Genomic DNA, 69,208 nt, shown 5'->3' on the forward strand with positions numbered 1-69,208 from the left:
TAAGTACTTGTTCTACCTGAGTAGTAACCATAGAGGCATGTTTACTCATAAGTTTAAGATCATTGACATTTCTGTCTACACAAGCACTTAAATGACTAAGCATACGAGCATTCTTTTCCAATTGTCTGCTAACATAATCATTGAAACTCTGTTGTTTGGCAACAAAGTTATCAAATTCATCCAGGCATAGGATAGCAGGTTTATCAAAAGGAATATCACTCCCATCAAACCTACGCAGAGAATTTACTTCTACTACTTGTATAGGGTTATCGAGACCATGGATCTCTTCGATAGGTGGTAGATTTTTGACATCTTCAGATTTAATGCCTTTCTCTCGCATAGATTTCTTGGCTTCTTGCATATCTTCAGGACTGAGGAATAGAATATCTCTTTTCTTCGGAGTTGGCTTAGGAGGTGGTTCAGGAATAGTCCAAGCATTCTCATTGCACAAGATATTATTCAGTAGAATCTCGGCTTGTTCTACGGTTCGTTTCCCTAAAAACACTACCGGCACAGCTATCTAGGTGGTCTTTAGAAGCATCGGTAAGTCCATTATAGAAGATATCAAGTATTTCATTCTTCTCAAGAGGGTGATCAGGCAAAGCATTCAGTAGCTGGATGAGCCTCCCCCAAGCTTGTGGGAGACTCTCTTCTTCAGCTTGAGCAAAGTTGTATATTTCCAGCAAGGCAGCTTGCTTCTTATGGACAGGGAAATATTTTTCAGAGAAGTAGTAGACCATATCCTGGGGGCTATGCACACAACCAGGAGCAAGAGAAGGGAACCAGGTCTTAGCATCATCCTTTAGCAAGAAAGGAAACAACTTAAGCATGTAGTAGTGGCGGATCTTTTCCTCACTAGTGAATAGGGTGGCTATATCGTGCAGTTTGGTAAGATGGGCTACAACCGTTTCAGATTCATAACCGTGAAAAGGATCAGATTCGACTAGAGTGATTAACTCAGGGTCGACAGAGAATTCATAATCCTTATCGGTCACAAAGATAGGCGAAGTAGCAAACTTCGGGTCGTATTTCATCCTAGCGTTCAGAGATTTTTCTTTCCACTTGCATAGTAATTTCTCAACATCATGGCTATCCTTACACGCAAGAAAATCCTCAGTTATCTCTCCCTCCATAACATAGCGTGTATCAGGCATAACAGGCAATTCAGGCATAGTATCAAGTTCTACTTCAATAGTATCAGCAGTTTCAGAAGTATCATCACATCTAGCAACAACTCTAGCAATATGTGCATCAAGGGCACCAAGTGGAAAAGCAGTATCAGGCATAGCATCATCAGGCATAGTATCTAGCATAGCATCATCAGGCATAGTATCAAGCATAGCATCATCAAGTACAGGCGACATATCAAGATTTCTAGCAGGAGGTGAAGTCGCAAACTTACTCAGAACTGAAGGTGAATCAAGTGCAGAGCTAGATGCCAGTTCCCTACCTCTCCTCTTAGTGGAAGGCAGGATTTTAGTTCTTGGATCTTTCGGGTTCCTCATAGTGATCAGCAGACGAAAATCCCAAGTGACTCAGAGAATATAGTTGTGCCTCCCCGGCAACGGCGCCAGAAAAAGCCTTGATGTCCCACAAGCGTATGGGATCGCAGCAGTTTTCGAGGGTAGAGTATTCAACCCAAATTTGTTGATTCGCCAAGACGAGAAGCGAAAGAATATTCTTGAGTATTAGCAGCTGAATGTGTCAGATTCAACGACACCTGAAAGATTAGTGTCCGCAAGCAAAGTATCAGTAGCAAGGTAGTATGATAGCAACGGTGCCAGAAACGATCTGTTGACGGCAGACTATTCCTAACTATTGTATCAATGGCGCCAGCACGTTGACGGGGGATTATTCTTGAGAACAATACTTCCCCGACTACGGCTCCAACAAAGTCTTGCAACAAGTAACAGCGGAGTAGCAAGGAACAACGGTAGCAGCAGCAGCAGAGTAACAAGTAACAACAGCAACAAAGTGGCCCAATCCCTTTTGTAGCAAGGGACAAGCCTAGACAAAGTAACGTAGCGAGGACCAGTAGTAAAAGACTCGCAGGCAGTGGATCGGTGATGGATGAGTATGACGGATGTGATTCATCATGTAACAGCTATAACACGGAGAGATATGTAACTAGCTCTCATTCGTCAATCTAATGTAGGCATGTATTCCATATGTAGTCATACGTGCTTAGGGAAAAGAACTTGCATGACATCTATTGTCCATCCCTCCCGTGGCAGCGGGGTCCTAATGGAAACTACGGGATATTAAGGTTCTCCTTTTAATAAAGAACCGTACCAACGCATTAACACACGGTGAATACATGAACTCCTCATACTATGGTCATCTCCGGGAGTGGTTCCGGCTATTATCACTCCGGGGTTGCCGGGTCATAACAAATAGTAGGTGACTACAACTTGCAAGATAGGATCCAAAACACACATATATTGGCGACAACATAATAGGTTCAGATCTAAAACCATGGCACTCGGGCCCTAGTGACAAGCATTAAGCATAGCCAAGTAGTAGCAACATCAATCTAGAACATAGTGGATACTAGGGATCAATCCCCGTCAAAAACTAACTCGATTACATGATAGATCTCATCCAACTCATCACCGTCCAGCAAGCCTACGATGAGATTACTCACGAACAATGAAGAGCATCATGTAATTGTCGATGGAGAAAGGTTGATGATGACGATGGTGACTATTTCCCCTCTCCGGAGCCCGAAACGGACTCCAGATCTGCCCTCCAAATGAAGAACAGGATGTGGCGGCGCCTCCGTATCGCAAAACACGATGAAACCTTCTCTCTGATTTTTTTTCACGCGAAACGGAAGATATAGAGCTGAGTTTTGGGGCGGTGGTTCCACGTGGGCCCACAAGCCTGCACGGCGCGGCCATAGGGGGTGGACGCGGCCTGTGGGCTTGTGGTCCACTCGCACGCCCCCTCCGGTGGATCTTTGCGCATGTATTTTTCCTTTATTCCAGAAAAAATCTCCGTAAATTTTTAGGACATTCCGAGAACTTTTATTTCTACACAAAAACAACACCATGGCAATTCTGCTGAAAACAGCGTCACTCCGGGTTAGTTCCATTCAAATCATGCAAATTAGAGTCCAAAACAAGGGCAAAAGAGTTCGGAAAAGTAGATACGACGGAGACGTATCACCGGGGAGGATCAAGTCAAGAACTCATCCAAGCAAGTGTTGCAAACTCATCTCTTGTATTTACTTTGTTTGCGAGTTGCCTCTCGTTTTCCTGTCCCCCACTTCACCAATTTGCCTTTTTCGTTTGCCTTTTCGTTTGCCCTTTTCTCTCGCTTGCTTTCTGTTCGTCTGTGTGGGATAGTCTACCTGTCCTCATGGCTAGATCCACCACTTCGAACGATACTCCCGAGAGCGAAGTCCTCAATTTCAAACAAATTGAGGAAGAAAACTTAAAGGACGCTTGGTATAGGATTTGCAATGCTCAGAGTAGATCTACTCATAAGCAATCCACTACCGTCCTGCTTCGCAGTTTTTATGTGGGTGTTTCTCCTTGGAATAGCTATATTCTTGACACCATCATAGGTGAAAATTTCTTGGGTAGACATACCGTTGATTCTTACGGAGTAGTAATAAATTTGGTAGGCTCACCCCCACTCATTGTTAATGGAACTACCTTAACTCTGGAACATGTGATGCGTAGGCTGGACGTCATTCAAAATAAAGTTGCTAGGGTCGAACTCATTTAGAATTTGGATAAAAAGATCCACAATCAAATCACTCAGTACGGATCCAAGGTGGGAATGGTTTTGAAAATTTTAAAGGAGAAAGAACCCACACTTAATGAAAAGCTAGGTCATGATTCCGCTAGGATTGGCAAACTAGAGGATGTTATAACCAACTTGGGTTCCGCTTTTGCCGTTGTGGAGAATACTCCAAATTTTACCCACAATAAAATCACCAAGTCTGTTTTTGTTCCTAAAAGTAGTGGTGAATCATCTAGCAAGAAAGATGAAAACCTTAAGATGATAAGTGATCACGCTACTTATGGCTTGAGCACCAAAGACGACGATACATGATTCTATCGCCTTTTGCCTAGCTAAGGGCGTTAAACAATACGCTTGTTGGGAGGCAACCCAATGAATTTATTTCTTTTTCTTTCTGTTTTCTTGTGTCCTTTTGTGTTTCTTTTTGTGTTTGAGCCAAGCAAAAACCTTTATGATTAGTCTTGGTGATGGTTGTTTGATCCTGCTGGAAAAAAACAGAAACTTTTCTCTCACAAGATGATTTTTCATTTTTATTCTGAAAGAGCTTTTGAGTTGATTCTTTTTGCTGCTCGTTGATATGACTTTTACCCAGGCAGTCGTAATTGTTCAGAATTTTTGAGGTAACAGAAGTATACGAAGTATACAGATTGCTATAGACTGGTCTGTTTTTGACAAATTCTATTTTTGTTGAGTTGGTTGCTTATTTTGATGAAACTATGGTTAGTATCGGGAGGTACTAGCCATGGAAAAGTGAGAATACAGTAGCCCAACACCAATATAAATAGAAATCAAGATTGCTATAGTACCTAAAGAGGTGGTAGTTTTTTTCTTGTGCTAATGATATCACGAGTTTCTGTTTAAGTTTTGTGTTGTGAAGTTTTCAAGTTTTGGGTGATGTTCTCATGGACAAAGAGATAAGGAGTGGAAAGAGCTAAAGCTTGGGGATGCCCAAGGCATCCCAAGCCAAATTCAAGGACACCAAAAAGCCTAAGCTTGGGGATGCCCCGGGAAGGCATCCCCTCTTTCGTCTTCAATCCATCGGTAACATTACTTGGAGCTATATTTTTATTCACCACATGATATGTGTTTTGCTTGGAGCGTCTTGTATCTTAGGAGTCTTTTCTTTTTGTTGTGTCACAATCATCCTTGCTACACACCTTTATAGAGAGACATGCACTCATTGTGATTTTGCTAGAATGCTCATTGTGCTTCACTTATATCTTTTGAGCTAGATAATTTTGCTCTATGTGCTTCACTTAGATCTTATAGAGCACGGCGGTGCGAGACTTGGTAGCAAAGTTGTTAGAATTATGATTCTGAATCGGATCGTAGCTTCGTTGCTAGGATCGTGAATCGTAGAATCATAACTGTCACGATCGTAGAAACTTAGATTCTATGAGCAAAATCGTAGAATCGGAGAGCCTAGTTTGGATCGTAAGATAGTAGGATTCTAAGACTTGAGTCGCGATTCTGACAACTTTGCTTGGTAGTTGGCGTATGCTTTGAAAGTAGTTCCAAAGGTGATAGGTACCCAAAGAGGATACAAAAACCTCCATCTTCATGTGCATTGAGTAGAAAGAGAAGTTTTGATTCCTCTCAATTAGTTTTGAGACGTGGATTTGGTAATACTAAGAGTTATATTAGTAGGGTGTTGCGAATCTAGAAATACTTGTGTTGAAGTTAGTGATTCCTGTAGCATGCACGTATGGTGAACCGCTATGTTAGGAAGTCGGAGCATAATTGATCTATTGATTGTCATCCTTTGTGTTGAGGTCGGGATCGCGTGATGGTTAACACCTACCAACCCTTCCCCTCGGAGTATGCGTTTAGCACTTTGTTTTGATTACTAATAAAAACTTTCGCAACAAGTATGTGAGTTCTTCATGACTAATGTGAGTCCATGGTATAGATGCACTTTCACCTTCCACCATTGCTAGCCTCTCTAGTGCCGCGCAATTCTCGCCGGTGCACAAACCCACCAAATGCCTTCCTAAAAACAGCCACCATATCTACCTATTATGCATTTTCATAGCCATTCCGAGATATATTGCCATGCAACTCCCACCGTTGCGTCTCATGACTTGTGCCGTTACTCTCATATTGCCATTACATGATCGTAAGATAGCTAGCGAGATGTTTCAACGTCATACGCCAAGCTAAATCATTGCACATCCCGGTACACCGCCGGAGGCATTTCCTATAGAGTCATTTCTAAGCTTTGAGCTGTGAGTAAATAAAAGTGTGATGATCATTATTATTAGAGCATTGTCCCATGTGAGAAAAAAAAAAGGCCAAAGAGCCCAAATAAAAAAAAGAGAAAAAAAGAGGCCTAAGAGCCCAAATAAAAAGAGAAAAAGAGAGAAGGGACAATGCTACTATCTTTTTCCACACTTGTGCTTCATAATAGCACCATGTTCTTCATGATTGAGAGCCTCTCGTTTCGTCACCACCATATGCTAGTGGGAATCTTCATTATATAACTTGGCTTGTATATTCCAATGATGGGCTTCCTCAAAATTGCCCTAGGTCTTCGTGAGCAAGCAAGTTGGATGCACACCCACTAGTTCTACTTTTGAGCTTTCACATGCTTATAGCTCTAGTGCATCCTTTGTATGGCAATCCCTACTCATTCACATTGATATCTATTAATGGGCATCTCCATAGCCTTTTGATATGCCGAGCAATGTGACCATCTCCTCCTTTTTTGTCTCACAACCACCACCACACTCTATTCCACCTATAGTGCTATATCCATGGCTCACGCTCATGTATTGCGTGATAGTTATAAAAAGTCTGAGAAAGTAAGAGTGCGAAAATAATTACTTGGCAAATACTGGGGTTGTGCATGATTTACATTAGTTGTGTGAGGATGATGGAGCATAGTCATACTATATGATTTTGTAGGGATAACTTTCTTTGGCCTCGTTATTTTGAAAGTTCATGATTACCTTGCTAGTTTGCTTGAAGTACTATTGTTTTCATGTCAATAGCTAACTATTGTTTTGAATCTTACGGATCTGAACATTCATGTCACACGAAAGAAGTTGCAAAGGACAACTATGCTAGGTAGCATTCCACATCAAAAATTCATTTTTTATCACTTCCCTACTCGAGGACGAGCATGAGTTAAGCTTGGGGATGCTTGATACGTCTCCAACGTATCTACAATTTTTTATGATTTCATGCTATTATCTTGTCAAACTTTGGATGTTTTGTATGCCTTTTATATCTTTTTTGAGACTAACCTATTAACTCAGTGCCAAGTGCTAGTTCCTGTTTTTTCCATGTTTTTAACCCCTTTCGGAGGAGTATTTTAAAAAAAGTCCGAACGGAACGAAACTGCAAAAAAGATTTTTTTCCGAAACAGAAGAAGATCGGGAAGCCTCAGAATCACGGCAGGGGCGAGCAGGGACCCCACGAGGCCCCTAGCCGCGGCCAGGGGCCCCCCCGCCTCCCAGGCTTGTTGGCTCCGTGGGCCTCCTCTGCCATATGTCTTTCGCCTATATATTCCCTAAAATCCCAGAAAAATCAGGAGATCATCGAAAGTACTTTTCCGCCGCCACAAGCTTCTGTCTCCGCAAGATCCCATCTGGGGCACGTTCTGGTGCCCTGCCGGAGGGGGGATTCGGATACGGAGGGCTTCTTCATCAACACCATGACCTCTCCGATGATGCGTGAGCAGTTCACCATAGACATACGGGTCCATAGCTAGTAGCTAGATGGCTTCTTCTCCCTCTTGGATCTTCAATACAAAGTTCTCCATGATCTTCATGGAGATCTATCCGATGTAATATTCTTTTGCGGTGTGTTTGTCGAGATCCAATGAATTGTGGATTTATGATTAGATTATCTATGAATCTTATTTGAGTTTCTTCTGATCTCTCTTATGCATGATTTCATATCCTTGTAATTCTCTTCGAGTTGTGTGTTTTGTTTGGCCAACTAGATCTATGATTCTTGCAATGGGAGAAGTGCTTGGTTTTGGGTTCATACCGTGCGGTGACCTCACCCAGTGACAGAAGGGGTAGCGAGGCACGCATCGTGTTGTTGCCATCAAGGGTAAAAAGATGGGGTTTTCATCATTGGTTGAGTTTATCCCTCTACATCATGTCATCTTGCTTAAGGCATTACTCTGTTCGTCATGAAGTCAATACACTAGATGCATGCTGGATAGCGGTCGATGTGTGGAGTAATAGTAGTAGATGCAGAAAGTATCGGTCTACTTGTCTCGGACGTGATGCATATATGTATGATCATTGCCTTAGATATCGTCATGACTTTGCGCGGTTCTATCAATTGCTCGACAGTAATTTGTTCACCCACCGTGATATTTGCTATTTTGAGAGAAGCCTCTAGTGAACACTATGGCCCCCGGGTCTACTCCACACCATATTTTCAGCCTTACTCTTTTACTTCGTTTCACTTTCCGCCTTCAGATCTCACTTTGCAATCAATCTTGAAGGGATTGACAACCCCTTTATAGCGTTGGGTGCAAGCTCTTTTGTGTTTGTGAAGGTACTCTGGACTTGACGAGATTCTCCTACTGGATTGATACCTTGGTTCTCAAACTGAGGGAAATACGTACTGCTCCTGTGCTGCATCACCCTTTCCTCGTCAAGGGAAAAACCAACGCAAGCAAGTCTCCGTCAACGTGTCAATTTCTGGCGATGTTGTTTGAGAAGTAGCACATTGCATCAATGCTATCGAAAAAACTTCATCGATTCTTATTGGGAGCTTTGAATGCCCTATTCCTCCTGTTAAGATGAAGTATAATTTGCTTGTTGAGGAGATACACATCCCCATTGAGGTAACCTAGTGACTATTCGAAAATTCTCCATTCTCTTTTGCGATTCGAAAAGGTTTGTCAAGGAGACTTGATCAACCTCATTGACGGATTTCTTTCGATGACCATGAGATGGATGAATCGAGGAGTCACAAACCTCTGTTCCAAGCTTTCACCTTCGGTTGCTTAGAAGAAAAATGATAGATTTAGTTTAGTTTTCCCTATTTTCTGCTTTTAGCGTCCCGTAGAAAAGTACCCCGAAAATAAAAGTTCTCCGAACGTCCTGAAAATCTAGTATGATTTTTTCTGGAATTTTTGAAAAATACTCAGACGAAGAGCTAGTCTGGGGGCTGCACCAGTGGGACACAAGCCCTGGAGGCGCGGGCACCCCCCTGGCCGCACCTACCAGGCTTGTGGGGCCCACGTGCACCCCCTCTAGTCATTCTAGCTCCCATTTGCTTCTCCTACCTCCAGAAAAAATCGTTTCGCAATTCAAACCCGTGTTCTTGCTCTTCTTGCTGGGATTTTCGATCTCCTTGCTCAAAGCACCATTCTCCGAATTGTTTTGGGAAAATTACTCCTTGGTAAGTGACTCCTCCATTGGTCCAATTAGTTTTTGCTCTAGTGCCTTATACTTCACGTATTTTTGCTACCTTGGTGACCTTGTTCTTGAGCTTTGCATGCTAATTTTAGCTGGTCCCAAGTAGTTTTGATGCGTAATATGACTTCTAGGCACTTGTCGGAGTAGTTGCTACGAGTTTAGTTGAGCCTTGTTCACTTTTCCTTTGGGTCACTGAAAATTCCAGAAAAGGAAGATGTTCAGGAGGAACTATCATGGTGGTTCCTCAAGCAAGAGAGGTCCCCGTGTTGCGATTCGGGAGCCCGATCCTTACCAACCGAGGAACGCACAGGTACAACCATGTGAATGGCCTTCTGATGAATTCATGATTGAGGCAGGTTTCAAAGACGAGTTTGATACACTTGTTCACAACGTCGGACTCGAAGAATTCATCTCCGATAAATGTGAACAGTATATTGCTCTCACTGCCTCTTTTGTTCGTAGATTCAAATTTTCAGTTGGCCGTGATACATCTGTACTGTTTGATCTCTATGACAAATCGTATACCATGGATTTAGAGGATTTCAATAGAATTTGCAAGATACCTATTTGGGGTAGTCTCAATGATCCTCCTAAATCTTCGGTTAGAGATTTTTTTCTCTGGTATAACTGTTGGAGAAACTAGAGATATTACACAGTCTACCATGGGGCGCATTCATTTTCATGCCTTGCATTATTTTGCCCTCTTTATAGGTAGATGCATTAACGGCAAGATCGAGCATTGTCACCTCTACGCACCCGACCTTAGTATTCTTAAGAGCACAGTAACGGGTGATAGAAGTTTCAACATGGGAGCTATAATAGCGAGGAGGCTGAATAATAATGCTAATGAAGGGGATTTCTTTGGTGGGATCTATGCCACTCGCATAGCAAATTTTCTTGGAGTACCCATCTGCGAAGGAGATCCCTCGCTCCATACAGCTTTCCTTGATCGCACCGCTTTAACACGCTATCAGTTCCTTGAGAGGGATGATGAATCCCTCCTATATTGTTTGATATTTAACCGGAGGCGTGTTTTCCATATTACCCTTCCTGCTCTTGCCTTCTTTGACTTTCAGGTAAAAAGGAGATATTACATAACCAGAGGAGAGGCAGAGGAGTATGAGAGGGAGGCAAAGGCTGCTCGTCTCCGTGAGGCAGCTATTCACGCAGTGGCTGCAGCGCTCCCGTATAACCCCCATTATGATTTTGGGTATCGCCCGGACCATCCATGGGAGTAGACCAACTTAGGCCAAAATCCTAAGCTTGGGGGAGTACGTGTTTCTCACCGACTTTACATTCTTGCTTATGCTTTCACTTTGTTTGTCGGTGTTCACACTTTTCCACCGTGTCATCCATGCTAGTTTATTTTCTTTTTCTCGTTTTCTTTTCGTGTGTCTGTCTAGTTTGTTAAAACCCAAAAAAGATTTTCTTTTTCTTCTTTTGCTTGTTGGGAGCTTTCCCGTGTAAATAGTTTTCTTTTTCTTTGGGTCAAGGTAGAAGACCATGGTTAGAATGTTTAGTGGCTCTCGCATGCATACCTGCTTATCTGTTAAAGAGCCATATTACTTTGTCTTCTCCTTTGTGTTTGTCTGCAGATTCCAGCTTAGTCCAATGCACGAGCACTCTTATTATTGTTCATATCATTCGGTCGTGCAAGTGAAAGGCAATAATGACGATATATGATGAAGTGACTGAGCCTGGAAAAGCTGGTATGAACTCGATCTATTTTGTTTTTGTAAATATGACTAGCTCATCGTTCCACATTCAGCTTTGTTGTGAGAGAAACATGTTTGTAATGACAACTTAGATATCATAGTTTCTTATGCCATGCTTACTTAGCTAGGAGCTTATAATGGTTTGTCTTGGTTGCTAACATGAATGTTGAGATGACTATGATGTAGTATGATAGGATGGTATCCTCCTTTGAATGTTTCAAGTGGCTTGACTTGGCGCATGTTCACGCATGTAGTTGGAAGAAAATCAACATAGCCTCTATGATATTCATGTTCATGGTGATTTATGTCCTACTCATGCTTGCACTCAATGTTGGTTGATCTCAATGCATTTTGATGACTATTGTCGCTCTCTAGTTGGTCGCTTCCCAGTCTTTTGCTAGCCTTCACTTGTACTAAGCGGGAATAGTACTTGTGCATCCACTTCCATAAACCCAAAGTTGTTCCATATGAGTCCACCATAACTACCTATATGCGGTATCTACCTGCCGTTCCAAGTAAATTTGCATGTGCCACTCTCTAAACCTTCAAGAAATAATATGTTTTGCATGCCCGAACCGCTCATGTGGTGACAGGGGGCTATCAGTATCTTCCATGCTAGGCGTGTTATCCTCGATATGTGTTTATTCACTATCATTCACGAGAAAGGGGACGATAATTGGAATTCCCAGTTCCATGCTCAAATCGAAAAGATAATTGCAAACAAAACTCCCCCTGGATTGATGTTGGTATGGACGGCACCCGAGATTCGGCTAGTCGTGGAGTGTGATTGATCGGTGGTGGGGGAGTCAAAACTTTACTTTTCTATTTGGGAACCGCCTATAGCATGTGTAGCGTGGAAGATGGTGAAAACTCTTAGTCATTGCGTTGACAATGAAAGCATGCCACCCAAAATTATTATCTCTGTTTTCAAAGCTTGAGCTCTGGCACCTCTGCAAATCAATGCTTCCCTTTGCGAAGGGTCTGTCTATTTATGTTCCTGTTGAGTCATGCTCTTCTTATAAAAGCACCAATTAGAGAGCACCTCTGTCATTTTTATGCTTTGCTTTTAACTATGATGAGTATGACTGTGACTGGATCTTCTTTGCCATGAATTACAATGTTTAGTCAGGCCTTGGTCTTTAAAGGTGTTGTGCATTTATGTTTCGCGGTCTCAGAAAGAGCTAGCGAGATACCATCTCTTCGTACTGCTTCATGATTGTTTTGATTGAAGTGTTGACATTTGAGACTTATTATTATTTGCTCGCTAGTTGATTATGCCATTGATATGAGTTTACCGTGAGACCTAGATGTCATTTGCTTATGTGGTTAGCTTGTGATCTTGCTGAAATTCTGGTTATGAGTTAGACATAGTTGCAACAACAAGATCAAACAGAGTTCGTAAAAGTTCTTCTTTTGTCTCTTTCAGTTTGTCAACTGAATTGCTTGAGGACAAGCAAGGCTTTAAGCTTGGGGGAGTTGATACATCTCCGTCGTATCTACTTTTCCGGACTATTTTGCCCTTGTTTTGGACTCTAATTTGCATTGATTTGAATGGAACTAACCCGGACTAACGCTGTTTTCAGCAGAATTGCCATGGTGTTGTTTTTGTGCAGAAATAGAAGTTCTCGGAATGACCTGAAAATTTACGGAGAATTTTTGTGGAATATATAAAAAATATTGGCGCAAGAATCAACGGAGGAAGTAGAGCTGTGAGCCCACAAGCCCACCAGGCGCGGGCCCCAGTGGCCGCGCGTGGCAGGCTTGTGGGGCCCACAATGCTCCACCTTCTCCAATCTCAGCTCTATTTAGTCCCTTTCGTCCGGAAAAAAAATCAAGGAGAAGAGTTCATCGCGTTTTACGATACGGACGCGCCGCCACCTCCTGTTCTTCATGTGGAGGGTAGATCTGGAGTCCGTTTTGGGCTTCGGAGAGGGGAAATCGTCGCCATCGTCATCACCAACCTTCCTTCATCGCCAATTCCATGATGCTCTTCACCGTTCGTGAGTAATCTTATCGTAGGCTTGTTGGATGGTGATGGGTTGGATGAGATCTATCATGTAATCGAGTTAGTTTTGAGGGGATTGATCCCTAGTATCCACTATATTCTAAGATTAATGTTGCTACTACTTTGCCATGTTTAATGCTTGACACTAGGGCCCGAGTGCCATGATTTCAGATCTGAACCTATTATGTTGTCGCCAATATATGTGTGTTCTTGATCCTATCTTGCAAGTTGTAGTCACCTACTATGTGTTATGACCCGGCAACCCCGGAGTGACAATAGCCGGAACCACTCCCGGAGATGACCATAGTATGAGGAGTTCATGTATTCACCAAGTGTTAATGCGTTGGTCCGGTTCTTTATTAAAAGGAGAACCTTAATATCCCGTAGTTTCCATTAGGACCCCGCTGCCACGGGAGGGATGGACAATAGATGTCATGCAAGTTTTTCCCCTAAGCACGTATGACTACATACGAAATACATGCCTACATTCGATTGACGAACTGGAACTAGTTACATATCTCTCCGTGTTATAACTGTTGCATGATGAATAGCATCCGGCATAATCATCCATCACCGATCCAATGCCTACGAGTATTTTCCTACTGGTCCTTGCTACGTTACTTTGTTTCTACTGATGTCACTGCTGCTACTGTTACTCTGTTGCTACTGCTGTTACTCTGTTGCTACTCCTGCTATCATACTACCTTGCTAGTGATACTTTGTTGCAGATACTAAATCTTTCAGGTGTGGTTGAATTGACAACTCAACTCCTAATACTTGAGAATATTCTTTGGCTTCCCCTTGAGTTGAATCAATAAATTTGGGTTGAATACTCTACCCTCGAAAACTGTTGCGATCCCCTATACTTGTGGGTTATCAAATCGCATATCGTCGTTTCACAAGAATGGATATCGTTACAAGCACATGTACTGAAAAGATGAGTATAAAGAGTTGGCTTACACTCGCACAAGCTACATTAGAGTCACACCAGTACAATACATACAATCATCATGAAGAAGAGCATGGTCCGACTATGGACGAAAACAAACGATAAAAGAACGACGTCCATCCTTGCTATCCCAGGCTGCCGGCCTGGAACCCATCCTAGATCAACGAAGAAGAAGAAACTCCAAAAGCACAATCATCGCGCTCACGTCAAGAAACTCTTTACCTGTTCCTGCAACTTGTGTTGTAGTAATCTGTGAGCCACAGGGGACTCAACAATCTCATTTCTAAAGGTATCAAGACTAGCAAAGCTTAATGGGTGAGGTATGGTTAAGTGGTAAGGCTGCAGCAAGCGGCTAAGCGTTGTTTGAGGTGGCTAACTTACGAGTACATGAATAGAGAGGGGGATGATCTACGCATACGGACATGAACTATCGATGATCAAACTAATGATCCTAAACACCTAATTACGACAAACATAACCCCACCGTGTCCTCAATCGGAGAAGGAGCTCACAAAAGGGACAATCACGGTTACGCACTCAGTTGGCAAGTTTTAATTAAGTTAACTTGAAGCTATCTAGAACCGGATGTTAAACAAAGTTTCCATGTTACCACATAACCGCGGCCACGGCTTTCCAAAAGATTTAACCCTGCAGGGGTGCTCCAACTAGTCCATCACAAACTACCACACGCTGCGACGGAATGACCTCGATCAGGGAAACCCGTGATCTCCTCGGGTTCCTATTGGAAAACCTCAACCACGAGATAACTCAAAGCATCCTCGGAATCCCTCGCAAAAGACGCTCGAGAAAGGTAAAACAAGTCCAGCAAGGCCGCCCGGCATGTCGACGATCCTGATAGGAGCCGCGTATCTCGTTCTCACGACACGATGGATGAGCACTATGTACGGTGGCTGGATAGACATCCCCGAGTTTCCCTGGGTGCCCCCGCAAGTGGCTTGGTTTTGGACCAGCACCATCAGCACCGGTCCTTCCTGTATTATTTTAAATTACTCCTCGGGTTCATGACGCCCTATGTTTTTCAGTATTAACAGAATTATTATGTTCGGCAATTATAGTACCAATGTTGGGCCTTGCCAGACGAGCTTTATCCCAAAACGAGAATCTAGGGGGTCCCCATAACAACCCCAAGTATGTTAGGAGCGCTCATTTATGGAACATAACACCGGTAGCCGAAAATAAGGCGACAAAGGTGGAACAAAACACCAGGCTAGAAGGCCAATCCTTCCACCTTTTACCAAGTATATAGGTGCATTAAATTAATTAGCAATAATATGGTGATATAATAAGGAACCCATGTTATCACATGGAAGCAACTGCACCTGCAACTAGCAACGCTAACATGTGGTTAACAAGCGGTAACATAGCCGATCAGTGGTTTGATAGGTTGTGACCAGGTTGATGGTTTTCATGGCAATGTTGAGAGGCTGACATTTAACAGGTGGTAGGCAACGAGACATAACGAAATAAATGAGACAACTAGCATGGCAATGATAGTAATATTATCTAGGGAAATGATCATCTTGCCTGGGATCCAGCTGGGAAGAAGAATGACTCCGTGGAGCAGACGAACCGATGTAGTCGAATTGGTCCTCACATTCCGACACGCTTGCGGAACTCTACCGAGACAAAGCAAACCGGAAACAAGAATCAACACACGGTATTCACCACACGATGCACAACACATATGATGCATGAACGGTATCAATTATGCACGGTATGACATGGCAATTCACACAATCAAACACTAGACATTAAGTGAAGTTCAATGTGCAACGAGTTGCATATCGACGAAACTCCACATTTAATTATTTAGTTCACTCCCATTTATTTTTACGGCCATATTAAATGTTGTTTAAACTTGGCAAGATGTGAAGCGTAATTAAGCTACCTATCTAGGCATTTTAAATGAGGTCGGAAAGACTTATAGCATCTTTGAACTGACCCCATACGTTAATTTACAATTCTGTTCAGATCTGAACTAACACGTTTTAATATTTATTAAACAGAAAAATAAAGTGGTTCACATGATTCTACGCGTCATTCCAATCAATTTACACATAGAGATCATTGCAAACGGAGCTACGGTTCAAAATATATGATCACCGCAGGATATGATGCCATGAATGCAATATGTATGCAATGACAGTCACAAGCATTCCAAACCAAGAAGGCAACAACATAATATGAAACTACACGAGATTCTAAGCAAGTTTCATATAGGACACGATCAAAACTAAACAACGGTTCAACAATTAGAAGATACACAAGAAATAGCTACAATTTGCCCAAAACAGCAACATGGCATTTTCTACACCCTAAAACAACAAGCTACATAATTCTAAAATGCTCAAACAAGACATGATGCAGTAGTGGTCAAGCTGCACAACAACATCCTACTAAATACAACTAGCATGGAAGCATGGAACACTAGGAAAAGAACTTAAAAAATGGCATCTCGCACACAGTTTCAGACTTAGAGAAAATAACAGTTTTGACAATGCGGTTTTCAACCAGAAGGCATATTGACAGCAGTAAAACTATACGCTACGGGGCACCGAATGGCATGAAAATTTACAACATGATAGAGAATCTTAAGGACTACAAATAACTCCATTGCACGAACCCCAAAGGAGCTGTATAACACTAGCAAAACTCATGGCAAGACAACAACAAAATATAACATATCTCAGACTTAGAAATATTTCAGCATCTCCAAATCAGCACTATTTCCTAGCATGTTGATAACCAGCAAACAACACCTAAACATGGATTTCTATTACAACCAAAATTACCATGGGCTAGCATACATATCCAAGGGCATATTTCTAGTTCACAACTAATGCATATCACGCACGGAATAAATCCCACAGAATAAACAATAGGACAACATGGCAAAATATCATGCACGCTAACTTACTCGGACGGCAAAACTAAATGCACAATTAAATTCTATGAATTTTTCTACCTCGAAAACATATATAATATGCGGGGAGGCAAAATAAAAAACTAACGTCACACATATATGCGAGAATATGTCCTAAACACAACATAGCAAACTATTGTCGGCTCCTACATGCAAAAATACCAGCAACTACTCTAAAATACATGGCAAAGGGTCGCGAACATCGTGAACATTTTATCTACGGAATTTGAACAATCCGAACGCACACAAAAATATCTACGGAATATTTATCCTAATAGGACAGCACGCAAATCTAGGCAAACAGTGGGTCAAACTACTTCAAATATGCATGCAAGTTGCAAAATAACGTTCTACGTGAAAAACTACACAAGTTACATATAACATTCATCGCGATCCGACGCACGAATAAAAATCTACGGGCATTTGAAAATTGGATATATTCCTGAAATTAATAGGTTCGCCGAAATAATTAAAAAAAACTACGAGCCGAAACTGATACTATTGGGCCTACATGCATGCGCAACTACAATTAAATCGCGTCGAGGCGAGGGATAAGGGGCCGACCAGGATTGCTCACCTTGGGCCTGGCCCGGATATGAAGATGAGCTGGGTCGAGGCTAGTCAACGCCCAAGCTGGGCCGCAGCTGGCAGGCGTGAGCTGGGTCGGCTCCTCGTGGCCCACACGGGCACGAGCAAGTAGCTCGCTCTGCTTGTCGAGCTCCTCCCGCGGGCAGAGGAGATTGACGGCGGCACTGGGGAAAAACCGGCGAGGCGGGACGAGGGCGCAGGCGAGGTGCACGAGGTTCGGCAGGCAAAGGAACGGCCGGATCCAACCGAGATCCCCCAGATCCGGGCGCCGACGGAGGTAGGCTCGGGTTCGGCGCGACCACCATGGCCATGGCTGCCCGGGGTCCCTTCGAAGAAGGGGGAGAGAGAACGGGGTGAGGGCGAGGGGAGATGCTGCGGCAAGCCTCCATTGGCGCTCACCGGCGGTCAAACGGGGTGCGACGACCTCCATCGCGGGCATCAGCGCGACGACGGAGCGACACAGGGGCTCGGGCACGGCTGCCATGGGAGGAGCGACAAGGGAGCTCAGGGTCGGGCCCAGATGGGCTTCCCAGGGCCCGATCTGGGTCCTGATGGGCCCGCGGCTGGAGGAGGAGGTGAGAGAGAAGCTGGGTGGCGGCTGGCTAGGGTTAGGGCGCGGAAAACGAGGATAGGGAGGATTTCCTGTCCATTTATAGACATAGGGCTAGGGTTAGTTGTTTTCGTCCGAATTCGGACCACGGATCGCGATCGGACGACTCCGGTCGCGAGCTCAGGCTTTAGGTCTTAGTGGCTATGTAGAGTGGGTAGGTGGGGATAAGAGGGAAATAGTGCGGCCCGACAACATGATTTTAAAATACCGAAAAACGTCCGATAAATAACCGAAGACGGTGCCGCTATAGACGATCGTTTGGGTATCAAATGGTCTCCCATTGCGATGAAATTTGGCAGGCGGCCTACCTACAACATATTCAGATCGCACGCAAAATTTCAACCCAACCCGAGAATATTTTGCACTCACCTTTACAAACAATATTTTAACGATGCCACGGGCGCGTGCGAGTGTGGTTGGTCTCAAAACGGACAACGATGAAAACGGAGAGAACCAACAACTACGAACAAACGCAAGTTTTGAAAATTGGCGGCAACGGGATGCCAATGCAATGCAGATGATGCGATGATGAACGCAACAAACAAAATAATAACACGGCGACAACGAAATAAAAGGGAAATCTTCGGGAGCGTCTGTCTCGGGCTGTCACATCATGCCATTGAGAACACGGGGATTCAAACTTACAACACAATCCCAATGCTCTTAATTGATGACAAGCCTCATGCAGAGAGGCAGGAAGTTGAATCCCCTGAAGGAAGTCAAGATAGTAAGCGTGCAAAGGTTTTTGGAAAGGATGATGCTCAAACGAGATTATTGATGGGCTCCCTTGAGGAGTGTCGCAAGGATCAATGAATTCCCTAGTATGGAATTGCCGAGGGGTGGGGAACCGCCAGACAGTTTGATATCTATTGGCTCTTGTGAGGGCCAATTCCCCAAATCTCGTCTTCGTGTGTGAGACGAGACAACCAACAGTAAAATTAGAGAAACTAAGGTGGAGGTTGGGACTCAAAGGATTCAAAGGTGTAGACTATGTCGGTCTCGGGGGCGGCCTTGGCCTTTTTTGGGACGAGTCATTACAAGTGGTGGTGTTGGATGCGTGCATTCGGTTCATTGTTGTAAAAATCTTCGACCGTGGGATGGATAAAACTTGGAGATCCACGTATGTATACGGGGAACCTAGAGTGGAGAACCGGCAACACATGTGGGCTCACCTCACTCGACTGAGTAGTTTGTCGTCAGACCTGTGCCTAGTCTGCGGCGATTTTATCGAATGTGTGTGGCAAAATGAACATATGTCATGCACTCAGAGGGCTCAGCACAAATGGAGGCCTTTCGTGACTGTTTGGAGGTGTGCGATCTGAAGGATCTGGGATTCTCTAGCATACTCTTCACATACAATAATAACCAAATTGGTGATTAAAATTTCCGGGTGAGGCTTGACTGGGCGTGCGTTGATGAACTATGGCGGGTCTTGTTCCCCCATGCCAGGGTGAAACACTTGGTTTCCCCGGTGTGTGACCACTTGTCGTTACTCATTGAGGTGGAGATGAATGAACCGAGGAGACGAGCAAGTGGGGCTACGTATGAGATAATGTGGGAGCGGCATGAAGCACTCCCATGTATTATTGCCAACATGTGGTCAAAGAGAACTGCCATCGATCTTGGGGAGGTGGCACAGAAAATGCAGCATATGATGACAGAACTGTGGGCATGGAGCAAGCTCCATTTTGGCCAAGTTTACAAGCAAACTAAAAGGCTTAGGGCTGAGCTGGAAGCTCTGCAGCTTAATAATGCAAGTAGGATGCTTATCAGGGAAAAGATGCGTGTCCTCGATGAATTACTATATCGTGAGGAGATGATGTGGCTCCAGAGATCGCGCATTATGTGGCCGAAGGAGGGGGGTCGTTGTTGGAATTATGCCCTAGAGGCAATAATAAATATAGTTATTATTATAATTCCTATATCAAGATAATCGTTTATTATCCATGCTATAATTGTATTGAATGAAGACTCATTTACATGTGTGGATACATAGACAAAACACCGTCCCTAGCAAGCCTCTAGTTGGCTAGCCAGTTGATCAAAGATAGTCAGTGTCTTCTGATTATGAACAAGGTGTTGTTGCTTGATAACTGGATCACGTCATTAGGAGAATCACGTGATGGACTAGACCCAAACTAATAGCCGTAGCATGTTGATCGTGTCATTTTGTTGCTACTGTTTTCTGCGTGTCAAGTATTTATTCCTATGACCATGAGATCATATAACTCACTGACACCGGAGGAATGCTTTGTGTGTATCAAACGTCGCAACGTAACTGAGTGACTATAAAGATGCTCTACAGGTATCTCCGAAGGTGTTAGTTGAGTTAGTATGGATCAAGACTGGGATTTGTCACTCCGTGTGAACGGAGAGGTATCTCGGGGCCCACTCGGTAATACAACATCACACACAAGCCTTGCAAGCAATGTAACTTAGTGTAAGTTGCGGGATCTTGTATTACGGAACGAGTAAAGAGACTTGTCGGTAAACGAGATTGAAATAGGTATACGGATACTAACGATTGAATCTCGGGCAAGTAACATACCGAAGGACAAAGGGAATGACATACGGGATTATATGAATCCTTGGCACTGAGGTTCAAACGATAAGATCTTCGTAGAATATGTAGGATCCAATATGGGCATCCAGGTCCCGCTATTGGATATTGACCGAGGAGTCTCTCGGGTCATGTCTACATAGTTCTCGAACCCGCACGGTCTGCACACTTAAGGTTCGACGTTGTTTTATGCGTATTTGAGTTATATGGTTGGTTACCGAATGTTGTTCGGAGTCCCGGATGAGATCACGGACGTCACGAGGGTTTCCGGAATAGTCCGGAAACGAAGATTGATATATAGGATGACCTCATTTGATTACCCGAAGGTTTTCGGAGTTACCGGGAATGTACCGGGAATGACGAATGGGTTCCGGGAGTTCACCGGGGGGGCAACCCACCCCGGGGAAGCCCATAGGCCTTGAGGGTGGCACACCAGCCCTTAGTGGGCTGGTGGGACAGCCCAAAAGGGCTCTATGCGCCAAGAAGAGAAAATCAAGAGAAAAAAAAGAGGAGGTGGGAAGGAAGGGGGACTCCCTCCCACCAAACCAAGTCCAACTCGGTTTGGGGGGGGAGTCCTCCCCCCTTGGACTCGGCCGACCCCCTTGGGGCTCCTTGAGCCCCAAGGCAAGGTCCCCTCCCTCCCACCTATATATACGGAGGTTTTAGGGCTGATTTGAGACGACTTTTCCACGGCAGCCCGACCACATACCTCCACGGTTTTTCCTCTAGATCGCGTTTCTGCGGAGCTCGGGCGGAGCCCTGCTGAGACAAGGTCATCACCAACCTCCGGAGCGCCGTCACGCTGCCGGAGAACTCTTCTACCTCTCCGTCTCTCTTGTTGGATCAAGAAGGCCGAGATCATCGTCGAGCTATACGTGTGCTAAACGGGGAGGTGCCATCCGTTCGGTACTAGATCGTGGGACTGATCGCGGGATTGTTCGCGGGGCGGATCGATGGACGTGAGGACGTTCCACTACATCAACCGCGTTCACTAACACTTCTGCTGTACGATCTACAAGGGTACGTAGATCACTCATCCCCTCTCGTAGATGGACATCACCATGATAGGTCTTCGTGCGCGTAAGAAAATTTTTGTTTCCCATGCGACGTTCCCCAACAGTGGCATCATGAGCTAGGTTCATGCGTAGATGTCTTCTCGAGTAGAACACAAAATTTTTTGTGGGCGGTGATGTGCGTTTTGCTGCCCTCCTTAGTCTTTTCTTGATTCCGCGGTATTGTTGGATTGAAGCGGCTTGGACCGACATTACTCGTACGCTTACGAGAGACTGGTTTCATCGTTACGAGTAACTCCGTTGCTCAAAGATGACTGGCAAGTGTCGGTTTCTCTAACTTTAGTTGAATCGGATTTGACCGAGGAGGTCCTTGGATGAGGTTAAATAGCAACTCATATATCTCCGTTGTGGTGTTTGCGTAAGTAAGATGCGATCCTACTAGATGCCCATGGTCACCACGTAAAACATGCAACAAACAAAATTAGAGGACGTCTAACTTGTTTTTGCAGGGTATGCTTGTGATGTGATATGGCCAATGATGTGATGTGATATATTGGATGTATGAGATGATCATGTTGTAATAGAAATATCGACTTGCACGTCGATGGTACGGCAACCGGCAGGAGCCATAGGGTTGTCTTTATACTAACGTGTGTGCTTGCAGATACGTTTACTATTTTGCTAGGATGTAGCTTTAGTAGTAATAGCATGAGTAGCACGACAACCCCGATGGCAACACGTTGATGGAGATCATGGTGTGGCGCCGGTGACAAGAAGATCGTGCCGGTGCTTTGGTGATGGAGATCAAGAAGCACGTGATGATGGCCATATCATGTCACTTATGAATTGCATGTGATGTTAATCCTTTTATGCACCTTATTTTGCTTAGAACGACGGTAGCATTATGAGGTGATCTCTCACTAAAATTTCAAGACGAAATTGTGTTCTCCCCGACTGTGCACCGTTGCTACAGTCCGTCGTTTCGAGACACCACGTGATGATCGGGTGTGATAGACTCAACGTTCACATACAACGGGTGCAAAACAGTTGCGCACGCGGAACACTCGGGTTAAGCTTGACGAGCCTAGCATGTGCAGACATGGCCTCGGAACACATGAGACCGAAAGGTCGATCATGAATCATATAGATGATATGATTAGCATAGGGATGCTTACCACTGAAACTATACTCAACTCACGTGATGATCGGACTTGAGCTAGTGTAAGTGGATCATGAACCACTCAAATGACTAGACAGATGTACTTTTTGAGTGGGAGTTTAGCGAATAATTTGATTAAGTTAAACTCTAATTATCTTGAACATAGCCTAAGTCCACTTTGAATATATTTGTGTTGTAGATCATGGCTCACGCGACAGTCATCCTGAATTTTAATACGTCCCTAGAGAAAGCTAAGTTGAAAGATGATGGAAGCAACTTTGTAGACTGGGCTCGTAATCTTAAGCTAATCTTACAAGCTGGGAAGAAGGATTATGTCCTTAATGCTGCGTTAGGAGATGAACCACCCGCTACGGCTGATCAGGATGTTAAGAACGCTTGGTTAGCACGTAAGGAGGACTACTCAATAGTTCAATGTGCAGTCTTGTATGGCTTAGAACCGGGACTTCAACGTCGCTTTGAGCATCATGGAGCATTTGAGATGTTCCAGGAGTTGGAGTTTATCTTTCAGAAGAACGCCCGAATCGAGAGGTATGAGACCTCCGATAAATTCTATGCTTGCAAGATAGAGGAAAATTCATCTGTCAGTGAACATGTGCTCAAAATGTCTGGGTACTCAAACCGTCTAGCTGAGCTGGGGATTGAACTCCCGCAAGAAGCTATCACTGACAGAATCCTTCAATCACTGCCGCCAAGCTATAAAGGCTTTGTGTTGAACTACAACATGCAAGGGATGAACAAGTCTCCCGGCGAGTTGTTTGCGATGCTGAAAGTCGTAGAGTCTGAACTCCGTAAAGAGCATCAAGTGTTGATGGTGAATAAGACCACTAGTTTCAAGAGAAACGGCAAAGGCAAGAAGGGCAATTCGAAGAAGAGCGGCAAGCCTGTTGCCAATCCGACGAAGAAACCCAAAGCTGGACCTACGCCGTAAATGGAGTGTTACTATTGCAAGGGTATGGGTCACTGGAAGCGCAATTGCCCCAAGTATCTGGCAGATAAGAAGGCGGGCAAAGAAAAATCAGGTATATTTGATATACATGTTATTGATGTGTACTTAACCGGCTCTCGTAGTAGTGCCTGGGTATTCGATACCAGTTCTGTTGCTCATATTTGCAACTCGAAACAGGAACTGCGGAATAGACGAAGGCTGGCGAAAGATGAAGTGACGATGCGCGTAGGAAATGGTTCCAAGGTTGATGCAATCGCCGTCGGCACAGTGTCACTTCAGTTACCGTCAGGATTAGTGATGAACTTAAATCATTGTTATTTAGTGCCTGCGTTGAGCATGAACATTATATCTGGATCTTGTTTATTGCGAGACGGTTACTCTTTTAAGTCAGAGAATAATGGTTGTTCTATTTCTATGAGTAACATCTTTTATGGTCATGCACCGAATGTGAGAGGATTGTTCATATTGAATCTTGATAGCGATACGCATATACATAACATTGAGACCAAAAGAGTTAGAGTTAACAATGATAGCGCCATATTTTTGTGGCACTGCCGCTTAGGTCATATTGGTGTAAAGCGCATGAAGAAACTCCATGCTGATGGACTTTTGGAGTCACTTGACTTTGATTCACTTGACACGTGCGAACCATGCCTCATGGGCAAGATGACTAGGACTCCGTTCTCCGGAACAATGGAGCGTGCAAGTGACTTGTTGGAAATCATACATACCGATGTGTGTGGTCCGATGAGCGTGGAGGCACGCAGTGGATATCGTTATTTTCTCACCTTCACTGACGATTTAAGTAGATATGGTTATGTCTACTTGATGAAGCACAAGTCTGAAACATTTGAAAAGTTCAAGCAATTTCAGAGTGAAGTGGAAAATCATCGTAACAAGAAGATCAAGTTCCTACGGTCTGATCGTGGGGGTGAATATCTGAGTTTCGAGTTTGGTGCTCACTTAAGACAATGTGGAATTGTTTCACAGTTAACACCGCCTGGAACACCACATCGTAATGGTGTGTCCGAACGTCGTAATCGTACTCTATTAGAGATGGTGCGATCTATGATGTCTCTTACTATTTGCCGTTATCATTTTGGGGTTATGCATTAGAAACAGCTGCATTCACTTTAAATAGGGCACCATCAAAATCCGTTGAGACGACACCATACGAACTGTGGTATGGCAAAAGGCAAAAGTTGTCGTTTCTTAAAGTTTGGGGATGTGATGCTTATGTCAAAAAGCTTCAGCCTGAAAAGCTGGAACCCCAAGCGGAAAAGTGCGTCTTCATAGGTTACCCAAAAGAGACAGTTGGGTACACCTTCTATCTCAAATCCGAGGGCAAAGTGTTTGTTGCTAAAAACGGAGCTTTTCTCGAGAAGGAGTTTCTCTCGAGAGAATTGAGTGGGAGGAAGATAGAACTTGACGAGGTTGTCGAACCTCTCATCCCTCTGGATGGTGGCGTAGGGCAAGGGGAAACCTCTGTCATTGCAACGCCGGTTGAGGAGGAAGTTAATGATGATTATCATGAAACTCCAGTTCAAGTTTCTGTCAAACCACGCAGGTCGACGAGACCACGTGCTGCTCCAGAGTGGTACAGTAATCCCGTCTTATCAATCATGTTGTTAGACAACAATGAACCTGCGAATTATGAAGAAGCAATGGTGGGCCCAGATTCCAACAAATGGCTGGAAGCCATGAAATCCGAGATATGATCCATGTATGAGAACAAAGTGTGGACTTTGGAGGTACTGCCTGAGGGCCGCAAGGCCATTCAGAACAAATGGATCTTTAAGAGGAAGACGGACGCTGACGGTAATGTGACCGTTTATAAAGCTCGACTTGTGGCAAAGGGTTTTTCACAAGTTCAAGGAGTTGACTACGATGATACTTTCTCACCCGTAGCGATGCTTAAGTCCGTCAGAATCATGTTAGCAATAGCTGCATTTTTTGATTATGAAATCTGGCAGATGGATGTCAAAACGGCGTTCCTTAACGGTTTCCTTAAGGAAGAGTTCTATATGATACAACCCGAAGGTTTTGTCGATCCTAAGAATGCTAACCAGGTGTGCAAGCTCCAGCGATCCATTTATGGACTGGTGCAAGCATCTCGGAGTTGGAACAAACGCTTTGATGAGGTGATCAAAGCATTTGGGTTTATACAAGTGGTTGGAGAATCTTGTATTTACAAGAAAGTGAGTGGGAGCTCTGTGGCGTTTCTAATATTATATGTGGATGACATATTACTGATTGGAAACAACGTAGAGTTTTTAGAGAGCATAAAGGATTACTTGAATAAAAGTTTCTCTATGAAGGACCTAGGAGAAGCTGCTTACATTCTAGGCATTAAGATCTATAGGGATAGATCAAAACGCCTGATAGGACTTTCACAAAGCACATATCTTGATAAAGTTTTGAAGAGGTTCAAAATGGAACAGTCCAAGAAAGGGTTCTTGCCAGTTCTACAAGGTATGAGATTGAGTAAGACTCAGTGTCCAGCAACTGATGAAGATAGAGAGCATATGCGCTCCGTCCCCTATGCTTCAACCATAGGTTCTATCATGTATGCGATGTTGTGCACTAGACCGGATGTTAGCCTGGCCATAAGTATGGCAGGTAGGTTCCAGAGTAATCCAGGAGTGGATCACTGGACAGCGGTCAAGAATATCCTGAAGTACCTGAAAAGGACTAAGGAGATGTTTCTCGTGTATGGAGGTGACGAAGAGCTCGCCGTAAAAGGTTACGTCGATGCAAGCTTTGACACAAATCCGGACGACTCTAAGTCGCAAACCAGATACGTATTTATTCTTAATGGGGGTGCAGTAAGCTGGTGCAGTTCCAAGCAAAGCGTCGTAGCAGATTCTACATGTGAAGCGGAGTACATGGCTGCCTCGGAGGCGGCTAAGGAGGGTGTCTGGATGAAGCAGTTCATGACGGATCTTGGAGTGGTGCCAAGCGCACTGAATCCAATAACCTTGTTATGTGACAACACTGGTGCCATTGCCTTAGCAAAGGAACCGCGGTTTCACAAGAAGACCAGACACATCAAACGACGCTTCAACCTCATCCGCGACTACGTCGAGGGAGAGGACGTGAATATATGCAAAGTGCACACGGATCTGAATGCAGCAGACCCGCTGACTAAACCTCTTCCACGGCCAAAACATGATCAACACCAGAACTGTATGGGTGTTAGATTTATTACAATGTAATTCACATGGTGATGTGAGGGCTAGATTATTGACTCTAGTGCAAGTGGGAGACTGTTGGAATTATGCCCTAGAGGCAATAATAAATATAGTTATTATTATAATTCCTGTATCAAGATAATCGTTTATTATCCATGCTATAATTGTATTGAATGAAGACTCATTTACATGTGTGGATACATAGACAAAACACCGTCCCTAGCAAGCCTCTAGTTGGCTAGCCAGTTGATCAAAGATAGTCAGTGTCTTCTGATTATGAACAAGGTGTTGTTGCTTGATAACTGGATCACGTCATTAGGAGAATCATGTGATGGACTAGACCCAAACTAATAGACGTAGCATGTTGATCGTGTCATTTTGTTGCTACTGTTTTCTGCGTGTCAAGTATTTATTCCTATGACCATGAGATCATATAACTCACTGACACCGGAGGAATGCTTTGTGTGTATCAAACGTCGCAACGTAACTGGGTGACTAAAAAGATGCTCTACAGGTATCTCCGAAGGTGTTAGTTGAGTTAGTATGGATCAAGACTGGGATTTTTCACTCCGTGTGAACGGAGAGGTATCTTGGGGCCCACTCGGTAATACAACATCACACACAAGCCTTGCAAGTAATGTAACTTAGTGTAAGTTGCGGGATCTTGTATTACGGAACGAGTAAAGAGACTTGTCGGTAAACAAGATTGAAATAGGTATACGGATACTAACGATCGAATCTCGGGCAAGTAACATACCGAAGGACAAAGGGAATGACATACGGGATTATATGAATCCTTGGCACTGAGGTTCAAACGATAAGATCTTCGTAGAATATGTAGGATCCAATATGGGCATCCAGGTCCCGCTATTGGATATTGACCGAGGAGTCTCTCGGGTCATGTCTACATAGTTCTCGAACCCGCAGGGTCTGCACACTTAAGGTTCGACGTTGTTTTATGCGTATTTGAGTTATATGGTTGGTTACCGAATGTTGTTCGGAGTCCCGGATGAGATCACGGACGTCACGAGGGTTTTCGGAGTAGTCCGGAAACGAAGATTGATATATAGGATGACCTCATTTGATTACCGGAAGGTTTTCGGAGTTACCGGGAATGTACCGGGAATGACGAATGGGTTCCGGGAGTTCACCGGGGGGGGCAACCCACCTCGGGGAAGCCCATAGGCCTTGAGGGTGGCACACCAGCCCTTAGTGGGCTGGTGGGACAGCCCAAAAGGGCTCTATGCGCCAAGAAGAGAAAATCAAAAGAAAAAAAAGAGGAGGTGGGAAGGAAGGGGGACTCCCTCCCACCAAACCAAGTCCAACTCGGTTTGGGGGGGGGGTCCTCCCCCCTTGGACTCGGCCGACCCCCTTGGGGCTCCTTGAGCCCCAAGGCAAGGTCCCCTCCCTCCCACCTATATATACGGAGGTTTTAGGGCTGATTTGAGACGACTTTCCATCGGCAGCCCAACCACATACCTCCACGGTTTTTCCTCTAGATCGCGTTTCTGCGGAGCTCGGGCCGAGCCCTGCTGAGACAAGGTCATCACCAACCTCCGGAGCGCCGTCACGCTGCCGGAGAACTCTTCTACCTCTCCGTCTCTCTTGCTGGATCAAGAAGGCCGAGATCATCGTCGAGCTGTACGTGTGCTGAACGCGGAGGTGCCATCCGTTCGGTACTAGATCGTGGGACTGATCACGGGATTGTTCGCGGGGCGGATCGAGGGACGTGAGGACGTTCCACTACATCAACCGCGTTCACTAACGCTTCTGCTGTACGATCTACAAGGGTACGTAGATCACTCATCCCCTCTCGTAGATGGACATCACCATGATAGGTCTTCGTGTGCGTAAGAAATTTTTTGTTTCCCATGCGACGTTCCCCAACAGTCGTAACACACGGTATTTTCATAGGAAGTCTGTATAGCGAGCAAGGAAGAACTACATCCGTAGATTAAGGAAGGCGAATGGAACCTAGTGTAAAGCCCCGGGGGATATGGAGCGCATGGCACATTCTTATTTCTAGGAGCAGTTCACGAATGACCCAACTTTATCGTCGGATGAGCTGCTGAATTGTATTGATGCAAAGGTAACACGACAGATTAATGATACCCTCGATGCACCTTTCTTTGAAAAGAAGTGGCTAATGCATCATTCCATATCGGGCCTCTAAAGGCTCCGGGTCCGGATGGATACCCTGCATAGGTTTTCCAACGCAATTGGTTGGTACTTAAAGAGGAGGTGACGGCGGCTGTGCTAATGACACATGCTAGAGGGTGTTAATGACACGACTATAGCGCTGATTTCGAAAGTTCCCACTCCTCTGGACCTCAAGTACTTTAGGCCTATTAGCTTATGCAATGTGATATACAAAGTGGTGTCCAAGTGCATGGTAAACATGCTTCGTCCGCTGCTGTCGGAATTAATTTCATAGAATCAAAGTGCTTTTATCCTAGGTCGTTTGATCACTGACAACACAATCATTGCATTTCAGTGTATCCATCATATCCAATCAATGAAACAAGACCAATCTTATTGTGCCTACAAGATGGACCTATCTAAGGCGTATGATCGGGTTAGACTCGGATATTTTGGAGAAAGCCCTAACTAAATGGTTTTTTTTGGTGACGTGGATAAATCGTGTTATGGAGTGCATTCGTTTGGTCAGATACTCGGTGAAGTTCAATGGAAAACTGTTAAATAAGTTCTGTCCAAGCCGTGGGCTGCGACAAGGTGATGCATTGTCCCCTTTCTTATTTCTTTTTGTTGCTCACGCCTTGTCCGCATTGTTGCATAAGTCCATTCGGAATGAAGGATTGGAAGCTCTGAAGATCTATCAGAGAGCCCCTCTATCTCTCATCTTCTCTTTGCGGATGATACCTTATTATTTTTTCGTGCTAGACTAGACTAGGCGACTGTTGTCAAGAAGGTGTTGAATACATATGCGGAAGCGATTGGACAATTGATTAATCCTTCAAAGTGTTCCATCTTGCTTGCTAACAACTGTCTGCTTGCTGTCATCACGGAGGTGAGGGGCATTTTAAATGTTTCTCACGAGGTCTTCGAGCCTAAATACCTTGGTTTACCTAACCCGGATGGCAGAATGAGCAAAGGTGTTCTCCAGGCCATATAGGAAAGGCTGAGTAAAAGATTAGTGGATTGGAGCAAAAGGTACATGTACAGCTCAAGTAAGGAGGTACTGATTAAGGCGGTGGCTCAAGCAATTCCCATACATGTGGTGAGTGTTTTGAAGTTACCCATGCCAATTTGTGATGATTTAACTCGTATGATCCGGCAATATTGGTGGGAAGTAAAAGAGGGGAAGCGAAAGATGGCCTGGCTCACTTGGGACAAGATGATATTGCCCAAATCAATGGGTGGTATGAGCTTTAAAGACATGTGAGCTTTCAATCAAGCTCTCCTTGCAAAACAAGCCTCGAGGTTGTTAGAGCATCCTGAGAGCCTTGTTGCATGACTTCTAAAGTCAAAGTATTTTCCTACCGGGGATCTAGTGGACACAGTTTTCATCGGGGACGCTTCTGCAGTCTGGAGGGGTATTGAGCACGTCCCGAAGCTTGTGAAAAGAGGCATGATATGGCGAGTTGAGTTTGGGAGGAAAGTTGGAGTGTGGCAAGACCCCTGGCTACCTAGGGGCCCGTCCCTGTGACCTGTTACTCCTAAGGGGAGATGTCGTCTCAAAAGGGTTGCTCACTTTCTTGACGCACACACGCGATGGAGCGGGCCAGTAAATGTTTGCACTATTCGCTCTATCAGAACTTCGCCCAGCCTAGAGGAGGACTTTATCGCTTGGCATCCACGGAGATACGGGGTTTTGTCTGTAAAGAGCTCCTACCAATTGGTGATGAACGAGCATTTTCCAACACATAATGCAGGTGCCACTGGTGCACGACGAGAGGGTGACCGACCGTGCTAGAACATGATCTGCAAGGAAAATGTCCCACCCAAAATGAGGGCTTTCGCATGTAAGGTTGTGGTTGATGCCCTCCTCACGAATAGCTGCAAGGCAAGGCGACACCTTAATGTGCATGTACGATGTCCTCTTTGCGTTCTGAAGTGGAGGATTCTTTCCATGCGATGATAGTTTGTCCACATGCCCGAAGCATTTGGGGAGAAATGAAGGAAGAATGGCAGCTACCTCACAAGGAGAAATTGATCAACACAGGGTCTGAATGACTGTTCGACATCCCGGGTGACCAAACAGCTAAATCAAGGGCGATGATCATCATGCTTCTATGAAGAATCTGGAGTTTGCGCAATGACATAGTCCATGGGAAGGTGGTTCCACCCGTGCAAGTCTCTCACGCTTTCTTGAGGAGCTACCTTACATATTTTGATCAAGCGCAACGAATCAGTGTGGACGACATTATCAAGGCCAAGCAACCAATGAAGGAGATACCAATCAGGTTACCGCCTATTCGAGTACCGAAGAGACCGTGGCCCAAACCTCCCACGGGCTGGACGCCGCTTTCGGTGCACGGAGCTCTCTTTCCACAGACACGCGAGGCAAGTACCGTCATGGTGCTTCGAAACTGTGACGACTCGATTAGATATTTGTTTCATTGCAAGGATGCTATTGAGGCAGGAATCAATGCTATGTTGGAAGGTCTATCTACGTGCTTGGAACGCACTAATCTCCCAGTGGTTGTCCAATCAGATAACCCAACAACCGCTGTAGCCTTGATGAATGACTCGCTCGATCGTTCTGTCCATGGACATCTCATGACTGAAATAAAGAAGTTACTACAACTTCGGGGTTTTGTTCCGCTAAGAAATGATTGTAAACAAAATAGTGTTGCTCGTAGTCTAGCTAATGTAAGGAGATGTGGAGGTAGCGGTGCTTGTTGGTTGCACCAGGTTCCAAACAGCATAAAAGAGCTTGTATGAGCAAATTGTAACGCTATTTCAGAGGAATAAATACCTCTATTATCACAAAAAGGGGGTTGCTACGCATCCGTCGGGTGATGTTTAGAAAATATCATCCACCTTGATAGCCGTCTGATTTACATGCGTAGCCGTCCGATCCGCGCGCGACGCTTTGGCTGGGCACCCGGTAATTCCCGAGACAACGCTCGAGTTTCTGAAACAATCGCTTTGCTGCAGTCTTTTTTCTTCGCGTGCGCTTCGGTGGACACCCGGTAATTCCTAGGACAATTCTTGAGCTTCTGAAACAATCGATTTGTTGCAGTTTTTTTTCTTCGTTCGCGCTTCGGCTGGGCACCCGGTAATTTCTAAGACAACGCTCAATTTTCTGAAACAATCGCTTTGTTGTAGTTTTTTTTTCTTCGCATGCGCTTCGACTGGGCACCCGGTAATTTATGAGACAACGCTCGAGTTTTTGAAACAATTGCTTTCTTGCAGTTTTTTTTTCTTTCGCGCGCGCTTCGGCTGGGCATCCGGTAATTCCTGAGACAACACTTGAGTTTCTGAAACAATCGCTTTTTTGCAGATTTTTTTCTTCGCGCGCGCTTCGGCTCGTCACCCGGTAATTCATGAGACAACGCTCAAGTTTCTGAAACATAGATAGGCTCAGAAGAGCTTGTAAGGGGAGGAGGCGTCCAACGGGTGGATGAGGTAGGTGAGCACGAGCGCCACGTTCATCAGAAGGTAGGCGACGCCCTGGTCGATCGAAGACGCTGCGCGTATTGACAAGAAAACAAGTGAGAAGAAATTCAGAAGGGAAGAAGCAACTCAAAAGGGAATACGCTAGAGTCTGATGGCTCACCGTCGCTGGTGGGCGCCGGTGCGGGGGCCTGCGCGGCGGCGAGGGCCGGCATGAGAACGGCGAGGAGGAGCGCGGCGGCGGCGATGGCGGCGACGAAATCAAAGAGGGTTCTCGCCATGCGGTTGACGATGTGCTTCAGATGTTTCAGGAATCAGAAAGATGAAGACGTGTGGGGCCCATCTGGACACGTGTTGCGGCGCAAAGAAGGCGGCGGACGCGGCGTTACTTTTCAGTCGGTTGACGGTGAGCGTTTTCCAAAAAAAAATCAGAGTGTTCAAGAGATTAAAAAAAATCAGAGTGTTCAAACTTGAGACAGATTTTTTTTTTGGACAGGACAGATGTTTTGGCCATGCGACGGTGGTCATCTCGCGTATTCGTGTGCGTGGGCAAATAATGTGTCCGATTTTAGCCAGCGAAGTTTTCTTGAAAGGACACTGGAGGGTGGGCCCTGGCGCCGTCACCGCCTGACCATCGTCGTCTGGTACCCCCTAATTCCTACATACTCTTTGCAATAGTATTTCGCCTTCTTCCTCCCCGCGCCCTAGAGCCTTCGATTCACCCCCAAATTCGGCCCCTTCCTTCCGCTCCCTCCTCCTCGCCATGGCGTCAGATACCGAGGGCATAGCCGCGCTGTTCTCCATGTACAACGACGACGACGAAGAGGACGCCGACGAGCCCGGACCTCCTTCCCCGCCGCCGCCCGCCGCGGCAACCTCCCCCTCCACGTCACCTCGAACCGGAGGTGAGAGCTCCAACCGTAACTCGAACCCCGACCCTTCGCCGGAGCATTCGCCCCCTCCCCTCCCCGAGGAGCAGGCCGGCCGCAAAACCCTAGCGAGCCCCCAGGTCTCGCCGGCGCTTCCGCCCCTGCCCTCGCGCCGCACGCCCCCGCCTTTTGCGGTCTCGTCCCCCTCCCCGTCTCGTCCCCCGGTGTCCGCCCCGCCGCCCGATCTACCGCGTCCGCCACGGCGCGGGTCGCTTGCTATAGTGGACTACGCGCACGACGAGATGGCAATGTCGCCTGACCAGGAGGTAGAGCTGGGGGATTATGTCATTGTTAGTAATGCTTTGCTGTAATCTATTGCTTTTCTAAATTGACGATGACGTTGTTACTTGCGGTTTGATTGCAGGACGGGGAGATCATGAGTGGCGTAGGCGGTTTGGGCTCGGATGCTCAGGATGCTGAGGGTAAGCATGCTGTATAATTGTTACCGTGTGCTATGTTCGGTATGCATTCCTACGTTCCAGTAAAAATTAATGTGTCTGGTTAGTTTGATGAAGTGGTGGTACTTAGAATTTTGCTTGTTCAATGTTGCCGATTGCAATGGGTGTTGGTGATTGTGGTTATGCCTCAAGTATACATTTTATCCTATCTGAAGAACATGAATTAGAGATATGACGAAATATAGCTGTAATGACAGATGGATAAGGCACACCAGAAAACCTGAAACACTACTATAGGTCTAATTAGTAACCCTCATGGAGTATGATCATTTATTCATAAGGCAGTAAGATGGAAATCTCTTTCTTTAGCGATGGGTCAATTAAAATAAAAAAATGTAACATATGATTATGCTATATTTGCTTATTTAGTTAATTTGTTGGCTAAAGAGTCATTTGTTAGCACACAACCTTTCTTGTTTTGAATGTGTAATTTCTTTCTGGGTTAGACACTTTAGATGACACACATCGTGTGATCCAGATAGCAAATACACTTTATAATATTTGGGGCAAAAGTCCATAAAAGCTACTGATATCTGATTCTGATGTGCTATCTGCTTCAGATTTGTACCTGGTATCTCATCTGATTGCTAATGTCTATAATACATGGTTTCATTCGTAATGCTCTAGTACAACTGCATATTGCATGCGCGGAAATAACTCAAGCAGAGAAACACGTATTTAAATTATCTAACAAGTACTCAAATCACTGAAACTGCGAGATAACGTTAGCTTGTGTCACAATGATATGAAATAGGTGACATGCGACATACTCCCTCCGTTCCTAAATATAAGTCTTTTTAGAGGTTTCATTAGTGGACTACATACGGATGTATATAGACATACTTTAGAGTGTAGATTCAATCAATTTGTTCCGTATATAGACACCTAGTAAAATCGCTTAAAAGACTTATATTTCGGAACGGAGGGAGTAGATTATTCCTAAACTGTGGATTTTTTCCTTGTGCCACAATGTTTGTCGTGGGAAGTTTTGAAAGTAGTTAATATTTCTATTACTCTATACAGAATATTTGTTGACAAGTATGACCTGAAGAAGAGCGAAGACATAGCTGGAACCATGAAAATAGAGGATGCTACAGATATTCTTATTTCCATGTGTTAGCATTTGATTATTTGGCTACTAATAACCTCGGCAACAGATTTGTAGGTTCTTTAATTTTGCCCAGAGTACATTTTCTTGCTAACTCAAACTTGGAACACTTTGGGTTTGTTTCGATTGTTGACCAAATATTACCTTGCCATTTTTTTTGGCTATGACCAAAATATTAATCTTTATCTGGATGAGTGCCAACATTTTGGCATGCCAATGCTCCTTTCCAATCTCTAGTTCATTTTTTTAGCGAGTGCTGGCCAATTTATGGGCAAGCAAAACATGAACCGAAATTTTGGCTAGCCAATCTTTTGGTAGGGCAACCTTGGGCGACAACCAAACACACCCTTTGGGCCCTTGACCGCAGACTGCATCAGAGGTGTCACAAATTTTTGGAAGAGACTTCATTTTTAATAGATATTCTCCTTTGATAACTTGTTACTTGTGATAAACAGATTTGCAGTAAACAAATGTATACATTCTCTTTTCTTGATTTACTATGTGAACTTTTGATATTATGTTGGATTTCAATTCTGGTGTTGCTTGACGTACATATTTCTGTCGTGTGTAGAAGTGTTTTAAGTTGAAGGTATTGTTCGCCTTTTGTGCAAAATCAAATCATAACAGTCTCTACACTTCTATTCATGTGCAAGAAATTGAACGCATTCTATTTTATTTTTATTGTTGGAACACTTGATATTATGTTAGACTTCACTACTGGTATTTCTTGACGTACATATTTCTGTCATCTGTAGAAGTGTTTTCAGTTTAGTTACTGGCTCTCTTCACCTTTTTGTGGAATCATTACAACATCTACACTTCGATTTTATATCCAGCCTGCTTCATATTTCTATCTTTATCTTGTAGGGATTCTTGAAGAAAGAGTTCTCTCAGGTACTGTTCATATTCTGACTCCAAATGTCCTATCAGAAACTTCTCAGCATTTGGATGCACCTGAGCAGAACCAAATAGGGGCAGATGTTCTAGTGGATGTAACCGGAACAGAAGCTGAAGATGCTAGGGTGGAGGAAGCTTCTGATATTTCAACCAATGTTCAGAATGATGATCCATTGAGCCGCTTCCTTCCTCCGCCCGTGACTACAAAATGTTCTACAGCATTACAGGTTATCTTTCGAGCAAATAATTATTCCCACACTATTTTCAGCATAAAAAAATTCAACATATTTCTCATGCAGAACATCAGCTCCTTTCTGGCAATGTCATTATGTTTTGTGTAATCTGAAATGGTGAAGATAGTCTGTTGGTATGTTCCAGCTTAGGACACGCTGACAACTGTTTCATATATTTTCACACCACTTCCTGCAATACAATATTTCTGGGATACCTTTCTTTTGTACTTACCATTTGTTTGCTCTAATGCATAAATAGATCACCAAATTGTTCAGACAGCCTATTTGTGATTATGGTTTCTTAAACTTTTGATGTTATCAAAGGCCTTCGATTATTTCTTGTACACTCATGTGAGTCTTTTTCCATGTTCTCTGAACTTATCGTAGTATGACGGCTTTCCATTTGATATCCATAACTACTTGGAATGCATGTCTAGTTGTCTACATCCTTCACACTTGTTCTTGTTTTTACATGAAAATACTGCTGTAGTTACTCATGTTCCACTGTTTTCCTGCAGCAAAAGATTAATAAGTTCCTTGGATACAAACGGTCTGGAAAGAGCTTTAATGCTGAAGTGCGTAATAGAAAGGATTACAGAAATCCTGACTTCTTGCAGCATGCTGTGCGGTACCAAGAAATCGATCAGATAGGGACCTGCTTCAGCAAAGATGTTTTTAATCCATACGGGTACGATAAAAGTGACTACTACGATGAGATAGGTATGCTATAGTCATGTTTGATCCAATATGCTATCCTTTTGGGTCACATCTTCCTTTTTGAAAGATAATTGAACATCTGAGTGTAGCTTCCATGTTCATGTCTAATATTAGTACCTATTTAGTGATGCAAATGAAGTTGAAATCAGTAGAAGTTCCACTATGCTGGCCATGTGGGATGTGATTGCAAAGGAACGTGCACAATGCTTTTAATTTTTTGGTGTGTGCACTTGCTTGTAGGGCTTATCGAATTCCATGACCCTACAGGTTGCCTCAAACTTTATGCCTGTCTTGATTAGCTATTGAAGATCAAAGAAGTTGTGGACAATCATGAAACCTTCTGGAGAGTGTTGTTTTTATTTTATAGTAAAATATAGGCAACCCCATTGTCGGTGCAGGTGTGCACACGGTCACCTATGGGACCTTCGGGCCCCTTGTGGTTCGGTGGGGAGGTTGTATTATCACACAAAGAGCAGAGACTACGAAACAACACAGTGATGAGACTCGGTGGTTTTACCCAGGTTTGGGCCGCTGTGAAGCGTAAAACTCTACTCTTGCTTTGGTGGATTGATTGGGGAAGACGAAGTTTGCACGGAGCTATACCCCGACAAGGGTTGCCGGGGAGAGGTAGCACGTGTGTACGCTTACACTTGGCTCTAATCCCACGCGGACCTAATCTACCAAGTGTCGAATCTCTAAGCGCTCAAATGCCCAAAGATCCGAATCGTCAAAGATCCGAATCTTTTGCTAGGTAGCCTCGGGCCTCCTTTTATAGCTCAAGGGGCGTCCACAGTGGCAACTGACATGATCAGATAGCTAACAGTGCTATCATACCTAACTCTGGTACTTAAGACAGAGCGCCATAAATGCGGCCCTTGGTGGCGAGTGGGGTGTGTTACTGGCAGTCCTCTGTCACCTATGAGCTGGCCATGGCTTGAGGTCTTGACACGCTTGTGGACGGGTGTCAACAGGTTGCGACCTGTCTTCCAACGCGGTGCCACGTAGCTAGCGAGAGCCACCTAGCCGTCTGGGGGCTCGACACCTCATCGACAAGTGACTGGTGTAGCGATGAGGTGGATCTGTGGTAGGCTGGCTCATGCCTGCCGAGGAGGCGTCTTGCCGGGTCTTGGTGAGGATGATTGCGCCTTCGCCCCCGGCAGGTTCCAGGGGTTCTTGGCGCGTCTTGGGCTGTTAGAGTTGGTCTTGCTGGTGTAGACGGCCATCGGGAGCCGCGTGTGCCGGAGTCTTGATCTTCTTGATGCGCTCCTTGATTCATCATAGAGCGGCTTCTCTGGCCCTAGCCAGGCCTCGATGAAGTGGTAGCATTCCCTGGTAGCCGTATGTTGTCGGGCCGGTGGCTTGTCGTCCGTGCATAAGTCAGGGGAGATAAACACCCCTATTTGTGTACCCCGACACCCATGTACTTGTCGCATAAGCAATACAAAGCCACTGTTTTTTTTGGCCTGTACCTAGACCCTGGTAACAAGATACTACATGTTGTAACAATACTCACCTAGAACAGAGCCCCTTTCTCCTGTTAATCATCCTAAGTTCACAACTAGAAACTATATCAAACCCTATCTCTATTAAATAACAATCAACTATGAATTAAGACAAGGAAGATGAATCATGGCATTTGATCATTCACCGCCCAAACTACGACTTATAAGGCCAAAACAAGCCACATGCAGTCTATACCAAGCTCAAGAACTCTCCAGCTTGACCGCACCAACTCGTTGCCCTCCAATGGTGATTGTATTGGTGCTCATCTGGTGTGTGCACCACTTTTTCATTGACACCGCCTTCCCATTTCCTACTTCCCTTCCCTACCCCGCGCCTCGTCCAACCACTCTCCTTGAGCCATTTCCACCATGACCTTCCTCTCCAACCATACCTACATCTACCTCATCCATCTAAGTGTCTTCTTGGAACCACCTCCCTTTATTTATCCAGCCACCCTCATGGTCGCTGCCTTGGTCAAGCGTTGACCGCCAGGTGCACCGTCACCTTAAGCCCCATGCGCTTACACTACATCTGTCCTTGCCGAGCGCAGTCACCCATCCATTTGACACCAGTAATGAGTAAGGGTAACCTCATTCAGCCATTTGATTGGGAGCATTTTGGCAGAGAATGGTGTGTTCGGATGAATGGTGTGTCCGGATGTACTCTGAGAGTATGCCACTTTACCATGCACGTGACAGGTGTTGTTAATCTTCGTCGCATGTTTGGTATGCCATTGCGCACGGTACAATCCACTCCAGTGCCTCACAAGAAATGCTATGGAAGGCTGGCGAGCCACCAGACATGGTGTTAACAAGCCGGCTGCCCAAGGTGGACGGAGTCAGGTTCTATGGAACCGTGTTTAAAAAAATTCAGACCAAATACCAAAAACCATGGCCGTATCGCTTCTTCCTATACCTATCCATCCATCTCTCAAATTCAAATCTCCCAACCCTCCCATGGTTGTTTTAGTTGCATTGGGGCATCCCTGCCTACAAGGCTGCAACCCTCTCCCTTTCATTTCACACTCTTTATTCTCGCTAGACCCGTGCAGCGGTCACATCGCACATAAGCTTGTCCATAGATCTCCCATGCCGTGTGGCTAATTCCTCAGCTTTTTGGTGGTTCCTTACCAGCGCATGGGCTCTGAGCTAGTCAGGGAAAAAGAACCAGCTGGTTATACAGGTCCCGGTTTAGACGTTCATGGTGAAAGAGCTGCAGCTCAGCATACAAATTCAGAAGAGGCCATTGTGGCAGGTTACGACTAGGCCAGGATCAAGCCGATTCAAGTTATGGCAGGGTCGGGAGGAGATTAGAAGTAACTCATTAGAAAGAGTCGGAGCTGTCCTTTCCTTGAGTTCAAAGATATGCTAGTCGACCTCGTATTTTTTGTTTCTCAAGCAATAAGAAACTCCTCTTCCTTAATGCTGCCCTCGACCTTTTGAACCCTTGTACCTTTCCCCGCTATACCCGTCCTTTTGAACTCTCATACCTTTCCCCACTATCCTCTTCCAGATGGGTTCTATACCTAGTGGTAAGTCCTTAAAGTGCATATGTTTTAGTCCTAATCCTAGGTGTTCTACTATGGCTAGATGATCCCTACGGCTAATTCTTCAGTAATTATGCCTAACTGTATAATCTATTGTGTCCGTGCTTGTTCTTCGTTTGTTTTCTGTCTGTATTCTCTTCTAATATTTTATTTAGTTAATGATATATCAGATTTGTTTTTTTTACCAAACATCTCCCACTCACCACACCTTTTATCCTGGTTGTTGGTAAACTACCCTTACAAACCGCATGTGCACATTTGTTGACAGTGAATCTTTCAGTTCTTTATGCTTTGGTCTTATCCGAGGAAGTATAGTCCAATCACGATCTTGTATGTGCCGCCAATTTGTCTACAGAAGCTGATATGAAGCGTGAACTTGAGAGGAAGGAACAGGAGAAGAAACGAAATCCGAGAGTAGATTTTACTAGTTCTGGAGTACAACCTCCAATCAATCAATCAATGGCGAAGATTTCAGGTATCGTTCACATTTTTTCTTGCAAGAAAAAAAGAAGTGTCCGTTCTTTATTTTGACAAATTATTACCTCCGTTCTTTATCTTGTATTTCTCATTCACATTTGTATGTTTTGCAGCCGCCATATCAGCAGCAGCTGTAGCTGGTGTATCGGTCCCAGCATCGGCAGATACCGTACAGAAAGAGGCTAGGCCAAACAAAAAATCAAAATGGGATAAGGTTTCTAATTCCCTCGCTCAGTGCATTTACCTTCTTTTGTTATTAAATTTTTTATGACCGACTTCTGTTTTCTGTTATTGGCTAGGTTGATGGTGATACTAAGAACCCTGCAGCTCCCAGTGGACATGATAATCGGTCAGCATCCGGTGGATCTGTTACACTTTTGACCTCTGAAAATGCTGGTGCTGGTGGATATGCTGCTTTTGCGTAAGTTCACTTCTTTCAGCACAATTGTTTCCATCATATCTATTATAGCACATGCTGTTTCTTACTATAGTAATATTCTTGTTTGCCTCTGGCTGCTGATCAAAATATGCTTGCCAATCAGATTAACCAATGGAAATGTTCATAGCTATAGTCTCGTGTGCTTTTATATGCTCATTTTTTTCCTGATGAAATCTGTATACTTGTCCACGCTGCTGTAGGATAATGATAATGGTACTAGGGTTAACTATGTCAAAATTATCTAGTGAATGTTATTAATGCAACAGTGAAGAGTTCAGCTTATTTTTAGAGTTAATCACACAATACCACAACTTTAGCCCCCGGCCCTTCCTCCACTGTTCACCACAGTTTTTGGACATTTTATCACAGAACAACAACTTGTAGTCTGATGATCTTTCACAGATGACCCAAATCAGCCGTTTTTTGGATGTTTGAGAGCAAACCTGGCAAGACGAGTCCACCCGTTTGTGCTTACATGGATGGCCACATGTGAAATATTGGTGGCATGGGGCTTACCTGCAAGGCTCCTCTCTAGTCTTTCCGTCCCAAGGCTGAACCCCCATCTGCTCGATGACCTCTCCCCTTCCCTCGAACCTCAAGCTCCTTGGCGCTTCACCTCTGTCTCTGTCTCTCTCTCTCTCTCTGATCTGTTGTCTTGTTGCCACTCAGACTTGTTCTTCGGCGCGTCTGCCGTGTTCAAGTCCACCGCCACGATGCATCCCCAATCACCTCCATGATGCATCCCCAACCACCTCCACGATGCATTCCCAACCACCTCCACCTCCGCAGCCTCCTTTCAACAATCATCCGAGCTGCCAGAGTGTGACTTGGAGACGGAGGACAATCTTTACCCAGCGCCACCGCTTGATCTTGAGTGCGATCCCTGCCACTAGTCCCTTTGCTGCCTCCTCCTGAGGTTCAGTTTGCTGCTGCAGCTGGCCACTGGGCCGATCTGATGCGATGGTGGCGGCACGATTGCAAGAGAGAGCAGAGCTGCCATGTGGGGCAACCAGAGCGGCATGGTGGCGTCTGTCAGTAGTGGTGGCGGGTGACTTGATTGCGACGGTGGGCTGCTCTGTGCCGTGTACATACACGCGGGAGGAACAAGCCTACTCTACGGCTCCTACTTCACTGTCTTCTGTTGCTACGCCCTGCTGCGCATCTACACTGGGGACCTAGTCCGCAGGCACCACACCAAGCGCTGGCATGCCATCTCGCCATGTTTTTCATCACGACTTGGCTTTGCCAGAGCCTGGATAGAAATATGGCAGGAGGAAGCACGCAAGGGGAAGAGGGAAATGAAAGGCAGGCATGTGGTTCCCACATCCACTTCAGCACATTTTTCTTTCAACCACATGGAATTGGCTGGTTTGGGTTACTTGATCAGTTCAGAAAATTGTGTTTTTGTCGAAGTCCTATAGTTGTGATAAATTGTTAAGAGGGACCCTGAAGTCCTACATGAAAATTTGTTTACTTAAACCGTATAGTTTAGTAGAACGCCCTTTATCAAGATAGATTGCAGCGATCCGTTTTCGTTATCTTTCTGGTCTCATGTCCTTTGTAACATGGTTCTCTTATTTATTTTCAGGCAACAAAAGAGAAAAGAAGCTGAAGAAAGGAGGACAAGTGATTACAAGTCAGACAGGAGATCATAGCTATTCCATGTTGTTATTTGATTGGGAGATTTTGGATTACATAGTTCTGTAATCATGTAATTTACAAACAAATTTTGTAGTTGCTCCAAATGGATTTCTGAAAAAAGAATATCATATGCGCTAACATGAATGTATTAAAAGAACTGGGAGCACTATCCTCCTATAGACTAGTGCTATTCTTGTCGTAGCTGTGGTTCTTACTCTACTCTAATCGATTGTTTTGGCGTTTCTCAAGGGTGAAAAGTTTATCACCATTATTACTGTCAAACTTCCTATCTAGTTGGTCGTGTTCTACGAGTCCAATCAATCTCAATTCCACTCCGCTGATCATTTTCGTGTGACTTCAGGATTCTGGTCTTGTGGCATGGATGATGCTGATGGCCATCACACAATTTGTCACATGCATCATGTACTACAACAGATGCGCTACACAATCAGTCAACTTGACGCGTATTCCAGGCCCAATCACTTGCACGCCATTTGCTATTCAAACGGTCAGTAGCCAGTGCAATATTTGCCTAAAATGGAAACCAAAAACAAGCAGCAGTGAGCACGCGACGGAGCGGAGGCTTGAAGCAGCAGCCCTGAAAGTGAAGCTCGACGGCTCGTGGGTGAATGGAACCACCAACCGGCAGTGCAACCGCCGTCCCTGCCATTAATAAATTACCGCGAACAAACTTGGCGCTTGTCCTTGAATTCACCACGGTGCAGCGTGTACAACCACACCAGCCCTAGATAGATCTGGCAACGCAGTGCAGTGCAGCAGCACAGTGAAGTGAATGGGACTTCCCGTTGGCATGGTCGAAGCAGTAAGTAATACTCCTGAAATGAGTTAAAAGATAACATTCACACTATACTTACTTACCCACCTGTGGAAGATTAGACGGACCCTTTGGCACCGCAGCAGCGTCTCCCTGCTTGACTGACGGTAAAAAAGAAAAGAAAAACCAGAGCCTCCTCACTTCACCTCCTCTCCTTTGGTAGTAAAGTAATATTGGTATTGAAGGCAGGGCCACCCACCATGGTAGGCCATGGCGCAGCGGCGGGAGCATTGCTCCGGAGTCCGTGCAGCAGGGCTATCTCATGAGATCGCTTTCGGCCGTACGCGGGGCCCGTCGGCCGCTGGTCGGGTTTGGGACTGGGAGTGGGAGGGCGTCGGCTTACACGGCGGGAGCCCGCCCGCCCGCCCAGAGGCAGCTGGGCCGCCGGCGGTGCCCGTGCTACGTGTTCCTGCCCAAACTCATCGTCGTCGTCAGCATCATCATCAACCGCACGGCAGCGCACCCAACGGTAACTTTCCTTTCCCGTGCTCTGGCTGGTGTCTCATCTCGGGCGCAGTATTCTACTGCGAGCGAGGCAGAGAGCAAGCACATGAGCTGACGTGCCCGCCCGCTTTTAACAATCGGGAAGATTACAAGCATCCCCTGCGCCCCGTCAGGTGCCGCTGTGGATATCTAATTGGACGGACCGAGTGTGCCTATGTCCCATCGGCCTCCTCAGGAGCTGTTCCTTCCAACGGCACGGGCGGAGGGGAGGACGGGTACGTCCGTGCAATGCAGTGTGCTGCCCTTCCCTTCCCTTCGTGTGCCAAGCAAGATCTTTCGGTCGTGCCTGATCCTGGGCCTTGACCGGGAGGAGCCACTGGTCGTCAATGCCTCAATGATACTACTACGGCATTGCTACGTACTCTACGTACGTACTGGCACGGAAGTATTTACCGCTCGCAGTACCACCTTTTTGCGCTCCGCATGTCACGGCGGGGGCTAGTGCTAAAGCTCGGCCGTCAGGCAGTAAAAAATATATGATGAAAGACAAGCAGGAGACGACATGGTTCAAAGGAAAGGGAAAATAAAAAAGAAAAAGAAGGACCTACAGTGCGTAGACCACCATGTCCTAGGTAGGCTCGCAGGAGCCGCAGGGAAATGAAATGGGACGCCGGGGGCACTTCGGTCAGACCCAAAAAATCCAACGGCCTGTTCTCGATGGACGCATGGTCATGGAGGAAGAACACAACACAGTCACTCACTCACTCACCCCACCCCACAGACCGGAAAGCATTTAACCCTCCCGAGGATAAAAGGAAAAGGGGAGGCGAGAGAGGGAAAGGAGAGGAGAGGCACCACCACCACCACGGCACCAAGGCTGTCGACCGTAGCAGCAGCAGCACGCTAGCCAGCAGCCAGCCGCGGTATCATAGCAGCGCCGCGGATTGCTCTTGGCGTTGGCCACCTTCATCCTCATCCTCATCCTCGCACGCAGCCTTCCTTTCCCCCCACCCCAACGGATTTCGTCCTGGCTCCTGCAAAGGGGCGCCGAGGCTCTTGAGTGCCGTGTGTGCCGGAAGCAAGCCGGTTGTCTTCTTCCTCCGCCAGAGGACAAGGGGCTGTCACAAGGTCCGCCACCAGGGCCGCCGTGCGGCCTTCATAAGCGAGCAGAGTGCGGTACAGAGAAGCGCTCGGTTTTATCTTCTCTCTCTCTCGCTCTCTTTGCCGTTCCTTCTCTATTCTTCCTCCTCTCGGCGACGGTGCGAGGCCAAGAAGGGGAAATGTCGGAGGTCAAGCCGGAGGAGATCAGCCACCCGGCCATGGAGCAGCTGCAGGGGTTCGAGTACTGCATAGACTCCAACCCTCCGTGGGGTGAGTGTCCGCTCCGTCCAACCAACCCTGTTTCTAATCCGCCAGCTTTGCTGCATTTTCGAGCTACTCTGTCAGGGTTCTACTCTGAAGCGTCTTTTCTCTTGTCTTGTGTTCTTCAGGGGAGGCCATCATACTGGGCTTCCAGCACTACATCCTGGCGCTGGGCACGGCCGTCATGATCCCGGCGGTGCTGGTGCCCATGATGGGCGGCAGCGACGTGAGTGTGCCTCTGCGCTTCTCGATTCACACCACCCCATGGATTGATTGGCGCCTGGCGTCGTCACAAGTTTCAGTGTCAGCAATGTCTGATGATGTTCTCGGATGGACTGCAGGGAGACAGGGTGAGGGTGGTGCAGACGCTGCTGTTCGTCACTGGCATCAACACGCTGCTGCAGTCGCTCTTCGGGACGCGGCTGCCCACGGTCATAGGCGGCTCCTACGCCTTCGTCGTCCCGGTGATGGCCATCGTGCAAGACTCGTCGCTCGCGGCCATACCTGACGACCACGAGGTGAGCAATCCTTCACTCACATGTACTTTCTTTGTATCCGCACATTCAGCAATTCTTTGACTATATATATGTTGTTCGTCTGGGAGCAGAGGTTCCTCCAGAGCATGAGGGCCATACAGGGAGCACTGATAGTGTCCTCCAGCATTCAGATCATCCTTGGTTACAGCCAGCTCTGGGGTATTTTCTCCAGGTACCACCACACACTGTCAAGTAGTTGTATCAGTAGCAACATGTTGCGTGCTGCATTTACACATTAGTTCAGTTTTGCTTACTGATGGATGTGTCATGGGTGTAACTTTCAGGTTCTTCAGTCCACTGGGAATGGCGCCGGTGGTTGCTCTGCTCGGTTTTGGCCTCTTCGAAAGAGGATTCCCTGTGGTATGGCCTGCTCTGTACCTGATTCTTCATTTCGTGTTCCTCAATTTGCCCACACGAGCAAACTCCGTATATATATGTACTTATTTAAATACTGTGTATGTCAGGTTGGGAGATGCGTTGAGGTTGGCCTGCCAATGTTAATCCTCTTTGTTGTGCTTTCCCAGGTTTGAAAAGCAACGCTAACCACCCAAGCCTTTGCTAGTTAAGCCGAAATTCGTCTTCAGAAGTGCAGCATTGCTAACTAGTGCCTTTTCGTTTTTGTTTTATCAGTATCTGAAGAATGTACAGATAAGAGAGATCCCCATACTGGAACGATTCTCGCTGTTCATTTGCATCGCATTGGTCTGGGCCTATGCTCAAATCCTCACTTCTGGTGGCGCGTATAATCATAGCACCGAGATCACTCAGATCAACTGCCGCACTGACCGTGCCAATCTCATCTCTTCCGCCCCATGGTTACTCACTCTGCCAATTTTCCCAAATATAATTCAGGATACTATATTGGTTTCTTGAAAACTGAATATGCTCTGTACTGTGCATCAAATTACCAGATTGACCTCGCATCCTAAGTTATTGTACTCTACGTCTAACTACCATCCAATTAACTATTCAGTTGAAAAAATAAACCATTTTAAGAGTATTACTGTACTTGCTATTGGGTTGAGTTTCGTACTGATATGATTGTACTGACGCTATTCCAGGATCAAGATCCCATATCCTCTGCAATGGGGGGCACCAACCTTCAGCGCAGGCCAATCGTTCGGTATGGTATCTGCGGTTTTGGTCTCGCTAATAGAGGTGAGACATCCCTAACTGCCCGTTGACACGAGCCATTTCTTCTATGCAACTTAGTAGTGATCTTAACAATGTCTCCGTTCAACAACAGTCCACAGCTTCTTACAGCGCCGCATCTCGGCTTGCAAGTGCAACTCCACCTCCAGCCCATATCCTGAGCAGAGGCATCGGGTGGCAGGTAAATATCACCTTCGAGCTCTGGTGGTAGTATTATCCTTCCCTGTCCTAAATACCATTCAGAACTGAAAACTAATTTACTTTAACAAGAGATCTGATGAGTAAGAAAACTCTATGCAACAGGGAATCGGCATCCTCCTTTGTGGGCTCTTTGGAACAGGCACCGGCTCCACTGTCTCAGTGTACGTTGCACCACAAAACAAAATTCATTCATAATACTATATGAAGAGGCATTACCCAAATGTCTGTTGATACTATGGGGATCAATCGCAGGGAGAACGTGGGGTTACTAGGATCAACGAGGATCGGGAGCCGCCGCGTCATACAAATCTGTGCTGGCTTCATGATCTTCTTCTCCATGCTGGGTGAGCTATCTGAACTAAACTGTGTTTCTTCAGAACGATATCTTATACTGAGAAACAAGACATCCCTGACGAGAACGCTCTCTCTTCTATCATGTGCAGGGAAATTTGGAGCGCTGTTCGCTTCCATCCCGTTCACCATCTTCGCCGCGGTGTACTGCGTCCTGTTCGGACTAGTTGGTTGGTTCTGCTACGAGCACTATTGTGCATTTGATTGACGGTCTGGCTGATTTGTTGTTTTTCCTAAGGCGCTGTTGGCTTTTTTCTGTGGCTCTGCAGCTGCGGTGGGGCTCTCCTTCTTGCAGTTCACCAACATGAACTCCATGCGCAACCTGTTCATCGTCGGCGTGTCCATCTTCCTTGGCTTATCCGTGCCGGAGTACTTCTTCCGCTACAGCATGGCCGCCCAGCGTGGTCCTGCGCACACTAAAGCTGGATGGGTCCGTCTCTCCCTCTGTCAAAACATCTCCTTGGCGTGCCTCAACTCCACTTTAACGTTGTGTGCGTGGCCGGCCCTGACATGGTGACATGTGTGCGTGCAGTTCAATGACTACATCAACACCATCTTCTCGTCGCCGCCGACGGTGGGGCTGATGGTGGCCGTGTTCCTGGACAACACGCTGGAGGTGAAGGACGCCGGCAGGGACCGCGGGATGCCGTGGTGGGTGCCCTTCCGCTCCTTCAAGGGGGACAGCAGGAACGAGGAGTTCTACAGCCTCCCCTTCAACCTCAACCGCTTCTTCCCGCCGTCGTAAAACGGCAACGCTGGAGGGATAAAAGGGATGGAAGGAAGAAGGCTGATGCGATCGTGTGCGCGGCTGTTCGGTGTTGCCGAGCAGTGGAAATACTAGGATGTGTATTATCGCTAGCTGGTCATTGTTTCATTCGTTCATTTTGTTTTGTTATCTATAATGTGCTTGTGGATCGGGGTGCGGAGGTGCCGGCTCGGTGAACCAACCCTGTGATATAGTAGTAGTTCCTGTTTTTGACCATTCCGCAAACAAGATCATGTATGTGGCCTACCGTGGTGTGATATTATAGTAGTACTCCCCCCTGAAATGCTCAATGGAGCTCGGTGGTACAAAATGCATGTACATGTGGGTAAATTTTTAGGACGAAATATGTTAAAACGAGTGCTACAAAAAACAAAAAAACAAATTCGAGGCTTTTTAGTAGACGCACCATCTAAAAGTCTATGCAATTATTTTTATATATCACATTTCAAGGTATTTTATCCTGAAAATTTACACACATACACATCACATCCTTGCTTACTTGTATTTTTTTTCAGATTTTATTGAAGCTGAAAAGTTTGATTTTTTTTCTTCAAAAAATTCGGTCTCTTCTTACACATTTTTTCTTTGATCCAATACTAGTTGATGAAACATACATTCGCAAAGAGAAACATTTTCATTCCTCAAAGAAAATGGTAGCAAAGACATTAGCTCTGTTTGAACTGCATTATTACTTTATTTTACGAGTGACATTAACTTACCATGCAAAAAGTGTCACAAAGGAATAACATTACTTACTCATGACAACATCTAAATACTACTCCCTCCGTCACGGTTTAGAAGACACATTTAAACTTGCGTGCGTTTTTAAAATAGACAAGGTTTAAGGCGCGAAAACAATTACTCTTATTAATTAGTACTAGTACTAGTCATGCATGTATCCTCCTAATTTGCTGCTCACGCATTAATACTAGTATTTTCTCAGTTGATTAGGCGCATAAGCATCTACACCTGCTACATCTCACAACCAATCAATGACTACCTTGGTCCCAGAGATTTTCAAGCATGCCTTCTAAACCCTGACGGAGGGAGTACTAGAATGTGCACTTAATGAGGCTCACTCTACAACTGTAATCTCCTTTTGTGCATTTTATTGGTGCAATAATTTGCCTCCTTGTGTTTTGGAGATTGTTGTCATAAATAATGTGGGGGCTAATGTGTTTGCTAGTGCACACACAGTGATAAGCCCCGTATGTCTTATGGAGTTCGGAACAAACTTCAAAAATAATCTCCTTCAAGGCAGCAAGGGTTATCACCAACGATTATGACTGACGAATGTGACCCCCCAAAATTGTTGACGCAAAGCAATCCGTTCGGTGACTGTCCAAAAAAATGACCGTAGTATATAAGTTGAAGATGAAGTGAAGACGTAGCATTTGTTTCGTTGGTCCCTTTCCTGAGTCATAGAACCACCGTACTATTAAGAGGGGTATAGTGTTCCAAACTTACGGTTCTGTGATGCTAAACCAAATCCTATTGGAGTTGAGAGAAATCTGTTTGTGTTCTGAATAAATACTTGTCAACAAGAGACGCAATTCTTCTTCGTTGTGAGAGATTTGTTTCACACCGAGGATTAGCATTACTTGGTTTGCAAGTAATGTTATTGTTGTGCTAAAAATTCTGACCATTAGATACATGTCGGTTGGACATTGGCTGAGTGGTCATGTACAAAATGGCAATTTCCCATCAAAAAGACCACGGCTAAAAATGGCCCACCCCGTCCAACGTGCACCGTTGGCTCCTTTCTACGATTCCGAGAAGATTGTGTGAGCACCCCTCTCTTAGTGATTTGAGTTTAAGATCTACCGAGAGAAAACCCCATAGCCGAAAAATTAGATAGTGGTTTAGCATCACTCGAATCTAAGTCAAGTACACTCCGCCTATTACTCTTGGCTATGAATTCTCTAGACAGTTAGGTGCCAAACTTTTGTGTAACCAAGAATAATTGTAGTTCATGAAGAAGAAGACGTATATGAAGGTGTGGAGATCACCTCATGTATCTACCACGAATAATCGACACTGATTGACGAATCAATTGTCGAGGAGAATAGGATGAAGAGAGTTTATCTTTTGTGTTCAATCACAAATCCCACCAACCAGACATAGTCCTTACACAGAAGGGCGAACTGGTCTACCAAATCCTTCGTCGCCTTCAACCATGAGTGGTCACTCTTTCACCCTATTTACATTCGGTATCTGTTGTGACTTGTGAATTATGTTTCGATCATGTGCTTGGTCTCTATGCCTGCCTAAGTTCTTGTCCGACTATTGTTATTCGCTCTAAATTCACTATATGTTATCATTCCTCTGCCAGGTTCTGAGAGATATGATGTTTCCTGAAGAAATATTAAATCTCACATTCACTCCCTCTAGTAGACTACTTCGTTCCTACATTTGGTACCGGAGAAAGGCACTCCTTGGAATTTAAGTATGTCTACAATGAACTACAAGTCGAATCTGAAGATTCCCATCTTCGATGGGACCGGCTATTCCTTCTGGAAGGAGAAAATGAAGATCAATCTCGGAGCGATTGATGACTATAAGTGGCATGTTGTTTAGCACATGTACGTGACCGACACCCCATGCTATCTTTCACCTTGAGAGAAAGGACTCATACAACTGGATGCGACGGCAAAAGATGAAATCCACTAGCATCTCAATCGACCACAATTACTTGGGTACCATTAGCTGGACATCATGAAGGAAATCTAGGACATCCACAAAAAGATCAACGAGCGCCAGTCAATACAGAAGGAAGACCGCATCGATACTTTCGAGCCAAATTCAACCAATTCAAAAGGGTTGGAAATGAAAGCTGTCAACAAACATTCAATCGTTTGAGTGACAATGCGAATGCACTGCAGGGCCTCAGGGCCAAGGACATCACTGATCATGAAGTAGTGAAGAAGTTGCTTAGATCACTCGACACTTCCTTCGAAACTCTTCTTTTGATAAGGGAAATAGTGTATTTCAAGTTACTTGACTCTACCGATATCATGGAAAGGTTAAACACTCACGAAGATCAAGAAGGAGGAATGAAAGATATCTACAGTACAAGTTATCAGAAGAACCACACTCTCAAAGTTGTGGCTGAATCTTCCTCTAAAGAAAGTGTCGAAGAATATTTCGATGATCCCGAAAGTATCATTAAAGACCTCACGCTGGTTATGAAACACTCTCAGCGTTTTCAAAAGAAAAACAATTTCAGAAGAAAGAATCAAGCAATTCTGGTAGCTCCAGGTCTCTATCAAAACCTACATGAGATTACACTTGTTTGATGTGCAAGAAACCAGGGCACTTCATTTCGGACTGCCCACTTTGGGAAGCTGAAATTTGAGACAACAAAAGATATGATTCGAGTAACACTAAGCACGCGAAAGATAAGGGCAATAACAACGACTCCGATGATGAGAAGAAGACCAAGAAGTTCTTCAAGAAGAAGGACAACTCCTCCACGTCATCATCAAAACCTTCTTCATGGATTCCCTCCAAGTCTTCGTCTAGCCGCAAGAACAACTCACGCAAGGCCAATGCGTATAACGACAAGAAAATGGACTTTGAAGAAGAATCTTGAAGCTCTGAAGAAGTTGTTGATTCCGAAGATGATTCAGATTCTAGCATGGTTGGAAACGCATGTGCCGCTACACCAGCAAAAACCTTCTTTGAGAACCATTCGGGTGATGCCAAGGCTCTGAGATTCTTCTTCATGGCTAAGTCTCTCAAGGAAAAGGTACCACCAAACATCACAAGATATATAAACGTGATTGATTTTCCTTTCATGGTGATGACCGTGCTAAACTAATTAAAATTGCCAAGAGACAACAGTGATCTCTTGAAAAATTGATAAAACCCTAGGGAAATCTGAAGGCCATTGCCGCCCTGCTCGTCCTGCCCGCCGCAGCTAAGCAGCCTTGGTCCGTCGCCCTTGCCGCGACATTCCACCTCTCCAAGGACGACCTGGAGTGGTTCACCCGAAGCCCTCGTTCTTCTCCCCCCCACGGGGCCGCCACACTCAAGGTCTCCGTCTACGCCGACTGCAAGGGGACCACCTGCAGGGTTAGAGCCGGGTGGCTGCTTCGGGAAGGCCACCATCTCGCTGGATCTCAAGGGCACCGTGTAACGCCCAAGATGCGATCCTATCATTATTTTGGCGCGAGGGCCTCAACAGGGATAGAAACGCATCTCGTCGTTTCGCAAGAATGGATATCGTTACAAGTACATGTACTGAAAAGATGAGTATAAAGAGTTGGCTTACACTTGCCACAAGCTACATCAGAGTCACATCAGTACAATACATACAATCATCATGAAAGAGCAGGGTGCGACTACAGACTAAAACAAACGATAAAAGAACGACGTCCATCCTTGTTATCCCAGGCTGCCAGTCTGGAACCCATCCTAGATCGATGATGAAGAAGAAGAAACTCCAAATGAACAATCAACACGCTCGCGTCAAGCAATCCTTTACCTATACCTGCAACTGGTGTTGTAATAATCTGTGAGCCACATGGACTCAACAATCTCATTTCCAAAGGTATCAAGACTAGCAAAGCTTAATGGGTGAGGTTTGGTTAAGTGGTGAGGCTGCAGCAAGCGACTAAGCATTTAAAAGGTGGCTAACTTACGAGTATCAGAATAAAAGAGGGGGATGATCTATGCATAGCGGACGTGAACTACTGATGATCAAATGAATGATCCTGAACACCTACCTACGTTAGACATAACCCCACCATGTCCTTGATCGGGAAGGAGCTCACGAAAGAGACAGTCACGGTTGCACACTCAGTTGGCAAGTTTTTTTATTAATTTAACTTCAAGTTATCTAGAACCGGATGTTAAACAAAGTTTTCACGTTGCCACATAACCGAGGGCACGACTTTCCAAAATATTTAACCCCGCAGGGGTGCTCCAACTAGTCCATCACAAACTACCACACGCTGCGATGGAATTACCTCGATTAAGGAAACCCGTGATCTCCTCGGGTTTCCTATTGGAAAACCTTAACCTCGAGATAACCCAAATCATCCTCGGAATCCCTCGCACAAGACGCTCGAGAAAGGTAAAACAAGTCCAGCAAGGCCGCCTGGCGTGTCGATGATCCCGATAGGAGCCCCGTATCTCGTTCTCAGGATACGACGGATGAGCACTACGTACGGTGGACGAATAGACATCCCCCGAGTTGCCCCGGATGGCCCTTCAAGTGGCTCTGTTTCGGACCAGCACCATCAACATTGGCCCTTCCTGGATTATGTTGAATTACTCCTCGGGTTCATGACGCCCTATGTTTTTTCAGTATTAACAGATTTATTATGTTGGGCAAATATAGTACCAATGTTGGGCCTTGCCAGACGAGCTTTATCCCAAAATGAGAATCTAGGGGGTCCCCATAACAACCCCAAGCATGTTAGAAGCGCTCATTTATGGAACATGACACCGGTAGCCGAAACTAAGGCTGCAAAGGTGGAACAAAACACCAGGCTAAAAAGGTCGAGCCTTCCACCTTTTACCAAGTATATAGGTGCATTAAATTAATTAGCAATAAATATAGTGATATAACAAGGAACCCGTGTTTGCACAATAAATATAGGCATGACAATTCACACAATCAAACGCTACACATTAAGTGAAGCTCAATATGCAACGAGTTGCATATTGACGAAACTCCATGTTTAATTATTTAGTTCACTCCCGTTTATTCCAGGATAATATTAAATGTTGTTAAACATGAAAGGGGGTGAAGCACAAATTAATCTACCTATCTAGGCATTTTAAATGAGGCCGGAAACGACATATAGCATCTTCGAAACACGACCCCACGCGTTAAATTCTAATTCTGTCCAGATTTGTCCTACTCAAATTTTATGTTTGTTAAACGGCAAAAGGAAGTGGTTCACGTGATTTTACTCGTCTTTGTAGTCCATTTATATATATGGCTCATCTCCAACGGAGCTACGGTTAATTAACTACAACCTAAACCGTTTCTATCGCATCGACACGCAAATCGATGCAAACAAAACGTCTAACAATTTTAAATATGCATGAGATTTGGAAAATATTAATCTACACAAAATTTTAGCCAAGTTACATATACAACTTTCTGCGATTCGACACACGGATTTAAAACTACGGACGTTTAAAAAATATGTTTTTTTTAAAATAAAATAAATCGCAGAACGAGAAAAAATAAACATGGGCCAAAACTACAGGCGCAACATAACTAAAATACGTCTAGGGCGGGGGATAGGCGGGGCGATCACCTTGCCTCTTGGGCCGGCCTGGCGGAAGAGGTGAGCTGGGCCGACTCGACTCGAGTGGGCCAAGGCGAGGCTAACGCTAGCTGGGCCAGCGAAGGGAGCGAGCTGGGCCGAGGCGCTGGCGGCGGGAGGCTCGCCCACGTGTAACAACGGTGGAGAGACCGTGGCGCTGGGGCGGGCCTCGACGGGCTAGAGGCGGCCCACGTGTTGGACAGCTCGAGCGGTCAACGGGGTGAGGTCATGGTGCTGGCCGATCTGGATCCGATCCATGGACGCGAAGGGGCACAGGCGCGACGACCCTCGTCGGAGGGAGACGACCGGCAACAACCGTCGGGGCTCCGGTACCTATGGGAGGCGACGACAGCGACCACGACGACGGCGGCGGGGCAAGCGGCGGCTCGGGGAAAGCGCTTGAGGCTCCTCCCTCGATATGGGGTGCTGGCTCGCGGGCTCGCTGCTGGCGACGGCTGGTGCGGCCCTCCGGGGCCTGTTTCGGCCCGGGGCAGGCCTGATCCGGGCTGCTGCGGCGGTAAGGAGAGAGGTGGCGGCTAGAGTTGCACGGAAATCAAGGCAAGGGGGAGGATTTGATAGATTAGGCAGGTGGGGATGTCTATTTATAGTCACGGGGCTAGGGTTAGGGGATTGGTTCCATTTTCGGACCATTGGATTGTAATCCGACGGCTCCGAACGGAGAGGTTGGCTCTGTCGACGTTCTGGGAATGGGGGTACCCAAACCTTCCTGCATCTGGCCCAGGGCTGGCCCACTTCATCAAGCAAACACGATCGGGCACGACACCACTCAAGGCAAGGCCCTCGCGAGGACCCGAGCCTCGCGAGGAGGAGCAGCACCAAGACCCGCATGGCCCCTCTGCAGGACCCCTCCGGAGCGGCGGAGATTCCGAGGCGAGACCCGGCCTCAGGAGTCAAGGATGACACGGGAGAAGGACACACAAGCAGAGGATTGCAGGACGGTACAGTTTCCCCTTTCGTGCAAAGGAGGGAAGGACGAACGCGGGTTCCCAAGGCATCTTCCAAAGATTTCCATTCTGTTGCAACAAGGCCACCACCGCCCGCCCGGAGGACGGATGTCATCCCTGGACCCGTCCGTGCTGCGTTGACAACCACTTTGCAGGCGAAGACCACCTTTGGACAGGGGGGCACGCTCCCCTGTTCCCCTTCAAAATTGGTCGTTGTGGGATCCCTTCCCGCCCATGCGATAAGGGAAGAGGACCCGGGACGCCTCTATATAGAGAGGATAGGTTACTTCGTAGAGACACCCGATCCGCCCATCCACACACCCCCACCACTCGAAGGCCATCCAGCCTCCGGAGGCCCTCGAACAATATAGTAGTTCATCCATCAACTTCCACGAGAGGCAATCCACCAAAGCAGGAGTAGGGTATTACGCTCCTCAGTGGCTCAAACCTGGGTAAACTGTCGTGTTCTGTGTCTCCCTCACCATCGAGTGAGTTCTTTGCCATCCCATGCGAGGAGTGAGCTAGGTGAGGCGAGCCCACGAGAGATCTTCGTACACGCCCCTGAGTTTGAATCTTTAGGGTTTTGCGGAGCCTGAAATCCGACATTTGGCGCGCGAGGTAGGCGGCGTGTGAAGGTTTCCTCCAAGCTCTGACTTCACCAGGCTTTGCCGCTCCGATGGCTGACGCTCGCCGAGCTCGCGCCGAGTGCCCCGCCACCCGCGTTGCTCAGACGACGCCCGTGGGACCCGCCGGTCACCATCACCCATGGAGAACGCCGCCACGGGCCCCGACGCTCAAGAACAGCAAGGTTCCTCCCAGCCGGCTACCAAGCAGGCCGACGGCCGCACCGCCACTTCATCGCTCATCCGGGCTTCCTGGTCGGCCTCAGGCGTCCGTCCGGAGATGCCACAAGGCCGGCGTGCGCTTGCCATGGCGACCGAGCTGCTCCGTTACCGGCCCGCCCCTGACCGCCACAACGACTGGCTCAAGCGCATCGAGGAGCTCGTCGCCGCTGCCGGTGATTCCGGGCGTTCTCCTGCTCATTTCGACCCCAACCGTCCCTGGCGAACGACGAGGAGCAATACACGCCACCCCCACCTCCGCAGCGTGGCGCGCTTAGTTGTCAATTCAACTGCACCTGAAAGATACTTGTGCTTGGCAATGAAATATTAGTAGCAACGGTGATATGGAAGTGATAGTGGCAACGGAATAATAGTGGCAAATTAACGAAAGTAAAATGACAAAAGCAAAGTAACTTATGACTAGCAGGATTAAAACACTGTAGGCTAGGGAGATGGATGGTGGGTCATGGATGAGAGATATCATGTATTTAACTTGGGGCAAGGCACATAGAAAAGTAATGACCATCTAGGCATATATCAAACATTAGGCATGTATCCCGAGGTAGTCGTATGTGCTTGCAATAAGAACTTTGTTAGAGCATATATCTCCATATGTGGTTTTGGTAATTGATGAAAATTCCTATGGACTATTGGTTGGCTTAATTTATATTTATAGGATTTGTCCATAGACACTTCTTGAAGTCCATCTGTTGGGTTCAAGGAGTTTATATGATGACTAAGATGGTATTCAAGGTATTATCCAAAGAATGGTCATAGAGACACAATGTTGATCAAGATCATCAGACAAAGAGTAAATCAAGATGATCAACACAGAAAGTGTACAAGATGTACCGAGAGGGATCAAGTGATCCCATGGTATGGTAAGCATTGTCCATTACGTATTTGTGTACTAACCCATGGTCTTCGTGAGAGTTCTATGTGGGGTTAGGTGTATTTCCATGGACTTGCATCAAGATGAAGATCTCATACAACCCATGGAGGATGACGTCAAGTGGTGGAGGATGGTGGCAATGGACTTGTGAAGATATGCTAAAGAGCGGCTCACCCATAGTGTGTATGGGGGAGCAATCAACTAGTCTTCATCAAGCCAACACAATCAAGAAAGGTGGTCCATCTTGAGGAAGCCAAGATCATCGTCATATAGCTCAAGAGGACGAGGTGCAAGGTATAGGTTTTCTGTTTTAGGATAGATTGTCGTACTATCAAGGGGGCTCTCAAGTGAGTAGCTTGATCGTATCGTTCGTTGAGAGCTCAAACCATTTGCATCCTTGCATCATACTTCTTGGTTCTTGTTTGATATTTCTCTTTGTGAGTTTTAGATCTTATGGTCATCTTCATGACACGCTCGAGTTCAGCGAAAACGGAGTCCATATGCATCTTCTATGATGTTTTCGATGTTGGGAGTTTTTACCGGTCTTATTTGAAGAAGGGTTCTCAGCATTTTCTTATGGGAATTTTCTCACTTGATTCTTATTGATATTTCTATCTATATTGTGTTATCCCATGTCGTTAACTTTCCAACAAATTTGGTTTCGTTGAATTCGGAGTCCGTATGCAAAAGTTACAACAGTTTCAGTATCCAGCGGTAGTACCGCTCCTATAGCGGTAGTACCGCCCCCGGAGCGGTAGTAATTTTTTACTACCGCTCCCTAGCTGTAGTACCGCTCCAGGAGCGGCAGTACCGCTCCGTCGGACTGTTTTTTGCATCCTCAACATGGTTGGTGAACCTACCGAGCGGTAGTACCGCTCACATGAGCGGTAGTACCGCTCTGTGCAGGCTATGAGGCTTAACGGTTGGATTTTTTCCCACCTATAAAAGGGGGTCTTCTTCCCCATTGAACCTTATCTATTTAGCTCATGTTCTTCCCCCATTGTTGACCTTCTTCGAGCTTGCTAACTCTCAATCCCTCCAATGATTCTTGCTTGTTCTTGAGGGAAAAGAGAGAGGAGATCTAGATCCACATTTCCACCAATCACTTTCTCCTCTAAGTGAGGGGAACCCCTTGGGTCTAGATCTTGGAGTTCTTCGTGTTCTTCTTCGTTCTTCCTCCCATTTTCCTCCCTAATATTAGTTGCTTTGGTGGGATTTGGGAGAGAAGGACTTGGGCACTCCGTGTGCCCTTGCCATTGCATTAGTTGCATCGGTTTGAGTTCTCCACGGTGATACGTGGAAGTGAAGTTTGAGAAGCTTATTACCTTTGGTACTTAGTATCCTAGATATTGTTCTTCGTGGATGCTTTGGCGTCCTAGAAGCTTGGTGGTGTCTCGGAGCTCAATCATTGTGGTGTAAAGCTCCGGGCAAGCGTCGGGGTCTCCAATTAGGTTGTGGAGATTGCCCCGAGCAATTTGTACGGGTATCGGTGACCGCCCCCAAGGTTTGCCATTTGTACGGGTTCGGTGGCCGCCCTCAAGGGTCCCTTAGTGGAATCACGACATCTTGCATTGTGCGAGAGCGTGAGGAGATTACGTTGGGCTTAGTGGCATCTTGGGGAGCATTGTGCCTCCACACCTCTCCAACGGAGATTAGCATCCGCAAGGGTGTGAACTTCGGGATACATCATCGTCTCCGCGTGCCTCGGATATCTCTTACCCGAACCCTTTACTTATGCACTTTACTTTGTGATAGCCATATTGTTTATTGTCATATATCTTGCTATCACTTAGTTGTTTATCTTGCTTAGCATAAGTTGTTGGTTCACATAGGTGATCCTAGTTGTTGTAGGTTTTGTGCTTGACAAATTAAACGTTAGTTTTATTCCGCATTTGTTCAAGCCTAAACCGTAATTATTTTAAAGCGCCTATTCACCCCCCTCTAGGCGACATCCACGTCCTTTCAATTGGTATCAAAGCTAGGTCTCTCTTTATTAGGTTTAACGACCTAGAGAGTAAGAATGTCGACTAGGGGTTTAGGATTCAGTGACACTCTTAGTTTCGATGGCACAAATTTTGATGTTTGGGTAATTCGCATGCTTAATCACTTTAGGGTCATGGACCCAAATTTAGAGCGAATTGTAGATATGGGTTTTTCTCCGCCAAAGGATTCTCAAAATATATCTTCTGAGGATGAGAAAAGCTCTTATCTCGATGCTCAAGCTTCTAATGTGCTTTTTGATGCTTTGAGCAATGTAGTTATATTTCAACTTTTGCCATTCCGGGATGCTCATGAGTTGTGGACAAAGCTTCAAGATAAATATGGTATGTGCAAGATTTGTGGGAATAATTGTTCTCCCTCCACCTCCGGTCGTGTGGTCTTCTCAACTTCATCTAGTTCACCTACATATGGATTTCCACAAGGTAATGATATGGTGAGTAGTGGAGATCATTGCAATGATGATAGTGGGCTTATTGTTGATGATCCTTCATCACTATATTATTGCAATGCTTCACCTTTGGGCATTAACACTTCGAGCACTCTAAATGTTTTACATGCTTGCGTTGATGGTCCTTGCATATCATGTAAAAACTGCTTGACTAAATCTCATGATGATATGCTTCCTATATCTTGTTGCCATGATAAAAATGTATATATTTCCTCGAGTTGTTGTGCTAACTAAAAAGCCCTGATGACGCCTAGAGGGGGGGGGGTGAGTAGGCTATTTAAAAACTTCTTCGGATTTGGCTTAAACCTAATGCGGAAATAAACTAAGAGGATACTTGTCAAGCACAAATCCTAAATGCACTAGGCACTGCAACGTGTATCAACAACACGATCTACCAAGATGGACACAATACAGTTACTAACAAGCACAAGTAAGTTACACAAACTTACTTGAGCAATATCACACGACAAGTAGGTGAACGACACAAGATACTAGATCACACTATAGCACACGATATATCAAAAGCTGCAAGTGTGAACGTGTGGATATAGAGGGTATGCTTGAATGATTAATCTTGTACAAGAAATAACCAACACAATATAATGAGCACAAACAATATGCAATGTATGTATGCTCAAGTAACACAAGTAAACCACAAGTAAGGAGTTAGGGTTAAGGATAACCAAGGTCACTGAGACGAAGATGTATCCCGATGTTCACTTCCTTGGAGGGAAGCTAGTCACCGTTAGAGAGGTGGATGTTACCACGAAGGCACACGAACGCCACGAAGGATCACCCTATTCTCCCTTTGAGATAACACCACGAAGGCGTTTCTCAACCACTAGTGGTAAGCCTTTGAGGTGGCTTCCAAACCCTCACAAAATTTTCCGGGGGTAATCACACGGATTGATTCCTCTCCGAAGAACTCCTACCTAGGAGTCTCCAACCTCCAAGAGTAACAAGATCACGGGGAATGCTCAAAACTTGCTCAAATCTCAAATAGCTTGGGTTGAGAGAAGGAGAGGGAGACGATCTATCTTTTGATTGGAACAATTCTCAAGGGGGCTCAAAAATGCTCTTGGGATCTAAGATTTGGTGTGAGCAAATGTATGTGAGGTAGAAATGTGTTCTTATGAGGATATGGCTGTGTTGGGCACCCTCTCACGAAGTGGGAGGGGGGGGGTATATATAGTGGGGAGAGTAAAACAGCCGTTGGGGTCACTTTAAGTCAGACAGGGGTCGGACATCCGGCAGTTCACGGATGTCCGGACGTCGGACGTCTGACAGGGGTCGGTCGTCCGAGGGATGTATATATATCTGGAACCACCGTGTAGTTGAACAGGGACCGGACGTCCGGAGAAAGCCGGAAGTCCGAGTTATTCGACACAAACTTCTCTCGTGCAAGATTCCGGATTTCCGAAAGTGGTCGGACGTCCGTCCCTCGGACGTCCGGAGGGAGCTGGAAGTCCGAGTTATATGGCTCAAGTTTCTCTGGTGCAAAGCTCCGGATTTCCGAAGCTGGTCGGACGTACGACCCTCGGACGTCCAGAGCGAGCCGGAAGTCCGAGTTATATGGCTCAAGTTTCTGTGGTGCATAGTTCCGGATTTCCGAAGCTGGTCGGACGTCCAGGCCTCGGACGTCCGGATGGAGCCGGAAGTCCGAGTTATACGGCTCTGATTACTCTGGTATAGGATTCCGGATTTCCGAAGCAGTCGGTCGTCCGGCCCTCGGACGTCCGGAGGAAGCCGTATGTCTGAGGCACTGGTTCTGTTTTCTGATAACAACAGAGCAGTGGAGATGTGGTATGAGCAGAACAGCGGATATCTAGTTTGAGCAAGTTCATCACAAAACCTGTGATCCCCTCATAATAGTGCGGGATCCCTAAAGACTCAAGAATTGTAAAAGGGTATCGATGATCCATACTTGAGTGTATACTTTTATTCGCTGATCATCACTCTGCACCACTAACGTCAAAGGGACTGATACCTTTGAGTTAGCCCTTTCACTTGAGCTTGATGTTGTTGTTCCTGCTTGGCTCAATATTGAAAGCAAGACATGATGAAGTCTTCAAGTAGCTCTCCCATACACAATGTGGAAAGCCTAGCTTATATATATTCATCTTCATTTCTCCACCATGTGAACATCCACAAGGATCAAGCATGTAGTGCTCGGGAATGCTTATCTTGATCTTGTCCTTGTTAGCACATGAGCTTGTCCTTATCAACACATGATCATTCACAATAGCTTAAAGGGGATTAGTGATTAATTATCTATATGTGTGTTGTCAGGAACACCAAAACACGGTTAAGGGCATGACTGCACTTTCAATCTCCCCCTTTTTGGTAGTTGCTCACAACATACATATAGCTCTCAAAAATAGTAATAAACATGTGTGGCTTAGGAGAGATTTGTTACGATGCTTATGAAGCTCCCCCTTATTATATGCATAGTAAAATAGGTAAGTGCGGGAGCTCCCCCTTAATGTGTGCATTGAAGATAATAGCATGATATAACACCATAATAGTTCAACAATACATAGCATATCATAAGAATCAGTAATTCATAACATCATATGAATCAAGGCATATCATATGAATCAATAGGATAGCATAAAACTCATCATCATATGACACAACGATAATATCATGATATCTCATCACCACATGATAGTTCAACAATACATCATCCATAAGTGATGGCATATCACATCATCCATAAGTATCGTTACATGATGACACATCATTAAGTTCGACATAATACATCATACCATACATTATGAGAGAAACTAAAATCGAAACTAAGATAAGATAATGTTCTCCCACTTTGGCATCCAGGACCAAAAAGGAGGGAAACCCGGCAATGCTACCACATACTCAAATATCACCCTCATCAATATCATCATCATCATGCATCATCCTCATCATCATCATCCTCATCGTCAGGCAAACCACTGCCACCAGCCTCATCAAGAAAATCAGCCCACTCGGGACCAGATGGGAAGCCAAAGTCAGAAGGAGGAGCAGCAGGAAGATCCTCATCGTCACTCACATCGAGAGCGTCCGAGTCTCTCAGACGAGCCTTGAGGGCATTCTTGGAGGAGACGAGGCAAGAAACCACATCATGAGTTTGACCACACTGGAAAGAGAAGGCCTTCATCATAGCAGAATGTGCCTTGCCAATGAATTTGGCAAAGCGCCCGAGAGGAGCCGAGCTGGATGAAGGGTTTGCTGTTCGGGCAGCAGTGCAGCGAGTGGAGGTGGATGGTGGGGTTTTCTTGGGAGCATAGTTATCCGCCATGTGAGCGGGAATGACCCACTTGTGATGCGTGTGAGTGGCAGCAACAGTGAATTCAGCAACACGGTTAATAAAAGTCTGGATGAAGGGGGCATGAGGGAAGGCTCGCTTGTATTGAAAACTAGCAAGCCGAATCTCATGCCATAGAAAGTGAGGCACATTAATTTTGCGCTTGGGGTTCTCGTGCAAATGCGACATGATGTCAATACAGTAGCCACTGCAGGATCCCTTATCACCCATCTTGGGATAGATGGTGCGGATAAGACACTGAAAGATGATAAAGTAGGGAGAGCGCCAGATGGATACTTGGTTAAGATCCTTCATCCGTTCGTCTGCATCAAGTTCACGGAGTGGTTTGAGGAGAACCCCACACGCCTCAATTGTCTTATGTGCATGGTTAGGATCATTTTTATGGATTTTGAAGCCGGGGTCGGGGAAACCGAGTGCGGCAACAAACTCATCATAAGAGGCTGTGAACTGAACGTCAGAGGTCATCCAGCTAACAATGTTGTTTGGGCCAAAGAAACATGTGGCATAAAATTGGTGAATAGCAGCAACGTTAAAATCGCACCGAAAAGCAAAGGGGGCAGCAAGCCCCGATGACTCAATGAGCTCAATGGCACCCGGGTATTTCGCCGGGTGCGTGCGAATATGCTCAAGATCAATAAAGTGATGGACAGAGAGACCCTTAGGAACAATGACCGTAGTAAAGATGTCCGCCTGGACATTTGTGCGGAAACGTGAGTCCATAGAGTCACGTACAACAGAAAATTGGTCAACGTCGTGGCGGAAAGTGAAGTAGGAAGACGTAGCAACCGTGGTGAAGTCCTTGACTTCACGACCTAAAGTAGGAGGAGGTTCAAGAGAGATGCGACGAGCTTCACCTTCGGGCTGTTCAGGAGGAGGTGGTGGCATATAGGAGGGCCTGCGAGTCCCAGGCTTCGGCATAGACTTCCGAACGGCGGGCTGTTCAGCACGGTCCTCAGCTGCAAGCTCATCCTCGAAGTCAGAGCCATCAGACGACGAGGGGAGCTGTTGAGGAGGAGGACGCCGGGCGAGCCGTTTGAAGGGACAGCGTTGCCCATCGGAGTCATCCGACCCCGTGCCAGTAGGGGCACGAGTGGATGAGCCAGCAGTGTTCTTCCGGGCAGTGTGCTTAATCTTGGGCATGATGAACAAGGCCTACACAGTTGGAAACCCAATGGGGAACGGTCATGGTCAAACCACATGAACGAACACAAGAACTTGGGACAAAGGGGAACCAACCGCGAGTGAGACCGAGGGGATACCTGCAGATCGAGAGAGGAGAGGAAGGGAAGACGGATCCCGCGGAGGAGATCAGCCAGATCCCGGAGGTGGCGGCGCGGGCGAGTTCCCCTGGCGCTGGCGGCAGCGGCTGTGGTGGCGTGTGGGAGAAAAGGAGGCGCGTGGGGGCTAGGGCAAGGCCCAGCCCACGCCCTTCTATTTATAGAGCTTCCGATGTGTCGGACGTCCGAGGGTCGTCGGACGTCCGGAGAATGTTTAGCTGTCGGACGACCGACATGTGCCAGACGTCCGGAGTGCGTTTAGCCGTCGGACGTCCGAGATCCGTAAGACGACCGAGAGAGAAGGCAGAGGCAATTTCTGGGATTTGGATGATGAGGTGATAAGGAGTATTCTCGCATGTGTAGCAACCAAAGGGACCTCTCAACTAACATATTTTGGACATGGTATGATGTAAATCTTTTAATACGATTACTATGATAAGTGTGGGTCCAAAATACTGTCAAACGCATGAGTGCATAGAATCATGCACAAGTTATCCTCTTATAAGGGCAAGGCACATGATACAAGGGTCACGACACAAATTTGTCTCATTCATATGACCATGAAGTGCTAAGAGAACACCAACACTAAGCATTTCATCAATGTGATTGACAAGGACATGCAGGAAATTACAAAGTGGAAAAAGTATTATGTTCATGTCATGATGCAACCTACACAGTGTTGACTCTAATGCTGTACATGCATGAAGTAAATACTTGTTACTGGAAAAGCATTGGTATGGCGTAGAAGTAGCCGAGTCCTGTCTTGACTCTAATTTCTTTGTGACCAGTACCATCTTCTTCTGAGAATAAGTCAAGATAGCAATGCTTCTCCAAAGTACCTAAACCACCAATTAAGCACAATATGGTCCCCAAACTTATTGGGTCTGAAGTAGTTAGTCCAACTACAATATATATAGGGTAAGATCAATCAATTATGTGCATATAGATATAAGTTTTACTTTCAAGCACACCTTAACCTTTTAATGGATACGTCTGATTTACCATATACATATATTGGATCAAAGATACGATATACACGGCATGTGCATCTACACATAGTAGATATGCCTACACAAGCCTATCAAAATCCAAGGATATACAATTTGGACAAATGAACACATAATTTTCTATTACAGAACATTCATGTCGTCCAAAATGGATCAGGGTGACAAATCAACATATGGTAGCACCCCGAGTTCAACACATGAACCGGTCAAGGCATCAAACCATGTAAGGTATGCATTTTGCACAACCTTATATGCATGTCTCACCCTAGTAGATGTATAAGTGTAGGTAATATGATTATAACTCCCACAACATTATGAAATAAATAGTGCGAGCTCAAAGACATGCATGGGATATACCGAGAGAGACATGAATTTCTCGGCAAGTTAAGTAGGTCAAATGAAGACAAGGCCGAAATAAAATGACCATGGAAAACACTACCAAGACAGAGATACCATGTGTGAGAGAACACAATGGCATTTAGAATTATCAGTGGTGGTAGGTGCCAAACGAGCACAAAGATCATTTTATACTCACACACGTGTGATATGGGAGTTCAGCCATAAGCATAATGTTTAGATGTCATACGTTAACATCCCAATTAGTTAGATCATAGTGTGGAGAAAATAATTCGAAAGGCATGCATCAACTATGCCCTTATTTTAGATACGATCTAGCGGCTAAGCCATGAGAATTGGTGTAGTAGGACGTCATACTCACGCACATCTAGGGATTTAGACACCGACAGGGTTATAATGCGAATTAAGACATGTGGAGCATGACACGCCACACAGTTATAGAATAACCCCATGTGGTAGATTCTGAGTGGCATACATCGGATATTTTATCTTACCAGGGGATGTGACTTGCACAAAGCATATCACACTCCCATAATGTGATAATCCATGTATTTATCATACAAGGCAATCAATCATCCAACTAAGCTGATAAGTGGATGCCAATTTGACCTTCAGATGGCTTTGACATCAAATGAATTGATTGGATAATCTTGCACCGTGAATACCAGATGGAGTCCAATACATATATACACATTTTGGGTTAGTGATGTGCGTAGAGAAGAACACTCCCCCTTAATGTGATGAGCTATTAACGTCTCAAAAGACCCACGCATCGGTGCAGCTAGGATGCAAGTAATGATCAGGACTACACACAACTATATGACATACATAACGACCTACATATGATAGATAACACATAACAATCATACTAGTAGGCGCAACATGTCAAAGTACATGCTAGGTACCAAACCTACACATGAGAAGGAGCGGGGCAGGCAACTTTCAATGTAAACAATTTAAGTACAAGTTACCGCAAAGAGGCACATTGGATATGGGATATGGGCTAGATAATCTAAATGAGTTGGCTTGAGATAATATGAATGATGAAGAGTCCTTAAATCTTCATTGTGTATCCAAGTCTCCAATGTCCTCCAAAGCCACCTATTGATCAAGTTTGAGATTGTTGGTCCCCAACTACGTTGGGTCCTAAGAGGTTAGTCACAATAGGCTTGGCAACCCAAATGGTTCTTTTCTTGACACCATTTTGAGTACCAACAAACTTGGCAAACACATTGCCAACTTTATCCTTCCCAAGGGAATAGCTATCATCAATACTGATTGGGTTGGATAAGTTACCTCTTGTGCAAGACGAAGCGACGTGACCCTTCTCACGACATAAGTTGCAACATCTACCCTTTGCTTTCTTCCCAGTTGATTTCTCACCTCGGGGAGTGTTGGCTTGGGTCTTATTGGGAAGAGGCCTTCCTTCAACTTGTAGCTGAATATGTGATTGAGTTTGTGGCCGCTTCCCTTGTTGCTTGTGACTTTGAGACTTCGTCTTCAGAGGGCAATATCTAACATGGTGCCCTTTAAGTTTGCACTTGAAGCAAATGATTTTGGCCGAATTCTTGACTTGTTCTAGGCCACTCTTGTTCTTGTTTGAGTTTACTCCAACATCATTTTTGTCATTCGGAGATGTTTGCTCACACAGGACGTTGTTGAGTGTGGACATCCCTTCATGACACTGTTCCAAGTCTTTCTTCAAAGAAGTGACTTGGGCCTTGAGCTCTTCGATTTCCTCTGCACGGTTAGTGTCAATGCAAGTACTAGAGGAAGTGTAAGCTTCAATGTTACAGCAACAAGGCAAGGAAAGTAATTCATCACACGAGGTAGCCACATTATGAGTAGACGAATTACGAGGACTAGCACATGGAAATATACTTTGATTAGAAGTGGTGCCATTGTCCACATGAGGCTCACTTGATGTTACCTTGGTGATGATAGCCTCATGAGCTAACTTTTGCACGTTATGGGATGTTAGAAGATCGACATGAGAGCTTGTGAGCATTACATGGTTTTCTTCCAACTTCCCATAATTGCTAGTTAGTAAATCAAGTTGAGCACGTAGCTCAACATTCTCCTTCAATGTTGATACTTCAAAAGAGATAGGGTTAGATGTACAAGTATCATCAACAATATGAGAGGAGTAAGTAGCGATTAGAGACTTCTCATGAGTAGATTGAAGCTCCTCATAGATCTTAGAGGTTTTGATGAGCTCTCCCTTGACATTCTTGCATTCAAGGAGAAGGAACTCAAAATCTTTTTTAATTTTATCATGAGCAACTTCAATCTCTCCTTTTGAAGATCTTAAGTCTCTACATGCTTGATGACTCTTCTCAAGTTCATGTTCAAGTTGTTCACTTTTAGCTTGTTCATGATTAAGTGAATCATTACAATTTTCAAAGTAAGCAAGAACATCTTGGAATCTTTGAAGAGCGTTATTTTTAACTTTATGAAGAATTTTACTGATCAAATGGATATTTTCAGTCAAGTCATCATCATCATCCTCATCGCAAATATCATCGTTATTGCACGGGGAAGATGATACCTCATTATTACCTCTTGCCATGAGGCACATGTGAACTGGAGGAGTTGATGATGATTCTTTTGGTGAATCATATTCTTCATTAGACAAAGGTACTTCATATTTCTTGATTTCCCCTAAATGATTAGTTATAGAACAACTAGGGAGAAACAAAATATTTTGATCAAGAGGACACGGGAGAGCAGGCATATCACCACAGACATTTGTCGAGGGATCTTTAGGTGAAATGCATGACCTATCAGCACAATAATTTACACTACGTGTGGTGCTAGATATGCTCGTGTCCATAGAGGCTATGAAATTTTCATCAACATATATTTCTTCACTCACCATGTCATTACCTTGTGAGATTGAAGATGCTGAGGTGTGCAAGCAATCGGATATGGAAGTAGTGGTGGACTCTTTATGATCGAAAAGAGTGAAGAGCTCATGCACCAACTCCTTCATCATAATATCGTCTTCATCAAGATTGGACCCACCATATATATCTTCAAGTTTATTCCAAACTTCATGAGCTGACTTGCAAGTCGAGATAGACTTAAACACTTCAGGACTTATGGTTCGATGAATGGCAAGAAAAGCCTCACAATCAAGATACATTTCATTAGTAGATGAAGATGCATCATCCCTTTTGACGGCAATCCCTACAAGAACAATTCGTAAAGTATTTGGGCCCATGGCCCGAAAGTGATGAAGCATACGAATTCTCCATAGTGTCTAATTTGTGCCATCAAAGTCAAAGGTGTCATTGTGCCCTAATCCAATAGTCGACATCGATACTCTCTAGGTCGTGAAACCTAATTAAAGAGAGACCTTGCTCTGATACCAATTTAAAATACCTCGATGACGCCTAGAGGGGGGGGGGTGAATAGGCTATTTAAAAAATTCTTCGGATTTGGCTTAAATCTAATGCGGAAATAAACTAAGATGATACTTGTCAAGCACAAATCCTAAATGCACTAGGCACTGCAACGTGTATCAACAACACGATCTACCAAGATGGAAACAATACAATTACTAACAAGCACAAGTAAGTTACACAAACTTACTTGAGCTATATCACACGACAAGTAGGTGAACGACACAAGATACTAGATCACAATATAGCACAGGATATATCAAAAGCTACAAGTGTGAACGTGTGGATATAGAGGGTATGCTTGAATGATTAATCTTGTACAAGAAATAACCAACACAATATAATGAGCACAAACAATATGCAATGTATGTATGCTCAAGTAACATAAGTAAACCA

General features: G+C 45.4%; 3 protein-coding genes across 4 annotated transcripts; 2 read left to right on the plus strand and 1 right to left on the minus strand.

The window, feature by feature from the left end:
- Positions 1-32,382: 32,382 nt before the first annotated feature.
- LOC123441921 (arabinogalactan protein 16-like) lies at positions 32,383-32,696 on the minus strand. Its single transcript, XM_045118090.1, has 2 exons — positions 32,579-32,696; positions 32,383-32,489 (listed from the first exon to the last, which is right to left on the minus strand). Exons 1-2 carry the CDS (start codon positions 32,694-32,696, stop codon positions 32,383-32,385), a joined length of 225 nt encoding a protein of 74 aa, XP_044974025.1.
- Positions 32,697-33,077: 381 nt separating this feature from the next.
- Positions 33,078-42,547, plus strand: LOC123444456 (SAP30-binding protein). 2 transcript variants are annotated; one of them, XM_045121166.1, is made up of 8 exons: positions 33,078-33,634; positions 33,709-33,766; positions 35,778-36,034; positions 36,559-36,760; positions 40,162-40,281; positions 40,397-40,497; positions 40,583-40,704; positions 42,311-42,547. In XM_045121166.1, exons 1-8 carry the CDS (start codon positions 33,179-33,181, stop codon positions 42,375-42,377), a joined length of 1,383 nt encoding a protein of 460 aa, XP_044977101.1. In that variant the 5' UTR covers positions 33,078-33,178; the 3' UTR covers positions 42,378-42,547. The 2 variants fall into 2 exon arrangements, with proteins under 2 accessions (XP_044977101.1, XP_044977102.1); XM_045121167.1 differs by having other exon boundaries at positions 33,078-33,610.
- A 1,920-nt stretch (positions 42,548-44,467) lies between these two features.
- LOC123444457 (nucleobase-ascorbate transporter 2-like) lies at positions 44,468-48,293 on the plus strand. Its single transcript, XM_045121169.1, has 14 exons — positions 44,468-45,013; positions 45,133-45,230; positions 45,346-45,522; positions 45,612-45,712; positions 45,825-45,900; positions 46,005-46,064; positions 46,171-46,355; positions 46,602-46,698; positions 46,787-46,873; positions 46,996-47,054; positions 47,146-47,237; positions 47,337-47,414; positions 47,514-47,674; positions 47,777-48,293. Exons 1-14 carry the CDS (start codon positions 44,923-44,925, stop codon positions 47,987-47,989), a joined length of 1,575 nt encoding a protein of 524 aa, XP_044977104.1. The 5' UTR covers positions 44,468-44,922; the 3' UTR covers positions 47,990-48,293.
- Positions 48,294-69,208: the final 20,915 nt, after the last annotated feature.

The sequence above is a fragment of the Hordeum vulgare genome, chromosome 3H (genome assembly GCF_904849725.1).
Source record: "Hordeum vulgare subsp. vulgare chromosome 3H, MorexV3_pseudomolecules_assembly, whole genome shotgun sequence".
In the NCBI taxonomy this organism is placed as follows: domain Eukaryota; kingdom Viridiplantae; phylum Streptophyta; class Magnoliopsida; order Poales; family Poaceae; genus Hordeum; species Hordeum vulgare.

What these genes read in the sequence shown, in the direction of transcription:
- LOC123441921 (XM_045118090.1), bottom strand. Translation starts at nt 32,696, where the DNA reads ATGGCGAGAACCCTCTTTGATTTCGTCGCCGCCATCGCCGCCGCCGCG. An exon ending in ACCGGCGCCCACCAGCGACG is followed by an intron (nt 32,490 to 32,578) that starts GTGAGCCATCAG and finishes CAATACGCGCAG; the next exon opens with CGTCTTCGATCGACCAGGGC.
- LOC123444456 (XM_045121166.1), top strand. Translation starts at nt 33,179, where the DNA reads ATGGCGTCAGATACCGAGGGCATAGCCGCGCTGTTCTCCATGTACAAC. An exon ending in TGACTACTACGATGAGATAG is followed by an intron (nt 36,761 to 40,161) that starts GTATGCTATAGT and finishes ATTTGTCTACAG; the next exon opens with AAGCTGATATGAAGCGTGAA. An exon ending in GGTGGATATGCTGCTTTTGC is followed by an intron (nt 40,705 to 42,310) that starts GTAAGTTCACTT and finishes ATTTATTTTCAG; the next exon opens with GCAACAAAAGAGAAAAGAAG.
- LOC123444457 (XM_045121169.1), top strand. Translation starts at nt 44,923, where the DNA reads ATGTCGGAGGTCAAGCCGGAGGAGATCAGCCACCCGGCCATGGAGCAG. An exon ending in CTCATCTCTTCCGCCCCATG is followed by an intron (nt 46,356 to 46,601) that starts GTTACTCACTCT and finishes ACGCTATTCCAG; the next exon opens with GATCAAGATCCCATATCCTC. An exon ending in ACCGGCTCCACTGTCTCAGT is followed by an intron (nt 47,055 to 47,145) that starts GTACGTTGCACC and finishes GATCAATCGCAG; the next exon opens with GGAGAACGTGGGGTTACTAG.